At 46.4% G+C, this 72089-nt stretch overlaps 2 protein-coding genes across 8 annotated transcripts in view; one reads left to right on the forward strand and one right to left on the reverse strand.

The window, feature by feature from the left end:
• Positions 1–21258, reverse strand: part of RPTOR (regulatory associated protein of MTOR complex 1) — a 301256-nt gene extending 279998 nt beyond the window's left edge. For 5 of the 7 annotated variants that reach the window (XR_010983689.2, XM_068110470.2, XM_068110468.2 and 2 more), the window contains exon 1: positions 20732–21254. Coding sequence is in view for 6 of the 7 variants with exons in the window: in XM_068110470.2 (XP_067966571.1) it covers positions 20732–20881 (150 nt within the window). In the remaining variant the exon portion in view is untranslated. Of the gene's footprint in view, positions 1–20731 lie in introns of all 7 variants that reach the window. The other 2 variants (XM_068110471.2, XM_068110472.2) reach the window with 2 other exon arrangements.
• A 21804-nt stretch (positions 21259–43062) lies between these two features.
• On the forward strand, positions 43063–44484 carry LOC144891338 (uncharacterized). The gene is made up of 2 exons (XM_078774261.1): positions 43063–43362; positions 43501–44484. The coding sequence occupies exons 1-2, from the start codon at positions 43066–43068 to the stop codon at positions 44347–44349; spliced, it is 1146 nt and encodes a 381-aa protein (XP_078630387.1). The 5' UTR covers positions 43063–43065; the 3' UTR covers positions 44350–44484.
• The last annotated feature ends 27605 nt before the right edge of the window (positions 44485–72089 follow it).

Here is a 72089-nt window from a genome sequence, read left to right on the forward strand (position 1 = left end):
TCTCTGTTCTTCCTACCTTTTGGTTTCCTCTCCATCCGATCGCTTTCGTGATTTCCCTAATTGAGTACATGTGGCACGATATCAGAACCGCTCAGAATCGGGTTAGTCTTTTTGATATCGGCTCGAATCGCGGATTGCTAAACCGCTCGGCAATTTCCATCTGTCCGTGATTCGAGCGGGAATTATCTCCCTGCTTTGCGGAGAGATTGGCACTCAGGTATTTGGGACTCCATCTTGACCAATCACCCTGGCCAATCTTGACTGCAAAGGAGCGTTATAGTTTCCAGGGTCGAGGGACGGCCAGCTTAAAGGACAAGGGGATTAACCCCCCCCCCCCCCCTTGGTAAGGGGAGCGCCGGACCCCGAAACCGCAACAATATATATATATATATATATATATATATATATATATATATATATATATATATATATATACACATATATATATATATATACATATATACACATATATATACATATATACACATATATATATATATATATATATACATATATATATATATATATATATATATATATATATATATATACACATATATATATATATATACACATATATATATATATATACATATATATATATATATATACATATATATATATATATATATACACTGATCAAAATAAACATCACTTTCATTTTTACCCTGCGCTCCCGAAGCGAAAGGCAGGGTTAAGCATTCGGGTCCGTCCGTACGTCGTACATTTCTGCATTTAAAAAAATTCATTTTCTCCGCAACTGTTGGTCCGATTGACATGAAATTTTCACCATAGGAGGGACTCCTCCTGTAGAATATTTTCGTGAATATTATGACGTCACAGGTCACGTGGTATGGGTGCCATCTTGGAAAAAAAAAAATTCACCTCGATCTCAAAAAACGCTGCACAGAAATAATTGAGACAGGTCTCATTGCAAAGAACTCTCCATGCGGTATAACATATGTGAATGACGTCATAGGTGCCGCCATTATGACCTCATAATTCGACAAGTAAAAAAAACTTTATCCGATCAGGATGAAATTTCTTGAGCATCTTCTCGGTATAAATTGATGCAGAAATAAAATCATGACGTCGTCGGTCACGTGGTTCGGACGCCATATTGTTTTGAGTGAAAAACCACTAAAGTCCAATTTTCTCCTAAACGACTGAACAGATCGAGGCCAAACTTTGCAGGAACAATCGCATACCCATGACGAACAAAAAAGTCACTGACAATGACATCATGCGTCACATGGTTTCAGAGTTATTATGTTTTTAAGCATAAACTTTTAAAACCAAGCTCCTCCCTCATTTGTGATCCTATTGAGGGGAAACTTCACAGATGTGTTCAGCATATCAGTCTACTAAAATCACCTTTTAGAATTTGCGATGGGTCACGTGGTTTGGCAGATAGAAATAATTAAATTAAAATATTTTTTAAAATTATAACTCTTGAACCGCTTCATTGATCGACGTGAAACTTTATATTATAGTAGAGGAAATTAACTGTAACGTGTGTGCAAAATTTCAAGATGATTGGATGTACGGTCTGGAAGCCAGAAGTTGTTATTGCGTGAAGAAGAAGTCTTCTAGAGTGGGCATGGAATTAATTATCACACTGCAAATGACGAGCAGACAAAGTACGGAGCGACCTCACGGGGTCGTTTTGACATCAAATAAAATTCTGATTTCAGATTTATCAATCGCTGAGGTATATTAACACACGACCAAAACAGATTTAAATTCCGACGATTTTTGACAAAAATATAACATTTGTGTGTGCATTTCAGTAAAGTAAAGTGTGTGCCGTTTCAGCATTTTAAAAATTGAAACGTGGCTCATTGTAAATAACTCCATATGGGGAATAGGTGTTGTTAACGATGACGTCATTGGTGCCATCATTATGACGTCATAATTCGACATGGACAACGCTTAGTCTGATAAGTTTTAAATTTATTGAGCATGATCTATGCAACAGTTATTTAGAGAATATAAATTTATGATGTCATCGCCATATTTCAAGATGAAATCCATATCGGATCAAAAAAAAAAAGAAACGTTCAAAAATAGAAGAATTGGCTCACACCAAGTTGACTGCGCAGGGTAAGTATTCCATGAATACCATCCAGTTTGAAATATGCAGCTTTACAAACACGTTTCTTCAATTGCAATGGCTGATTATGTAACGGGAACTTCACTTCAAACACCTGGTTGATCAACAATGGCATGCTTGAGTGGTTCTGTATAGGGATCTTTCCCTATAAATAACGACCCTCATCATGAAATCCTTCAGTTCTCATGGTTAGACATTCATTTACTGCTGTCTATAGTCACTCAAGTCTAGAGACTTCTGACAGGTGTTACGGATTCGGCCCTTCCATGGTTGTGGCTTTCATCCCCTTGTAACATTGCTGGTTATGTATTATTATTCTTATCAGGGTTGGAAGGAAACGGCGATTATTGTTGTTTAAGGGAAATGGTTATTGTTGTTTAAGGGAAATGGTTATTGTGGTTAAAAGGTTAAAAGCGCTCATGGTAAAAATGAGACAGGAAATCGCATCGTGACCCGGAAGAGGGGGAGCGAAGGGAAGAGGTCGTGAGGCAAAGGTCGGGGAAGACGTGTGGCGAAGCTCCGTACCTAGCGTGGTTGAGCGTACATCGTGAGTGAACTTTGAGTCCTTGAAAGGAATATAGTGCGATCGGTGTTATCGCCGGAATATTGAGGAACCTGCATAGTCATGTATCAGCATTGAGGTTCCGGAGAATCCTTGCCTAGAGGCTCCGGCTCGAGTGAGAGCCATCCACCATTCTGCCCCGCACGCTGCGTCCACCGAAGAAGGTTTTGGTACGCGGAAACTTTTCTCATCCTCTGGGCGTCTGCCGGGGATGCATGTATGCGAAAGCGGCGTTTGAAGGTTACACGGCGGTTCGCTGATTGAACGGCGAACGTGTACGTCGGCGCGCGTCTTTGGGGATTTTCCATTCTACCGCGAGTTTGCTGGGTGTTGGACCACGTGACTTCTGTGTCGCTTCGACCGCCTACGCCTCGATTGATCTTGATCGGACATTGTTCCCACGATCGCTGGAGCGAATCAACTTCGCCTTGGAGTGTTATAGAGACATTGGGGAGTGCCGTGAGTTTGAGATAAGTACTAGATAGGATGGTACCATCTTAAAATTTTGATTGTCTGGATTTGCTATCGTTATTGGTGATGTTATTCCTGTGTGATTTTTAATATATTATTGGTTTGTTTATAACCATTGGTGTGGTTTCCTTATTGATTTCGACACGGAATAATATATATTTTTCTGCCATGGCTCCTCCCGGGGTTCGGAGGTATACCGAGACCAGAAGGTCGGGGAGGAGCACGTAACACAGGGAAAACACAGGAAAATTCAGATGCCACACTTGACATCTGAACAACGTTTAAGGGCAATTTGGATACTAGAGGGTGGTGTAAGCCAGCGAACAATTGCCCAACGTCTTGGTTGCTCACAGCCTGCAATTTCCAACCTGGCCAGGCATTACGGTGAAACTGGAACTGTGAATGATGGTCCACGAAGAGGACGACCATGGGTAACCACCCCAAACCAAGACTGCTGGATTGTGCTGCAGCATCTTCGTAATCGTTTCCACCCTGCGACGCAAACAGCTGCAGTGACAAAAGGTCGCCACAACAACCGCATGTGTCTCTACTGTGCGGAGGCGCTTGAGAAGCTGTGGCCTAGTGGCAAGATGTCCTTGCAGCGGTCCAGTGTTGAACGCAGTGCATCGGCGGAACAGGCCAAGACGGTGTCTGCAGCATCGCTGCTAGACACAGCAACAGTGGAGTGCAGTCTTGTTCAGCGATGAGTCCAGATTTTGCCTCCATGCTGCTGATGGGCGTCAACGAGTATGATATGGGAAAGGTATGCATCATGCTGCATTAGGCAGATCAATCGTTGGGGAGGACCCAGTGTGATGGTATGGGCCGGCATTTGCACCCGTTTCAGGACACCTCTGATCGTCATCGAAGACAATCTCACTCGTCAGCGTTATGTCAATGAAGTTTTGAGACCTCATCTGCTGCCATTTCTCCAAGCTCATCCTGACATCGCAGTTTTTTCCAGGAGGACAACGCTCGACTCTATGCTGCTCGCCTGACCAACTTCCTCCATGAACAGGATATTGAAGTAATGCCTTGGATGCCTTATTTCCCTGACCTCAATCCCATTGACCATTTATGGGATGAGCTTGGCCGACGCCTTGCATCGAGGAGATCAATGGCTGTCAATCGGCAAATGCTCATTCAAAGCTTGCAGGAGGAGTGGGACAGACATCCCCAGGACCGCATCAGACATCCACTAAGTTTCATCCGAATCCATCCACAACCTTTTGAGATATCATGTTATATACCGATCGATCGGTCGATCGCTGAATTAACGCCAGGGGGGTTCACTCAGCCTGTCATCCTTCCGAGGTCGGCAAATTGAGTACCAGCTTGCTGGGATGAATGATCACGGTGTGTACCCCGATTTAGAATAGGTACACCGTATCCCTGCGCATCGTAAGAGGCAACCAAGGGTTGGCGTCAGGAAGGGCATCCGGCCATAAAAACATTGCCTCAAAACAGGGAACCATGATTGTCATGGGGCCCGCAAGGCTAACCCTCACTCTAGCGGGGAAAATGGCCTTAAAACGATCATTTTTATATCGTTTTTTGCCCCATCTCTCAATGGTGAAAAATCATTCAAAAAATTCTCAGATCTAGATATGGATCCGGAACTTCACCAAAATCTAATAATTTGGTATACATGTCACATACCCAACCTCTACCAAATTTTGGCTGAATCCGACAACAACCTTTTGAGATATCCTGTTCACAGATGGACAAACATTAAGACGTCATCCGGAGCACGATACTTGCAAAATCCGCCCCCCCCCCTCCACAAAAGTTTTCCAATGATACAGCAAATTGTCCATTTCATGAAGATTAAAATTTACAATCTTGATCAAAGCTCGGGTCAACAGGATGAAAAGTGACGATTTTTCAGATGAAAAATGATGACTTTGGAAGGTTGACCTTGAATTGACCTTTGACCTTTTGAGCACAAAAATAGTTAGTTTCCCTATTTAGTGACTCAATGTGCAAATGCTGTTCGATTTTCAAGTCAATCGGATGAAAATTGAGGATATTAAAAATTTGGCCTATGTTGACCTTTTGGCCTATGTTGACCTCAAAAATAGATGGTGGTTGAAGTCAGTGACCATATATATAAATCCTCTTAGAAGTTCAAGTCAATCAAATGAAAATTGGTGATTTTAGAAATTTGGCCTATGTTGACCTTTTGGCCTGTGTTTACCCAAAATATAATACGTGGTTGAATTCAGTGACCAGATATGCAAGTCCTCTTCAAATTTCAAGTCAATTGGATGAAAATTGAGGATTTTAGAAATTTGGCCTATGTTGACCTTTTGGCCTGTGTTTACCTAAAATATAATACGTGGTTGAATTCAGTGACCAGATATGCAAGTCCTCTTCAAATTTCAAGTCAATTGGATGAAAATTGAGGATTTTAGAAATTTGGCCTATGTTGACCTTTTGGCCTATATTCACCTAAAATATAATTTGTGGTTGAATTCAGTGACCAGATATGCAAGTGCTCTTCAAATTTCAAGTCAATTGGATGAAAATTGAGGATTTTAGAAATTTAGCAAAGTTGGTGACCTTTGGCCTATGTTGACCTTTTGACCTATTGACCCCAAAAACAATAGGCTTCTTGCGTTTGACCAACTCTACCATTTGGTGAAGTTTCGTGAAGATCGGTTGAAAATTGTGACCTGTACATCGGTGACAAACAAACAAACAGACAGACAAACAGACAGAGAGAACCACAAACACAACCGACGATTATACTTGAAAAATCTTCGATTTTACAAGTAACAAGCAAGAAGTCGTCAGCCGGGAGTCTGACAGGAATGACGAAAATTGTCACTGTCGCCTTGCCCTTTGACCTAAATAGTCAAATAACATTGATAGCCTCACTTGCTTCCTTCGGAATCCTCAAGTAAAGTTTGCCAAAGATATCTGCAAGCGGCCGCAAGTTATTGCACTCACAAAAAAAAAAAACCATACAAACAAAGACAGACTGACATATGACAAAAAATTTCAATTTTAATCATAAGGAACAGACAGGGGTGAAAACATAACCTCCATCCACGTTTGGTGGCGCAGGCAAATAAACCAATAAGATACCAAATCACTACTGCCATAAGCTTTTCAGCCAATTGCTGAAAGTCAAATTTTTGTGGTGGACGAGACCAACCAATAATGTCCCCATTCCAGGACCGAGAACGTCCCCATTCCAGGACCGAGAACGTCCCCATTCCAGGACCGAGAACGTCCCCATTCCAGGACCGAGAACGTCTCCATTCCAGGACCGAGAACGTCTCCATTCCAGGACCGAGAACGTCTCCATTCCAGGACCGAGAACGTCTCCATTCCAGGACCGAGAACGTCTCCATTTCAGGACCGAGAACGTCTCCATTCCAGGACCGACAACGTCTCCATTCCAGGACCGACAACGTCTCCATTCCAGGACCGACAACGTCTCCATTCCAGGACCGACAACGTCTCCATTCCAGGACCGACAACGTCTCCATTCCAGGACCGACAACGTCTCCATTCCAGGACCGACAACGTCTCCATTCCAGGACCGACAACGTCTCCATTCCAGGACCGACAACGTCTCCATTCCAGGACCGACAACGTCTCCATTCCAGGACCGACAACGTCTCCATTCCAGGACCGACAACGTCTCCATTCCAGGACCGACAACGTCTCCATTCCAGGACCGACAACGTCTCCATTCCAGGACCGACAACGTCTCCATTCCAGGACCGACAACGTCTCCATTCCAGGACCGACAACGTCTCCATTCCAGGACCGACAACGTCTCCATTCCAGGACCGACAACGTCTCCATTCCAGGACCGACAACGTCTCCATTCCAGGACCGACAACGTCTCCATTCCAGGACCGACAACGTCTCCATTCCAGGACCGACAACGTCTCCATTCCAGGACCGACAACGTCTCCATTCCAGGACCGACAACGTCTCCATTCCAGGACCGACAACGTCTCCATTCCAGGACCGACAACGTCTCCATTCCAGGACCGACAACGTCTCCATTCCAGGACCGACAACGTCTCCATTCCAGGACCGACAACGTCTCCATTCCAGGACCGACAACGTCTCCATTCCAGGACCGACAACGTCTCCATTCCAGGACCGACAACGTCTCCATTCCAGGACCGACAACGTCTCCATTCCAGGACCGACAACGTCTCCATTCCAGGACCGACAACGTCTCCATTCCAGGACCGACAACGTCTCCATTCCAGGACCGACAACGTCTCCATTCCAGGACCGACAACGTCTCCATTCCAGGACCGACAACGTCTCCATTCCAGGACCGACAACGTCTCCATTCCAGGACCGACAACGTCTCCATTCCAGGACCGACAACGTCTCCATTCCAGGACCGACAACGTCTCCATTCCAGGACCGACAACGTCTCCATTCCAGGACCGACAACGTCTCCATTCCAGGACCGACAACGTCTCCATTCCAGGACCGACAACGTCTCCATTCCAGGACCGACAACGTCTCCATTCCAGGACCGACAACGTCTCCATTCCAGGACCGACAACGTCTCCATTCCAGGACCGACAACGTCTCCATTCCAGGACCGACAACGTCTCCATTCCAGGACCGACAACGTCTCCATTCCAGGACCGACAACGTCTCCATTCCAGGACCGACAACGTCTCCATTCCAGGACCGACAACGTCTCCATTCCAGGACCGACAACGTCTCCATTCCAGGACCGACAACGTCTCCATTCCAGGACCGACAACGTCTCCATTCCAGGACCGACAACGTCTCCATTCCAGGACCGACAACGTCTCCATTCCAGGACCGACAACGTCTCCATTCCAGGACCGACAACGTCTCCATTCCAGGACCGACAACGTCTCCATTCCAGGACCGACAACGTCTCCATTCCAGGACCGACAACGTCTCCATTCCAGGACCGACAACGTCTCCATTCCAGGACCGACAACGTCTCCATTCCAGGACCGACAACGTCTCCATTCCAGGACCGACAACGTCTCCATTCCAGGACCGACAACGTCTCCATTCCAGGACCGACAACGTCTCCATTCCAGGACCGACAACGTCTCCATTCCAGGACCGACAACGTCTCCATTCCAGGACCGACAACGTCTCCATTCCAGGACCGACAACGTCTCCATTCCAGGACCGACAACGTCTCCATTCCAGGACCGACAACGTCTCCATTCCAGGACCGACAACGTCTCCATTCCAGGACCGAGAACGTCTCCATTCCAGGACCGAGAACGTCTCCATTCCAGGACCGAGAACGTCTCCATTCCAGGACCGAGAACGTCTCCATTCCAGGACCGAGAACGTCTCCATTCCAGGACCGAGAACGTCTCCATTCCAGGACCGAGAACGTCTCCATTCCAGGACCGAGAACGTCTCCATTCCAGGACCGAGAACGTCTCCATTCCAGGACCGAGAACGTCTCCATTCCAGGACCGAGAACGTCTCCATTCCAGGACCGAGAACGTCTCCATTCCAGGACCGAGAACGTCTCCATTCCAGGACCGAGAACGTCTCCATTCCAGGACCGAGAACGTCTCCATTCCAGGACCGAGAACGTCTCCATTCCAGGACCGAGAACGTCTCCATTCCAGGACCGAGAACGTCTCCATTCCAGGACCGAGAACGTCTCCATTCCAGGACCGAGAACGTCTCCATTCCAGGACCGAGAACGTCTCCATTCCAGGACCGAGGACGTCTCCATTCCAGGACCGAGGACGTCTCCATTCCAGGACCGAGGACGTCTCCATTCCAGGACCGAGGACGTCTCCATTCCAGGACCGAGGACGTCTCCATTCCAGGACCGAGGACGTCTCCATTCCAGGACCGAGGACGTCTCCATTCCAGGACCGAGGACGTCTCCATTCCAGGACCGAGAACGTCTCCATTCCAGGGCCGAGAACGTCTCCATTCCAAGGCCGAGAACGTCTCCATTCCAGAGCCGAGAACGTCTCCATTCCAGGACCGAGAACGTCTCCATTCCAGGACCGAGAACGTCTCCATTCCAGGACCGAGAACGTCTCCATTCCAGGACCGAGAACGTCTCCATTCCAGGACCGAGAACGTCTCCATTCCAGGACCGAGAACGTCTCCATTCCAGGACCGAGAACGTCTCCATTCCAGGACCGAGAACGTCTCCATTCCAGGGCCGAGAACGTCTCCATTCCAGGGCCAAGAACGTCTCCATTCCAGGGCCAAGAACGTCTCCATTCCAGGGCCAAGAACGTCTCCATTCCAGGGCCAAGAACGTCTCCATTCCAGGACCAAGAACGTCTCCATTCCAGGACCAAGAACGTCTCCATTCCAGGACCAAGAACGTCTCCATTCCAGGACCAAGAACGTCTCCATTCCAGGACCAAGAACGTCTCCATTCCAGGACCAAGAACGTCTCCATTCCAGGACCAAGAACGTCTCCATTCCAGGACCAAGAACGTCTCCATTCCAGGACCAAGAACGTCTCCATTCCAGGACCAATAACGTCTCCATTCCAGGACCAATAACGTCTCCATTCCAGGACCAATAACGTCTCCATTCCAGGGCCAAGAATGTCTCCATTCCAGGGCCAAGAATGTCTCCATTCCAGGACCAATAATGTCTCCATTCCAGGACCAATAATGTCTCCATTCCAGGACCAATAATGTCTCCATTCCAGGACCAATAATGTCTCCATTCCAGGACCAATAATGTCTCCATTCCAGGGCCAAGAATGTCTCCATTCCCGGACCAAGAATGTCTCCATTCCAGGACCAAGAATGTCTCCATTCCAGGACCAAGAATGTCTCCATTCCAGGACCAAGAATGTCTCCATTCCAGGACCAAGAATGTCTCCATTCCAGGACCAATAATGTCTCCATTCCAGGACCAATAATGTCTCTATTCCAGGACCAATAATGTCTCCATTCCAGGACCAATAATGTCTCTATTCCATCTATTGGATTAAAGGGGAAAAAAAAATCAGACATCATTGTCTCTGAAACCTTTCAGGGAAAAAAATTTGAAACTTGGCTGATGTCGTCCACTCCGAAGGGTGTATAGAGTGATAATGAGGACGTCATCGGTGAAATGGTATTCCAGCCATAATTGGTTGAATTGAAAGGCTCATCCAAAAATTCTGAAACTTAATTATCTGATCTATGACACGATGTGAGTAAGGAATTACATTTATGACCTTCATAACCCATGCTAAGAAACTAAAGTGACATAGGATGCATGGATGATATGGGTATACGGGCGGGCCGTAATAGCAGTGGGCCATAAGAGTGGTGTTCAGTTCATGATGGTATTTTTGTGCGGAGGCGAGACGATGTGCTGTACAAGTGCAGTTCGAGTTTAAGGCTGGTTAAAAAAAAATTCCTGTTTATCATCGCCGCCCGCCCCATAAAAGTCATCCGCCCCTAAATTTTTTTTTTTTTTTTTTTTGGCTCGCGAAGTCAGTAAAATCCGTTCCCGCTCAGTGGAACAGGTTCGAATTTTGTATGTGCTCGCGTACTGTCTGAGCCAAGTTACATGTGCTCAAACTTCGCCGATCTGCAGGAGACCAATGAGGCAAATGTCTTCAATAATGTCTACGCCAAAGCCAATCTCACATGCAACGATTCGACAGAGAAGCCATACTACACGGCTGGCTATGAAGATGTGTGCTATTTCTGTGGCTGTGTTGAGAAGCTGAGTACCACAGATGAGTCATATCCTATATGCAGTACCTGCAGTAAGAGTCGTACTGCCGAGAAGAGGCCCACTCGGAAGTTCAAGAAGGAGTTGTTATTCTGAAGAGAAGCCAAATATCATCGGCAAACGGGAGAGCCTCACGTGATAATTATTGCTGTGGATTTCTAGTAAAAAATTAAACTAGCGCTGCACTACATGTAGAAGTAGGTGATAATAGATACATGAATAAACGGCAACCAACACTCTACTCAACATGTATGAGTGCTATAATAGCAGTAGCTGCTGATATATAGATACATCTGTGAGTGCTACAATAGCAGCAGCTGCTGATAGATAGATACATCTATGAGTGCTATAATAGCAGTAGCTGCTGATAGATAGATACATCTATGAGTGCTATAATACCAGTAGCTGCTGATATATAGATACATCTATGAGTGCAATAATAGCAGTAGCTGCTGATATATAGATACATCTATGAGTGCTATAATAGCAGTAGCTGCTGATATATAGATACATCTACAAGTGCTATAATAGCAGTAGCTATTATAGACCTCTTTCTTTCTCTCTTTCTGTTCTCTTCACCCTCTTTTGCTCAAGGTCATCTGCCATCTGCTTGGAAATCAGCCAACATCACCGCTTTGCACAAAAAAAGATGCAAAAACAGAACCCAGCACCTACAGACCAATCAGCCTTCTCCCAATTATCAGCAAAGTCATGGAATCCATCATTGCTTCAGATATGAAATCTTTCCTCTTCTCCAATGGCTTGATCTCTGATCATCAATTTGGTTTCAGACCTGGTCACTCTACTCTGGACATGCTGCTTCTGCTTTCTCAACAATGGATGGAGGTCCTCAACGCCAAACAGGAAATTAGAGCTGTCTCCCTTGACATTTCACGTGCCTTCGATACGGTCTGGCACCCTGCTCTGCTCACCAAACTCTCCTCCTTTGGTATCCATGGAAATCTCCACGCATGGCTGGCGGACTTCCTCTCTGGTCGTAGTCAACGTTTGGCCCTGAATGGGTTTCTCTAATCTCCTCTTCCTGTTCAGGCTGGAGTTCCCCAAGGTAGTGTTCTGGGCCCTGTGCTTTTTCTGGTCTTCATCAATGATCTCTCTGACTCTCTTGAAAATCCTCTCTATCTCTTTGCTGACGACTACTCTCTGTCGCTCCATTCCTCATCCCTCAGATCGGCAGTCTGCAGCCTCCTCACTCTCTGCAGACCTGGACAAAATCACAGACTGGGCAAACAAATGGAACATGTCTTTCAATCCTGATAAATCTCACACTCTTACGATGTCTCTCCGAAAAGACCGACTGGAAAACCCTCCCATCCACTTTCTGAATAATCCTCTCCAAGAAGTTCTGTCACTCAAGCTTTTGGGTCTCACTATTTGCCATGATCTTTCCTGGGAAAACCACATTTCAAATCTGGCCTCCAAAGCCAGTCGCCGACTGGGCATCCTCCGTCGTGCGAAGTCCTTCCTTGGCACACCTGAGCTCCTCACCACATACAAGGCTTTCATCCGCAGCTCTATGGAATACTGCTCTCCCCTCTGGTCTGGTGCTCCTGCCTCACACCTAGCCCGTCTTCACGCTGTTGAAACCAAAGCGTTCAGAATCATTGGAATCTCCCGCGATGAAGCTAACTCCAAGGGCCTTTCACTCACTCACCGCAGGCAGGTTGGTGGTCTTTCCGTCTTCTACCGACTCCTCTCTGGCCTTGCCCCCCCCCCCCCAGCCCTCTCTGGGCTCTGTCCCCCAAATATTCCTACAGGTCGCACAAGATCTGCCTGCAACCCTCTTATGGTTAAACTGCCAAAATCAAGACTTTCTGCTCACCTTCACTCCTTCATTCCTCTTTTCTCCTGCCTCTGGAACAAACTCCCTCACTCTCTTCAATCCCACTCCACCCTCCAGGTCTTTAAAACAGCTGTTCACCACCATCTCTTATCCTCCCCCATCCAAAACCTTGATCTTTTCTACCCCCGCTAATTTCGGTCCCCTTGTGTTTTATACCTCTGCCCCCCCCACACCTCCCCTTCCCACACCTCCTGCCCCCAAGCCCTCTCCCTCCCACACTTCTCCCTGCTCTCAAATGTTGTGGTTGTGTGCTTCCCCTTCTCTCCCCATCTTGTCTTCCGCTCCCTCTTTTTGTATATTTTGTTTGTGAAATAAATGTTAGCTCTTTCACGAGCCTCGATTCAGTATACAAAAAAAAGAAAAAGAAGCTGCTGATATATACATCTGTGAGTGCTATAATAGCAGTAGCTGCTGATAGATAGATACATCTATGAGTGCTATAATAGCAGTAGCTGCTGATATATAGATACATCTGTGAGTGCTGTAATAGCAGTAGCTACTGATAGATAGATACATCTATGAGTGCTATAATAGCAGTAGCTGCTGATAGATAGATACATCTATGAGTGCTATAATAGCAGTAGCTGCTGATATATAGATACATCTATGAGTGCTATAATAGCAGTAGCTGCTGATATATAGATACATCTATGGGTGCAATAATAGCAGTAGCTGCTGATATATAGATACATCTATGAGTGCTATAATAGCAGTAGCTGCTGATAGACAGATACATCTATGAGTGCTATAATAGCAGTAGCTGCTGATAGATAGATACATCTATGAGTGCTATAATAGCAGTAGCTGCTGATAGATAGATACACCTATGAGTGCTATAATAGCAGTAGCTGCTGATAGATAGATACACCTATGAGTGCTATAATAGCAGTAGCTGATGATAGATAGATACATCTATGAGTGCTATAATAGCAGTAGCTGCTGATAGACAGATACATCTATGAGTGCTATAATACCAGTAGCTGCTGATAGATAGATACATCCATGAGTGCTATTATAGCAATAGCAGCTGATATATAGATACATCTATGAGTGCTATAATAGCAGTAGCTGCTGATATATCGATACATCTATGAGTGCTATAATAGCAGTAGCTGCTGATAGATAGATACATCTATGAGTGCTATAATAGCAGTAGCTGCTGATAGATAGATACATCTATGAGTGCTATAATACCAATAGCTGCTGATATATAGATACATCTATGAGTGCTATAATAGCAGTAGCTGCTGATATATAGATACATCTATGAGTGCTATAATAGCAGTAGCTGCTGATATAGAGATACATCTATAAGTGCTATAATAGCAGTAGCTGCTGATATATAGATACATCTATGAGTGCAAGTGCAACCCTGGTGTTGGGCTAGTGGCTAAGGTGCCAGCTTAGGATCCTAGGATCCTGGGTGCGAATCCCGGTCGATTGCTGAATTAACGCCAGGGGGGGTTGACTCAGCCTGTCATCCTTCCGAGGTCGGCAAATTAAGTACCAGTTCACTGGTAATTCCCTGTTTGTCGTAAAAAGGCGACAAAAAGGGTTGGCGGCAGGAAGGGCATCCGGCCGTAAAACATTGCTTCAAAAAGGGTACCAAAAAACAACAACAACCACGGTCCCCGAAAAAGGCCAACCCCCGCTTGCGGGGGAAAATGGCCTCTAAAGGTGGTTTTTTTTTTTTTTTTATGAGTGCAATAATAGCAGTAGCTGCTGATATATAGATACAACGATGAGTGCTATAATAGCAGTAGCTGCTGATATATAGATACATCTATGAGTGCTATAATAGCAGCAGCTGCTGATAGACAGATACATCTATGAGTGCTATAATAGCAGTAGCTGCTGATAGATAGATACATCTATGAGTGCTATAATAGCAGTAGCTGCTGATAGATAGATACAACTACGAGTGCTATAATAGCAGTAGCAGCTGATAGATAGATACATCTATGAGTGCTATAATAGCATGAGATGCTGATAGACAGATACATCTATGAGTGCTATAATAGCAGTAGCTGCTGATAGATAGATACATCTATGAGTGCTATAATAGCAGTAGCTGCTGATATATAGATACATCGATGAGTGCAATAATAGCAGTAGCTGCTGATATATAGATACATCTATGAGTGCTATAATAGCAGTAGCTGCTGATATATAGATACATCTATGAGTGCTATAATAGCAGTAGCTGCTGATATATAGATACATCTATGAGTGCTATAATAGCAGTAGCTGCTGATAGATAGATACATCTATGAGTGCTATAATAGCAGTAGCTGCTGATAGATAGATACATCTATGAGTGCTATAATAGCAGTAGCAGCTGATAGATAGATACATCTATGAGTGCTATAATAGCATGAGATGCTGATAGACAGATACATCTATGAGTGCTATAATAGCAGTAGCTGCTGATAGATAGATACATCTATGAGTGCTATAATAGCAGTAGCTGCTGATATATAGATACATCGATGAGTGCAATAATAGCAGTAGCTGCTGATATATAGATACATCTATGAGTGCTATAATAGCAGTAGCTGCTGATATATAGATACATCTATGAGTGCTATAATAGCAGTAGCTGCTGATAGATAGATACATCTATGAGTGCTATAATAGCAGTAGCTGCTGATAGATAGATACATCTATGAGTGCTATAACAGCAGTCGCTGCTGATAGATACATCTTTTTTTTTTTTCTTCTTTTTTTTTGTATACTGAATCGAGGCTCGAAAGAGCTAACATTTATCTCACAAACAAATCAACCAGACAAACAAAACATAAAAAAAGAGGGAGCGGAAGACAAGATGGGGAGAGATGGGGAAGCACAGAAACACAACATCCGAGAGCAGGGAGATGCGTGGAAAGGAGAGGGCCTGGGGGGAGGAGGCGTGGGAAGGGGGGGAGTGGGGAGGGAGAAGTACAAAACATAACACCAAGGAGTTCAAGGACTGAAGTTGGTATTTCAAAAAAGTGGAATTGGGGTGAAATTAGCGGGGGTAGAAAAGATCAAGGTTTTGGATGGGGGAAGATAAGAGATGGTGGTGAACAGCTGTTTTAAAGACCTGGAGGGTGGAGTGGGATTGAAGAGAGTGAGGGAGTTTGTTCCAGAGGCGGGAGAAAAGAGGAATGAAGGAGTGAAGGTGAGCAGAGAGTCTTGATTTTGGCAGTTTAACCATAAGAGGGTTGCAGGCAGATCTTGTGCGACCTGGAGGAATATTTGCGGGACAGAGCCCAGAGAGAGCTGGGGGGGCAAGGCCAGAGAGGAGTCGGTAGAAGACGGAAAGTCCACCAACCTGCCTGCGGTGAGTGAGTGAGAGGCCCTTGGAGTTAGCTTCATCGCGGGAGATTCCAATGATTCTGAATGCTTTGGTTTCAACAGCGTGAAGACGAGCTAGGTGAGGCAGGAGCACCAGCCCAGAGGGGAGAGCAGTATTCCATTGAGCTGCGGGTGAAAGCCTTGTACGTGGTGAGGAGCTCAGGTGTGCCAAGGAAGGACTTCGCACGACGGAGGATGCCCAGTCGGCGACTGGCTTTGGAGGCCAGATTTGAAATGTGGTTTTCCCAGGAAAGATCATGGCAGATAGTGAGACCCAAAAGCTTGAGTGACAGAACTTCTTGGAGAGGATTATTCAGAAAGTGGATGGGAGGGTTGTCCAGTCGGTCTTTTCGGAGAGACATCGTAAGAGTGTGAGATTTGTCAGGATTGAAAGACATGTTCCACTTGTTTGCCCAGTCTGTGATTTTGTCCAGGTCTGCAGAGAGTGAGGAGGCTGCAGACTGCCGATCTGAGGGATGAAGAATGGACCGACAGAGAGTAGAGTCATCAGCAAAGAGATAGAGAGGATTTTCAAGAGAGTCAGAGAGATCATTGATGAAGACCAGAAAAAGCACAGGGCCCAGAACACTGCCTTGGGGAACTCCAGCCTGAACAGGAAGAGGAGATGAGAGAAACCCATTCAGGGCCACACGTTGACTACGACTAGAGAGGAAGTCCGCCAGCCATGCGTGGAGATTTCCATGGATACCAAAAGAGGAGAGTTTGGTGAGCAGAGCGGGGTGCCAGACCGTATCGAAGGCACGTGATATGTCAAGGGAGACTGCTCTAATTTCCTGTTTGGCATTGAGGACCTCCATCCATTGTTGAGAAAGCAGAAGCAGCATGTCCAGAGTAGAGTGTCCAGGTCTGAAACCAAATTGATGATCAGAGATCAAGCCATTGGAGAAGAGGAAAGATTTCATATCTGAAGCAATGATGGATGCCATGACTTTGCTGATAATTGGGAGAAGGCTGATTGGTCTGTAGTTGCAGGGATCTGTTTTTGCACCTTTTTGTGCAAAGTGGTGATGTTGGCAGATTTCCAAGGAGATGGAAGATGACCTTGAGCAAAAGAGAGGAAGAGAACAGAGAGAGGGAGTGAAAGAGAGGGAGTGAAAGAGCGGAAGAACAGGATTTTAGGACCCGTGGGCTGATGCCGTCAGGTCCAGTTGCAGAATCAGAGTCGAAGGTTGACAAACTTTTCCACCTTGTCAGGAGGAAAGGACACAGAGTCCAGGAGCAACTGGGTACGACTGGGTACCGTGGGTACAGAGAGGGATGGGTTTTGGACACAAGATTTAGAGGCAAACACAGAGTTGAGGCATTCAGCTTTTTCACGTGTGGAGTCAGCCGTGTGGCCATTTGAGGTGATGGAGGGGATGGAGGGGGAACAAACACCAGAAACAGATTTGACCAGATGCCACCAGGATTTGGAAGAGGGAGACAGATAAGAGAGTTCGGTCCTGAGAACGGAGAGATATCGTTTCCTGGCTCTCCTGAGGGTGGACACACACTTGTTTCGGGCTTTGTGAAAGGAAATGAGATTTCCTTCCGTTGGATTTGCTTTCCAGGAGACGAAAGCAAGTTGTTTCTGGGCAATAGTCTCACCACAGGATTCCGTGTACCAAGGACGGGAGGAAGGGTATGACAACTGAAGACGAGATGGGATAAATCTGTGCATGAGAGAGAGCAATTTACTTTGGAAGAATTCCCAGGATGAGTTGATGTCAGAGGCGGTAGAGATGGGAGACCAGTCCAGATGATTGATGGCTGCTTGAAGACCGTGTCAGTTGGCCTGAGTGAAATGCCAGACTCGTCGACGCTGAGCAGGCTCTCTGAGAATGGTCAGAGAGATGTCCACTTCAACAAGCACATGATCTGAAGAGCCGATTGGAGCAATCTACGAGTGCTATAATAGCAGTAGCTGCTGATATATAGATACATCTTTGAGTGCGATAATAGCAGTAGCTGCTGATATACAGATACATCTATGAGTGCTATAATAGCAGTAGCTGCTGATATATAGATACATCTATGAGTGCTATAATAGCAGTAGCTGCTGACATATAGATACATCTATGAGTGCTATAATAGCAGTAGCTGCTGATAGATAGATAGATACATCTATGAGTGCTATAATAGCAGTAGCTGCTGATAGATAGATACATCTATGAGTGCTATAATAGCAGTAGCTGCTGATATATAGATACATCTTTGAGTGCTATAATAGCAGTAGCTGCTGATATACAGATACATCTATGAGTGCTATAATAGCAGTAGCTGCTGATATATAGATACATCTATGAGTGCTATAATAGCAGTAGCTGCTGACATATAGATACATCTATGAGTGCTATAATAGCAGTAGCTGCTGATAGATAGATACATCTATGAGTGCTATAATAGCAGTAGCTGCTGATAGATAGATAGATACATCTATGAGTGCTATAATAGCAGTAGCTGCTGATATATAGATACATGTATGAGTGCTATAATAGCAGTAGCTGCTGATATATAGATACATCGATGAGTGCTCTAATAGCAGTAGCTGCTGATATATAGATACATCTATGAGTGCTATAATAGCAGTAGCTGCTGATATATAGATACATCTGAGTGCTATCATTGCAGTAGCTGCTGATAGATAGATACATCTATGAGTGCTATAATAGCAGTAGCTGCTGATAGATAGATACATCTGTGAGTGCTATAATAGCAGTAGCTGCTGATATATAGATACATCTATGAGTGCTATAATAGCAGTAGCTGCTGATAGATAGATACATCTATGATTGCTATAATAGCAGTAGCTGCTGATAGATAGATACATCTATGAGTGCTATAATAGCAGTAGCTGCTGATAGATAGATGCATCTGAGAGTGCTATAATAGCAGTAGCTGCTGATAGATAGATACATCTATGAGTGCTATAATACCAATAGCTGCTGATATATAGATACATCTATGATTGCTATAATAGCAGTAGCTGCTGATATATAGATACATCTATGAGTGCTATAATACCAATAGCTGCTGATATATAGATACATCTATGATTGCTATAATAGCAGTAGCTGCTGATAGATAGATACATCTATGAGTGCTATAATACCAATAGCTGCTGATATATAGATACATCTATGATTGCTATAATAGCAGTAGCTGCTGATAGATAGATACATCTATGATTGCTATAATAGCAGTAGCTGCTGATAGATAGATACATCTATGAGTGCTATAATAGCAGTAGCTGCTGATAGATAGATGCATCTGAGAGTGCTATAATAGCAGTAGCTGCTGATAGATAGATACATCTATGAGTGCTATAATAGCAGTAGCTGCTGATAGATGTATAAATGCGAACCAGACATCCTTTTGATGTGGTTTATGTCCTCTTACATGTCTGCCAAACTGCTCAATGTGCATGTACCGGTACCATGAAGTGATATTTCGTGGCGAGGAATTCTAGTCAAATATGTATGAATGCTATCGCAATAGCTGCTGATAGATACATGTATGGCAACCAGACATTATTCTTAAAAGCCAAAGTTTTGGTCCACCATTGTTATATGTATCAGCAAATATTAAAAGTAAACAGAACTCGATGTGACATAGGTTTCTTTATTTGAATCGTATCAGTGCGTACATACGAAGGTTTACTAGTTTAGAAATCATAACATGATTCATCATGTATGTCCGATCAAGTATATTTAAGAAAAAAACATATTGTGCGTTGAATAATCCATTAAAATTTCACTCTGAAAAAAAAAAAAAAAAAAAAAAACCCTCCCTCCCTACCCACTTTTTTGAAAAAAAGCGATGATAAACAGGGAAAAAAATTTTAACCAGCCTAAAACATATTTATATAATAAAACGAGGTCATGCATGTTTTGCCATACACGCCAAGAGCTAAAGGACTAGCCGAATAACTCAGGAGTAAAGGCACAACAACTCACTTTTGAGTTGTCTTGTCTGGTTTTTAATCCTGACCCAAATGCAAACTGCCTCCCTGGTATTTCTCAGGCAGGGCATTGCATCAGTGAGTGTGCCATCCGTATAATGGAACCGACTACCGGCTGGACATGAAAGATTCCAAGATGTCTTTCATAAAGGGTAGGCGAGCTATCACCGGCTCTCTGAACAAATTACAAATTCGTGCCCTCACTACAGAGACTGGAAGGTAATGGCAAACCACTCAATGCATTCCATTGATCCCTTTCCAACCCGTGCAGTTACCACCCCCTAGAAAAGGGTATGGGACCAATGCAACGAACCAGCCCAAGAGCTATAAAGGTAAAGCCGGCATCGGTTAACTGCATGTTGGGATGATCCGAACATATGTGTCCGCATCCCCATTGCCATTTTGAGACAGAATTAGCAAGGGCGGGGTGTCTGGACAGAGAAACAAGCACAATGGGTGGGTGAAACAGCATGCTGTGCTGCTTGCGATGACAATGACATGCCGTCAACCCCAAGCACATGCACCGTACAGTACGTACAGTGCGGGCCACACTCGCACCTCTCTCTTTCGCCATCACAACATACAACATGCTCCCCCTCCTCGACCCCAGCCCTCCTCCTCCCATTATATTTCCCCTCAGCGATTCTGTTCCCCACCATAACCCAAGTGCCCCCTCCTCGACCCCCGAACCCCAACACAATCCCACAACCGCCCCCGCCCCATCGTTACCCTGTCCTTCATCCGCCAAGCCTGCGCCAAGGCCTTGCAGCCTTCCATCTTTTCGATGTGCCGTTTATTCGTAAAGGCCACGGGCAGATGCCAGTCAGAGAGGTCTCCGTCGCCCTCGTCCATCGCGTCTTCGGCGCAGAGGAGCGCCATGTCAGCGCGCTGTCACCACACTAAACCTCGGCACCCGCTCGCTCTTCCACACACGTATCCTTCGTCTTTCACCAGCTCTACCGCCCCCAACTCGCTCTGCTACGAATACACTTCTCTTTATCGCTGCCTCGAGCCCTCGACCCAAATCCTCCACTTTCCCTTTTCTAGTCCAAGCCACGATACTTCACAAACAACGCGAAGCTACCCACCCGCCTCGCAGGCCGACGGCAAATCTACCTTTCCTGACCTGTCCCCTTCCCTTCTGTTTTACACCGACTACCCACGTCTGTTTGACCGCTCCGAGTCTATCCTCGCTCCGTCACCACTACAACGGTGTGCGCCGCCATGTCGTTACTCCGAGATTCCCGCACACGTCACACAAACCGGCTCCTCCCCCTCTGAAAGGTCCTCCCCCTCTGAAAGGTCCTCCCCCTCTGAAAGGTCCTCCCCCTCTGAAAGGTCCTCCCCCTCTGAAAGGTCCTACCCCTCTGAAAGGTCCTACCCCTCTGAAAGGTCCTACCCCTCTGAAAGGTCCTACCCCTCTGAAAGGTCCTACCCCTCTGAAAGGTCCTACCCCTCTGAAAGGTCCTACCCCTCTGAAAGGTCCTACCCCTCTGAAAGGTCCTACCCCTCTGAAAGGTCCTACCCCTCTGAAAGGTCCTACCCCTCTGAAAGGTCCTACCCCTCTGAAAGGTCCTACCCCTCTGAAAGGTCCTACCCCTCTGAAAGGTCCTACCCCTCTGAAAGGTCCTACCCCTCTGAAAGGTCCTCCCCCTCTGAAAGGTCCTCCCCCTCTGAAAGGCGAAGGCTCACCCTCCTCTGAAGGCTCCTCCTCCTCTGAAGGCTTCTTCTGCTCATCTGAAGGCTTCTGCCCCCCTGAAGGCTCCTCCCTCGCTCGACTCGACACGTGATAGGACGTTCTCGTCTTCAAACACGAAGTGCTCCATACAAACACTCCGTCGTACAAACACAATGCGTTGAGATTCATGCTTTGAATCAGTTTCGTTTCAATTAAAACGTGCCATTAGGTCGTCACATCACATTGCAAATTAAGGTTACGTGCATAGCAAGGTGAGGGTGGAGTCAACGTCTCCTCAGTTATAAAGGTTTTCGGACCTGTGATGAAACGTTCCAGCTCAAAAAGACACATCCCGTTTGAATTCACCGCTCGAAAATGTCGTTCACAAGTTCCAGTACCGGTGCGCACCTTCGTGGTAAAGAAGCGAAAGAAAAGGCAAGTTGGGAAACTCATAATGGAACTTGGACATAAAATGACACCTGCAGGCTGTACCAATTACGCTGAGGAATAAATAATGCATTCATTAATAAATCGTCGAAGGATATCCTGGAACCCCAAAACTTGCAAAAAATTGAAGTTCATAAATACCGGAGTAAGAGAAGAAACTTGGAACTCGGGAGAAAAGATGAGCGGTACAATAAGTAAATATAGGTGAGGGCGAGACTACCGGAAGTAAGCTGTAACACGTGCCCTTTTGTGGTTTGTTTTCAACGCATACAATCACGTGACTTGTCCGGAAGGGTGCACTAACCGGAAGTTACGTAGCTTCGCGCTCGCGGGCGCCCATAGAGGAAGAACAAGAAGACTCCTCTTTTTGCATCTTCCGATAGGTGCATGGGGCTGCCAAAGCAGTTTCCTTGATTTCGAGATGGGTCATTCATCTCAATAAGGACCGCCTTTAGTGGCCATTTTTCCCCACAGACTGGTCCCTTTTTTGAACCAATGTTTTATGGTCGGATGCCCTTCCTGCTCCCAACCCTGTTGGTCGCCTCTTGCGACACACAGGGAATTACCAGTGAGCTGGTACTCAATTTGCCGACCTCGGAAGGATGACAGGCTGAGTCAACCCTCCTGGTGTTAATTCAGCGATCAACGAGGATTCGAACCCAGGATCCGAGGATCCCAAGCCGGCACGCTAACCGCTAAGCCAACACCCGGCTATTCATCTCAATAAGCTGGTACTCAATTATGCCGACCTCGGAAGGATGACAGGCTGAGTCAACCCTCCTGGTGTTAATTCAGCGATCAATGAGGATTCGAACCCAGGATCCGAGGATCCCAAGCCGGCACGCTAACCGCTAAGCCAACACCCGGCTATTCATCTCAATAAGCTGGTACTCAATTTGCCGACCTCGGAAGGATGACAGGCTGAGTCAACCCACCTGGTGTTAATTCAACGGCTTGACAGGGGCTCAAGCTCAATGTCAAGATCCTGGGATCTCAAGCCACCTTAACCATTAAGCCAACACCTGGTATAGGAAGTACACATACTGTACTTTATTTATTATTTAATTTAAATGGTGACCGTTTTAGATAGTAAAACAGCAAAGTCGTGGAGTAATAATATGGAATAACTAAATTAATTTGAAGTCTTCCCTCACTCCCCTCCGGTCCTCCAGCAACCAGCAACTTCTGAAAAAAAAACTCCAGTCATTTGTTCCTCTTTTTCCCACCTGTGGAACCAATTCCTACTATCTGTTCAATCTCATTCTTCCCTCTAGGTCTTCAAGATGGCTGTTCTCCACCATCGTCTTCAAGATGGCTGTTCTCCACCATCTCAGATCATCCCCCATCCAAAACCAAGATCATTTCCACCCCCATTAGCCCACCCCAAGCCCACCTGTTTACAAATTTCCATTTTTTTTCCTTCCTGAGAGTTTGCAGCTGCATCCATCTTGTACATCCCGAGTGTGCTCCTCTAGCCCTCACTCATTCCCACATCCCTTCTTTCTCCAAGCATCACTCTATTTTGTCCCTCAACCCTGGTGTTGGTGTGTTTTTCCATTCTAGTTTTACTTTTCCTTATGTTCTGTTACATCATGATCCTTTACATGTTATCGCTTCTCCACGAACCTCGACATTGTCTACAAAAAAAGTCCCAGTCATGTGATGCAGCAAGTCCCATAATCTCATGTAGCTTGTTAGGGAGTGAATGGTGGCATTCAAACAGGCAAATTGACCCCGTGGTGCCCCTCTCATTTTTAGGACAATTTATTGAGGAAGCATGGGAATCGAACCAGCATTTGGAAAAGTAAATGCAACAAGGCTTTCCCTAATCCACCACCAGCCCCAAAGTTCATCCCAATTATCTCCCGTAAACAATATTACAAACCCTATCAAAGAAATCCACAGGAGTTTTAGAAAGAAATGTATATCCAGAGTACAAATCTATAATTTGTATGTTCTATTCCTCATTTCATTTCACCCTGGTGTTAACACACGTCCCCTTTAATTCATGGGTCGTGTGTCTGTCGCCATTGTATCGGTTTAAAGCCCGACTTTGGAAACAGACACCATGGACTCTTTTCCATCCACTTGCTGGCAGCAGCTTTACCTCAGTATCAGTGAGTAAAAAATACCAGGTAACGTTAGTCATCTGCACAATGATGTGATAACATGAGTCGTCGTACTCCTACATCACGTCTGTCTCCACCCAGATCGGGATGAATCATTCAGCATGTGTTTGTCAGCCCGACAACTGAGTTTGACCACATTTCGTCTCCATCCCACGTTTCCCTGAGAAGATGGTGGATTATCTTTAAGCTAATGGATTCCTTGTGATGATGACATACTTGTGACAGAAATTGTATTTTATCGGTTACTAGCCGAAAGCACCCGGCGTTGCCATTCTTTTTGAATGAATTTACGACTATAATTCAGCTTTTACCCGCGACTGCAGAAGATTGACTCCTATAATTCAGCTCAGCTTTTCATTGCAAAATGGGCCCAGCCTGGCCGAGGTGGCCTCGACCGGCCTGGCCACCTAGCCTATAACCTTCCCGGTGCCCATCCCGACATTTTTGGTTCTTTTTGAATGAATTTACTACTATAATTCAGCTTTTACTTGTGGCAGCAGAAGATTGACTCCTATAATTCAGCTCAGCTTTTCATTGCCAAATGGGCCCAGCCTGGCCGAGGTGGCCTCGACCGGCCTCGCCACCTAGTCTATAACCTTCCCGGGGCCCGTCCTGACATTTTTGGTTCTTTTTGAATGAATTTACTACAATAATTCAGCTTTTACTCGCGGCCGTAGAAGATTGACTACCATAATTCAGCTCAGCTTTTAATTGCGAAATGGGCCCAGCCCGGCCGAGGTGGGCCTCGACCGGCCTCGCCACCCAGTGTATAACCTTCCCGGTGCCCCTCCCGACATTTTTGGTTCTTTTTGAATGACTTTACTTCCATAATTCAGCTTTTACTCGTGGCCATAGAAGATTGACTACTATAATTCAGCTCAGCTTTTAATTGCGAAATGGGCCCAGCCCGGCCGAGGTGGGCCTCGACCGGCCTTGCCACCTAGCCTATAACCTTCCCGGTGCCCATCCCGACATTTTTGGTTCTTTTTGAATGCATTTACTACTATAATTCAGCTTTTACCCACGGCCATAGAAGATTGACTACTATAATTCAGCTCAGCTTTTAATTGCGAAATGGGCCCAGCCCGGCCGTAGCGGCCTTGACCGGCCTCGCCACCTAGCCTATAACCTTCCCGGAGCCCGTCCCGACATTTTAGTTCTTTTTGAATGAATTTACTTCCATAATTCAACTTTTACTGGCGGCCGTAGAAGATTGACTACTATAATTCAGCTCAGCTTTTAATTGCGAAATGGGCCCAGCCCGGCGGAAGCGGCCTCGACCGGTCTCGCCACCTAGCCTAAAACCTTCCCGGAGCCCGTCCCGACATTTTATGTATTGGAGGTTTCCTCCTATCTTTCACCGTTCAGGAGATTAGCTTGTGCAGACAAACAAACAAACAAACAGACAAACAAAGAAACAAACAAACAAACAAAAACTTTCTTTTATATATATGTAGATTTCAGGATATCAATCCAGCTATGATGAAAGGATTGGCAGTGCACATCTACCTGCATTAGCATATTGTGCGATGAATAATATTCAATGTTGTGACTCCCCATGAAAAACATGGTATTTTGGTGTCACTGAAAGCTCAAAAAATATATCTGCAATCACAAAGCGATCACCAAAGATAAGCCTCCCCATGGCAATCACCTGCGAACTTACTCTTCGCCCACGATCCAATGATGGCATATTTTATTCGGACCGCCATATGACCTTGACCTACAACATTTAGGAGTAGTGTGTAAATTAAGAAAATGTTTCACCATTTACAATCTATCCATAAAACTCAACATCATGAAAATAGGAGGAAAATTATTCAAGTTATGATCAAAAAGGTGTTTTTTGGTTAATTAGGTCACAATCCGAAAAAAGTAGGTATATGACACTAATCAAATATCAGGTGCACAATTTCAATACAGATCCACTATTGTGATGCAAGAACATCTTGGAAGGCCAAGCGGTCTTTGAGATTCCACATTGGCAAAATTAAGTGATGACAGAAAGTTATTTTATTTACACTGCCATTTGACCATGGCCTTTAACACAGAGGGGTATGTTGTAAAGTAAGCTAAATGCACCTTCCTCTAGGGTATCTAAAGAGGGCAATTTAGTTCCAATCGGCCAAACTTCGTTCCGATCGGACAAACCTTAGTCGAGTTATGGTGAAAAATGTTAAAATATCTGTAAATGGGGTCACGACCTTAAAATAGGTCAAGGTCAAAAAAATTACGGCAACCCTGCATAATTTTTATTGCCATTATGATGCAACATTTCATTCCGAAAGTCCACTGCTATCATTGCATTGCACTAGGGCATGCCCGTACTATATATAAGCTAGGACGTGCCCGTACGTGGGTGCCCGTTCCTTGCCAAAAAAAAAAAAAAAAAAAAATTGTGTAGGGGTGTGTGTGTGTAAACATCCTAGGGCGTGCCCGTACGTGGGTGCAAAAAAACATGCGTGCAAACAACAACAACAAAAAAAAACTTTGAAACCACGTGGCAGTAACGACCACAGAACCCCCCCCCCCCCTCTATTTACATGAATGGTTTGGTCCATTCGCAACGACCACAGAACCCCCCCCCCCCTCTATTTACATGCAATGGTTTGGTCCAAAGCGAACGGCTTGCAGTGTTTGGTAAAGAAATCGCCATAGCTCGGTAACTACTTCTCCGATTAATATGAAACCTTGAAAAGGCACATCCTCGGGTCCCCAGCAATATACCTGGCAAGTTTAAAGTATATCGGACCGGTAGTTGTCGAGAAACAGCGGTCACAGACAAACAAACAAACGTACAAACGTACAAACGTACAAACGTACAAACGTACAAACAAACACACAGAGATTACTGGAATTATAGATAGACTAGGGCATGCCCGTACTATATATATATATCTAAAATTATATCCCCCCCCTCTATTTACATGAAATGGTTCGGTCCAAAGCGAACGGCTTCCGGAGTTTGGTAAAGAAATCGCCATCGCGTACACAAACGCGCAGGAAAGCGAATGAATCGCAAATTCGTTTTTATTAGTTTTAAAACATCGTTTAACGCCAACATAGCGCCAACATAGTTTGCAAACGTGAAATAAATGAATACGCTCTCAAATGTGCCATCCGAGGCAGAGTGTGCCCGCCACGTTCGGCACACGCGATCGTTCGCTGCTCTCTGATTGGTTGAATCGTTTTTTGGACATAGCTCGGTAAGTAATTGTCCGATTAATATGAAACCTTGAAAAGGCACATCCTCGGGTCCCCAGCAATATACCTGGCAAGTTAAAAGTATATCGGACCGGTAGTTGTCGAGAAACAGCGGTCACAGACAAACAAACAAACGTACAGACGTACAGACAGACAGACAGAGATTACTGGAATTATAGATAGATATAAAAAAATGAAGAAAAAAAAATTGGCTGAAAAAAGCAGAAAAACCTAAATGATGGTTTAGTACTCTTGGGGTGGAAGAACTTGACCTTTAGCCCAAGGGGTATGCTGAGAATTAATGTTGAATGTGCCTTTTCCCTAAGCTTTCATGAGAGGCCAATTTTGTTCTGATCCGACAAATAGTCAGGTTCACCATGTTAAGAAATATAATTTCGTTCAAAATTTTGGTAGATTAGCAAAACTATACATTTTTGGAATATTCAGAGCATGAGGAATCCAAAAATTAATGTTTACATTTGCGAAGACACCTTTGCGAAAATGACACTCAGGACAGTGATGAAGATAGTCAGGTTCACCATGTTAACAAATATAATTTCTTTCAAAATTTTGGGATTAGCAAACCTGTACATTTTTGGAATCTTCAGAGCATGGAGAATCTGAAAATCAATGTTGGCATTTGCACAGACACCTGCATGGCCGCCATTTTGGATTTTGAAAATGGCCGCCATATAATACATATTTTGCGCGATCTCGGCTTCTAGTCAACCTAGAGACTTAATTAAATATGCTAATCCTAGGTTTTCTGGGTCAAGGAATCCAATAAAGGCCTCAAAATAGTGCTCAGGATTATAGAAAAGCAACAAACAAAGGTAATTGAAAACCACTGTCTTTATATTTGTGATATTGAAGGAGCTCGGGCTCCCACGTCGATCGGAAGAATGGACGCGACAAAAAGCTGGAATTCGTCCGAGTTGCTTTATTCAAACAAAACACTCAGGTACTCTGAAAAGCCCGTTTATCGGGCAGCAATATATATACACACATTATCCCGGAGCGTTTGCCCAGGAAAGGCGAGAGGGGGCGTGGCCGAGCGTCCTGGCTGCGGCCTGGCAAGTTGAGGGCGAGCCTGCCCGGGCATGCCCGGGCGTCCCGACCGAGGCCTGGCAAGTTGAGCGCGGGCCTGCCCGGGCGTCCTGGACGAGGCCGGCATGGTGATCGCTCCGCGTCCTTGATAGGTGCAAGGCGATTGTGAAAACCCAGCGGTAGCCGCTACACACGTCCCCCCAGAATCGACTTGCACCGGCAGGGTCAATTTGAGGGGGGTCCTGATGACCCGGCCGAAGCGACCCCTGGTGGGTCGTGGGGGGGTGTCCGGTGTGGTGGTGGGCGGTCGAGTGGGGGGCACCGTGGACGGGGGGCGGCCTCGCCGCGGCGGAAGGGCCACCCGTGGTGGTTGGTCGACGTCCACGTGCGCCGGCTTGAGGCGGTCCACCGCAATCCGGTCCGACCTGCTGCCGATGTCGATGACGAACGACTTGTTGTCCCGACGCAGGACCCGGAAGGGCCCGTCGTACGGCGGCCGGAGTGGCCCCCGATGTGCGTCGTGACGCACAAAAACATACTCCGCTGTGCGAAGTGCTGGGGAGACGTAGGACTGGGGGTCACCGTGGTGGGATGTTGGCACGGGGGCAAACCGTCGGGCGGCCTCCTGGAGGTCCGAGCGCTGGTGAGCTGCGGACCAGGGACTGGTAGCGTCGGGCACGAATTCGCCCGGGACGCGTAGCGCCTGGCCGTAGACAAGCTCGGCGGTGGATGCCTGGAGGTCCTCCTTGGGGGCCGTGCGGAGGCCCAAAAGGACCCACGGCAGCCGGTCGGCCCAACCGCCGTCTTGAAGGCCGGCCATGAGCGCGGCCTTCATGGAGCGGTGGAATCGCTCACACAACCCGTTTGCTTGGGGGTGGTAGGCCATAGTACGGTGGAGCTTGACCCCCAGGTTGCGGGCGACCGCGCCCCACAGCTCGGAGGTGAACTGTGGTCCGCGGTCTGACGAGATGTCCGCTGGTGCGCCGAAGCGGGCGACCCAGGTGGCGATGAAAGCCTGCGCCACGTCGGCGGTGGTGGTGGAGACGAGGGGAACGGCCTCCGGCCACCTGGTGGTCCTGTCCACCATGGTGAGCAGGTGTGTGAACCCCCGTGATGGGGGGAGGGGGCCCACCAGATCCACGTTGACGTGGTCGAAACGTCGTTCGGGCACGGTGAAAGGTGCCAGCGGGGCCTGGGTGTGTCGGTGGACCTTGGCCCGTTGGCAGGCTGTGCAGGTGCCGGTCCAATCGCGGACGTCCCGACGAAGGCCGTTCCAGACGAATCGCGCCGACACCAGCTTCTGGGAAGCTTTCCGGCCCGGGTGGGAAAGGCCATGGAGGGAGGCGAAGATGCGGCGTTGCCAGGTGACGGGCACGATGGGGCGAGGCTGGCCTTGGGAGACGTCGCAGAGCAGGACAGTGTCCGCGAAGGGGATGTCGGCCAGGCGGAGGCCCGTGTCCGCCGCCCGGAGGGCTTGCACCGTGGTGTCGGTGGTTTGGTCCGCCGGCATAAGCGCGAAGTCCACGCCCACGTGGACCGCGTTCGCGCTGGCCCGGGAAAGACAGTCGGCCACGGCGTTGTTTTTGCCGGCGACGTGCCGGATGTCCGTGGTAAACTCCAACACGGCGGAGAGGTGGCGCTGTTGGCGGGCTGACCACGGCTCCATGACCTTGGCCATTGCGTAAACCAACGGCTTGTGGTCGACGAACGCCGTGAAAGGTCGGCCCTCCAGGAGGTGGCGGAAATGGCGGAAGGCCAAGTGAAGACCGAGGAGCTCACGGTCAAACGTGCTGTATTTGAGCTCGTTCGGCCGGAGCTGCCGGCTGAAAAAAGCGAGTGGCTGCCAAACCCCGTTCACCCATTGCTCATGTATGGCACCCACCGCGTAGTCGGAGGCATCCGTGGTGAGGGCGATGGGAGCGTTGAGCACCGGGTGAGCGAGCAGGGTTGCGCCGGCGAGGGCCCGCTTTAAGCTTTGGAAGGCCGCGTCCATTGCTGCGGACCAGGCGATGTCGTGCTTGGCCGGCTTGCCCCGGAGGGCTTCGTAGAGGGGCCGCATGAGTTGAGCAGCGCGGGGCACGAAGCAGTGATAAAAATTCACCATTCCCAGGAATTCCTGCGGGGCCTTTATGGTGCGAGGACGCGGGAATGTGGTGATGGCCTCGACCTTGGTTGGCAGCAGCACGGCCCCGTTCTTGGTGATGTGGTGGCCCAAAAAATCAACGGCCGTCGTGCCGAAGTGGCATTTGGCCGGGTTGACGATGAGGCCGTGCTCGCTGAGGCGCCCGAACAGTGTTCGGAGGTGGAGGAGGTGCTCGGCCCGGGACGTGCTGGCGTCGAGGATGTCGTCCAGGTAAACGAAAAGGAACGGCAGGTCATGCAGCAGGCCGTCCATCAAGCGCTGGAACGCCTGAGCCGCATTCTTGAGACCAAACGGCATCCGTAAGAATTCGAATAAGCCGAACGGCTTGATGACTGCCATTTTAGGGACGTCGGCCGCCCTGACAGGTACCTGGTGATATCCCCGTATGAGATCAATTTTCGAAAAAATGACCCGTCCTGCCAGACGGGCGGAGAAGTCTTGGATGTGCGGGATCGGATACCTGTCGGGGGTGGTAGCGTCGTTAAGGCGGCGGTAGTCGCCACATGGGCGCCAGCCGCCCCCTGGCTTTGGGACGATGTGTAGTGGCGAAGCCCACGCGCTATCGGAGCACCACATGATGCCGAGGTGTTCTAAAGCGTCGAACTCGGCTTTGGCCATGGCGAGCTTGGCTGGGTCGAGGCGGCGGGCTCTGGCATAGACCGGCGGGCCCGTGGTTGGTATGTGGTGCTCGATGCCATGCCGTACTGCGACAGCCGTAAACGTCGGCCGCGTGAGGGCCGGGAACTCCGTGAGCAGGCGAGCAAACTCGTTCGCCGCCGGGAGGGTGCATGCCAGCTCGGTCGGCGCGGAGCTGCTCAATGTGCATACCAGGGAGCTGAAGGTTTCGGCGTTGATTAAACGACGCCGTTGGACGTCCACCGGCAGTCCGTGTGCGCAGAGGAAGTCGGCGCCTAGCAGAGCCATGGGCACGTTTGCGGTTACAAACGTCCAAGCAAAGCGTTGGCCGCCGAAGCAGAGGGTGACGTTGCACGGGCCGAAGGTGCGGATGGCCGATCCGTTGGCCGCAACCAAGGAGGGGCCGCAAACCGCGGACTGCCTGTCCTGGTCAGAGGCGGGTATGACGCTCAGTTGGGCGCCGGTGTCGCACAGGAAGCGCCGTCCGGACGCTTTATCCGTGATGAACAGTAAGTTGCCCGTGTGGCCGGCGCTCATGGCTGGTAATGAACGCCGGCCCAGCCGTTTCCCGGCCTGCCGAAGGTGCACGGGGGTCGGCATGTCCGGGCCTTCTGTCCGAACCTGGCATGATAATAACACCACGCCTGGTCAGGTGGAGGCTCCGGTCGTCGTGCTGGAGGTGGTCGGCTCGGTGTAGCGGCCACCAATTGCGTCGGCAGTTCGGTCGTCGACCGTGCCGGGTGCTCGGGCGCCATGGGTGTTGCGTCGGACGGTGGTGGGCCCCAGGTCGCTGCTGCGATGCGCTGGCCTTCGGCGGAGATCTTGTCGGCTTCCCTGGCAAGGGCACGGGAATCCGTGATCGTCGTGCTTGCCAGGGAGAGGCGTACCGGGCTAGGCAGCTGACGGAGGAACAGCTCCCGGAACAGGAATGCCGGAGAGTGCTCGCCGAGCAGCGAAAGCATGTAGTCCATTCGCTCGGACGGGCGCGTGTCACCGAGCTCGGGCAGGTCGAGCAGGCGCCGTGCGCGTTCCGCCGATGGGAGGGCGAAAGCATCGAGGAGGAGCTTTTTAATCGCGCCGTATTTGTCAGCGGCTGGCGGGCTCTCGAGGAGGCTCAGAGCGCGGGCCGCGGTGGCTGAACCGAGCGCTGCTACCACATGGTGGAAGCGGGTGTCGTCGGCCGTGATGCCTCGCAGGGCGAACAGGGAGTCCGCCTGTGCGAACCAAACCGCCGCGTGAGCCTCCCAGAAGGTAGGCAGTTTAAGGGCCACTGCCATGTCCATGTCGGTAGGTCACCAATGAAGGAGCTCGGGCTCCCACGTCGATCGGAAGAATGGACGCGACAAAAAGCTGGAATTCGTCCGAGTTGCTTTATTCAAACAAAACACTCAGGTACTCTGAAAAGCCCGTTTATCGGGCAGCAATATATATACACACATTATCCCGAAACGTTTGCCCAGGAAAGGCGAGAGGGGGCGTGGCCGAGCGTCCTGGCTGCGGCCTGGCAAGTTGAGGGCGAGCCTGGGCATGCCCGGGCGTCCCGACCGAGGCCTGGCAAGTTGAGCGCGGGCCTGCCCGGGCGTCCTGGACGAGCCCGGCATGGTGATCGCTCCGCGTCCTTGATAGGTGCAAGGCGATTGTGAAAACCCAGCGGTAGCCACTACAATATAACTGTATTACATAATACATGATATTGCAAGTCCTTTGAAGTTATAGGTTGTTATAGGAAGTTATAGGTAGTATCAGATTGAACTATAAGTCCTATACACAGGATCTACGAGGTCTATACCGTTCAGGAATATGCTTTTACAGATCTTCATCACTGTCCTGAGTGTCATTTTCGCAAAGGTGTCTACGCAAATGTAAACATTAATTTTTGGATTCCTCATGCTCTGAATAATTCCAAAAATGTATAGTTTTGCTAATCTACCAAAATTTTGAACGAAAAAACATAGTGAACCTGACTAAAACCTTAGTCAGGTTATGGTAAAAAAAAAAATGTTAAAATGTCTATAATTAGGTCAAGGTCAAAATATTATGTCAACCCCGCATACTTTCTATTCATATTATTGATGCTAAATTTCATTCCGAATGTCCTAGCCGGCTCCGACTTACAGCTTGGAAATTTTGGAAATTGGGAGTGCAGGAAAAAAAAAATCCTGCTGTATTAAATAAGGCAATTCTCTGTGTGGGGGGTGTATGTATTGTATGTGTTGTGTATGTATATTTGCAAATCATTAAAAAAAAAATCTGGCCCGATCTCCACCAAATATTACATACGTGTTGGTTGGACCAAGTGTCCTGTCATGGGCACAAAAATATCTCCCCGGACCTCTCTGTAGGTGGGACAGCGACGACTTACCTTTGCTCTTGAAGAGATCACATGTTTATACTTTTCTAAATGGTGGTTTAGTACTTACCATTAAAAATTTGGGGCACTAATTTTAAAAACAACCCCTACAACAGCAATAAGCTTTCCCCTATACTATAGGAGGAGGCTGTAGCGGTTACCGCTGGATGCACACAATCGCCTTGCACCGGCCAGAACACGGCCAGACGCGCCTCTCCCAGGCATGCCCGGACTCACTGTTCCCGGGCACGCCCGAACCTCCCGGGCACGCCCGGTCTCGTCTTTCCCGGGCATGCCCGCTATCGCCTTTCCAGGGCTCGCCCAGAGCGTCCGGGCATGCCCGCTATCGCCTTTCCAGTGCTCGTCCAGAGCGCCCGGGCACGCCCAGCCTCGACTTGCCAGGCCGCAGCCAAACACGCCCGGGCAGGTCCAGACTCGCCTTTTCAAGGCTCGCCCTTGATACCCGGGCATGCCCGGTATAGCTTTTGCCGGGCAAACTTCCCGACATAAATGTGTATATATATTGCTGCCCGATAAATGGGCTTTAGGGAGAATACCTGAGCTGTTTTGTTTCAATAAAGCAACTCGGACGAATTCCGTCTTTGGTCGCGTCAATTCTTTCGACTCGCGTTGGAGCGCAGTTCCTTCATTGGTGACCTACCGACATGGACAGTGCAGTGACGCTTAAACTGCCTACCTTCTGGGAGGCTCACGCGGCTGTTTGGTTCGCCCAGGCGGGCTCCCAGTTCGCCCTGCGAGGCATCACCGCGGACGACACCCGCTTCCACCATGTTGTGGCGGCGCTCGGTTCCGCCACCGCGGCCCGCGCCTTGAGCCTCCTCGAGCACCCGCCGGCTGCTGACAAATACGACGCGCTGAAGACACTCCTCCTCGACGCTTTCGCCCTCTCACCGGCAGCACGCGCACGGCGCCTGCTCGCTCTGCCCGAGCTCGGCGACACGCGCCCGTCCGAGCGCATGGACTATATGCTCTCGTTGCTCGGTGAGCACTCTCCGGATTTTCTGTTCCGCGAGCTGTTCCTTCGCCAGCTGCCTCACCCGGTACGCCTCGCCCTGGCTGGCACGTTGATCACGGATTCCTGCGCCCTCGCCAGGGAAGCCGATAAGATCTCCTCGGCCGGCCAGCACATCGGCGCGGTTACCTGGAGCCCGCCGCCGTCCGAGGCGACGCCCACGACGCCCGAGCGCCCTGCGCGGTTGGAGGTCGAACTGCCGGTGCAACTGGCGGCCGCCACGCCGCACCGCCCGCTTCCGACACGACGGCCGGGGCCTCCACCTGACCGGGCGTGGTGTTATTACCATGCCAGGTTCGGACACAAGGCTCGGACGTGCCGGCCCCCGTGCACTTTCGGCAGGTCGGGAAACGGCCGGGCCGGCGTTCATTCCCAGCCATGAGCGCCGGCCACTCGGGCAACTTGCTGTTTATTCGGGATAAAGCGTCTGGGCGGCGTTTCCTGTGTGACACCGGCGCCCAACTGAGCGTCATACCCGCCTTCGAGCAGGACAGGCTGGACGCAGTTTGCGGCCCCTCTTTGGTCGCTGCTAATGACTCGGCCATACGCACTTTCGGCCCATGCGTCGTCACCCTCTGCTTCGGCAGCCAGCGCTTTCAATGGACTTTTGTTCCCGCCAGCGTCCCCGTGGCTTTGCTGGGCGCCGACTTCCTCTGCGCGCACGGGCTGCTGGTCGACGTCAAACGACGTCGCCTTGTCCACGCCGAGACCTTCAGCTCCCTGGCGTGCACAATGAGCAGCTCCGCGCCGACCGAACTGGCGTGCGCTCTCCCGGCAACGAACGAGTTCGCTCGCCTGCTCGTGGAATTCCCGGCCCTCACGCGGCCGATGTTTTCAGCCGTCGTGGTGCGGCACGGGATCGAGCACCACATACCCACTATGGGCCCGCCGGTCTACGCCAGGGCCCGCCGCCTCGACCCAGCCAAGCTCGCCGTGGCGAAGGCCGAATTCGACGCGTTGGAGCACCTCGGCATCGTGCGGCGCTCCGATAGCGCGTGGGCCTCGCCACTGCACATCGTGCCAAAGCCGGGGGGTGGATGGCGCCCGTGTGGCGACTACCGCCATCTCAATGACGCTACCACCCCCGACAGGTACCCGATCCCGCATATTCAGGACTTTTCCGCCCGTTTGGCGGGACGGGTCATCTTTTCGAAAATTGACCTGATACGGGGCTACCACCAGGTACCTGTCCGGGCGGCCGACGTCCCGAAGACGGCCGTCATCACGCCGTTCGGCCTGTTCGAATTTTAGCGGATGCCATTTGGCCTCAAGAACGCGTCCCAGGCGTCCCAGCGCTTGATGGACGGCTTGCTGCGCGACGTGCCGTTTCTTTTCGTCTATCTGGACGACATCCTCGTCGCCAGCACATCCCGCGCCGAGCACCTCCTCCACCTCCGAACACTGTTCGGTCGCCTCAGCGAGCACGGCTTAATTGTCAACCCGGTCAAATGCCACTTCGGCGCGACGACCGTTGACTTTTTGGGCCACCGCATCACCAAGACCGGGGCCGTGCCGCTGCCGACCAAGGTCGAGGCCATCACCACGTTCCCACGTCCCCGTTCCATCAAGGCCCTCCAAGAGTTCCTCGGCATCGTGAATTTTTATCACCGATTCATGCCCCGCGCTGCTCAGCTCATGCGGCCCATTTACGAGGCCCTCCGGGGCAAGCCGGCCAAGCATGACATTGTTTGGTCCGTGGCCATGGACGCGGCCTTCACCAGCACCAAACGCGCCCTCGCTGACGCAACGCTGCTGCTCACCCGGTGCTCAACGCGCCCATCGCCCTCACTACGGACGCCTCCAACTATGCGGTGGGCGCCGTCCATGAGCAATGGGTGGATGGGGTTTGGCAGCCACTCGCTTTTTTCAGCCGGCAACTCCGGCCGAACGAGTTAAACTACAGCACGTTCGACCGCGAGCTGCTCGGGTTATTCCTGGCTGTTTGCCATTTCCGACACCTCCTGGAGGGCCGCCCGTTCACGGCTTTCGTCGACCACAAGCCGTTGGTCTACGCAATGGCTAAGGTCACGGAGCCATGGTCGGCCCGCCAGCAGCGCCACCTCTCCGCCATGTCGGAGTTCACCACGGACATCCAGCACGTCGCCGGCAAAGACAACGCCGTGGCCGACTGCCTTTCGCGGGCCAGCGCGAACGCGGTCCACCTCGGCGTGGACTTCGCGCTCATGGCGGCCGACCAGACCACCGACGCCTCGGTGCAGGCACTCCGCGCAGCGGACACGGGCCTCCGCCTGGCCGACATCACCTTCGCGGGCACCGTCCTGCTCTGCGACGTCTCCCAGGGCCAGCCTCGCCCCATCGTGCCCGTTTCCTGGCAGCGCCGCATCTTCGCCTCCATCCACGGCCTTTCTCACCTGGGCCGGAAAGCTTCTCAGAAGCTGGTGTCGGCGCGTTTCGTCTGGCACGGCCTTCGACGAAACATCCGCGACTGGGCCAACGCCTGCACGGCCTGCCAGTGAGCCAAGGTCCACCGCCACACCCAGGCCCCGCTGGCACCTTTCGCCGTGCCTGAACGGCGTTTCGACCACGTCCACGTGGACCTGGTGGGGGGCCCTGCCCCCCTCGCGGGGTTCACCCACCTGCTCACCATGGTGGACAGGACCACCAGGTGGCCGGAGGCCGTGCCCCTCACCTCCACCACCACCGCCGACGTGGCGCAGGCGTTCATCGCCACCTGGGTCGCGCGCTTCGGTGCACCAGCGGACATCTCGTCCGACCGTGGCCCACAGTTCACGTCTGAGCTTTGGGGCGCGGTCGCCCGTTTGTTGGGGGTCACGCTGCACCGCACCACGGCCTACCACCCCCAAGCCAATGGGTTGTGCGAGCGGTTTCACCGCTCCATGAAGGCTGCACTCATGGCCGGCCTTCAGGACGACGGTTGGGCCGACCGGCTGCCGTGGGTCCTTTTGGGCCTTCGCACGGCCCCCAAGGAAGACCTCCAGGCGTCCGCCGCCGAGCTCGTCTACGGCCAGCCGCTCCGCGTCCCGGGCGAATTCGTGCCCGACGCTACCAGTCCCTGGTCCGCCGCTCGCCAGCGCTCGGACCTCCAGGAGGCCGCCCGACGATTTGCCCCCGTGCCGACGTCCCGCCGCGGTAGCCCCCAGTCCTACGTCCCCCCGGCACTTCGCACAGCGGAGTATGTCTTTGTGCGTCATGACGCGCACCGGGGGCCACTCCGGCCGCCGTACGACGGGCCCTTCCGGGTCCTGCGACGGGGCGACAAGTCTTTCATCGTCGACTTCGGCGGCTGGCCGGACCGGATTTCTGTGGACCGCCTCAAACCGGCGCACATGGACGTCGACCGACCACCACGGTTGGCCCTTCCTCCGCGGCGAGGCCGCCCCCCATCCACAGTCCCCCCCGCTCGACCACCCACCACCACGTTGGACCCCTCCCCACGACCCTCCAGGGGTCGCTTTGGCCGGGTCATCCGGACCCCCCTTAAATTGACCCTGCCGGTGCAGGTCGATTCTGGAGGGGCGTGTGTAGCGGTTACCGCTGGATGCACACAATCGCCTTGCACCGGCCAGAACACGGCCAGACGCGCCTCTCCCGGGCATGCCCGGACTCACTGTTCCCGGGCACGCCCGAACCTCCCGGGCACGCCCGGTCTCGTCTTTCCCGGGCATGCCCGCTCTCGCCTTTCCAGGGCTCGCCCAGAGCATCCGGGCATGCCCGCTATCGCCTTTCCAGGGCTCGCCCAGAGCGTCCGGGCATGCCCGCTATCGCCTTTCCAGGGCTCGCCCAGAGCGTCCGGGCATGCCCGCTATCGCCTTTCCAGTGCTCGTCCAGAGCGCCCGGGCACGCCCAGCCTCGACTTGCCAGGCCGCAGCCAAACACGCCCGGGCAGGTCCAGACTCGCCTTTCCAAGGCTCGCCCTTGACACCCGGGCATGCCCGGTATAGCTTTTGCCGGGCAAACTTCCCGACATAAATGTGTATATATATTGCTGCCCGATAAACGGGCTTGTCAGAATACCTGAGCTGTTTTGTTTCAATAAAGCAACTCGGACGAATTCCGTCTTTGGTCGCGTCAATTCTTTCGACTCGCGTTGGAGCGCAGTTCCTTCAAGGCTTAATAATGCATTCAATGACTATAGAACCCTCACTGCAAAAGATTTATTCGAATATAGGACCGAAAAGACCCGAAGAGACTCCCACTTCCAAAAAATGTCCTGGTATTTATATTCTTCATTCTATGTTTCAAACAGAAAGTAAGGGAATCAGAATTACAAATTGATTGTACTTATTTTATTTTATTATTAATCTATTTGAATCAATGTTTCAAGCAGGATTAACAAATTACAACTTCCTGCCACCTTCAGTCGAATGTCGTAGCCGGTTCGTGATATCCGTTGAACACCATCAGGCCTGGACATGAAAGACGTGAACCAAATATTTTCCCCGCCCGACCCCACAACAAGGTGGAAATATTATGAACCATTACAGAAGTCGTACTAGTCAATCATATGAACAAGACCTTCTGATAGAGGACATCAACATGTACAGGATGATCCAGATGTCTTGTGACCCCTAACATTTCCCCCCCTTTTGTCATTAATTTGCACAAAAGGACCTGGCAAGGTTTTGTATCATTTCTCACTGAGTATGACGTCTAATAATCCTGTGCAAAGAAAATTTTGGCTCTCAGACAAACTTACAGGACCCTTAACAAAGACTGTTAATCTATCTATAATTCCAGTAATCTCTGTCTGTCTGTCTGTACGTTTGTTTGTTTGTCTGTGACCGCTGTTTCTCGACAACTACCGGTCCGATATACTTGAAACTTGCCAGGTATATTGCTGGGGACCCGAGGATGTGCCTTTTCAAGGTTTCATATTAATCGGACAATTACTTACCGAGCTATGTCCAAAAAACGATTCAACCAATCAGAGAGCAGCGAACGATCGCGTGTGCCGAACGTGGAGGACACACTCTGCCTCGGATGGCACATTTGAGAGCGTATTCATTTATTTCACGTTTGCAAACTATGTTGGCGTTAAACTATGTTTTAATAAAGTTTTAAAACTAATAAAAACGAATTTGCGATTCATTCGCTTTCCTGCGCGTTTGTGCACGCGATGGCGATTGCTTTACCAAACTCTGGAAGCCGTTCGCTTTGGACCAAACCATTGCATGTAAATAGAGGGGGGGGTTCTGTGGTCGTTGCGAATGGACCAAACCATTTCATGTAAATAGAGGGGGGGGATTGTCACTGTACTCGCAAGCCGTTCGCCGTTCGCTTTGGCGTTGCGAATGAACCAAACCATTTCATGTAAATAGAGGGGGGGGATATAATTTTAGATAGATATATAGTACGGGCATATATATAGTACGGGCATGCCCTAGTATTTACAATAACGGCATTTAATAAAGTTCATACTGTATATGCCATTTTTACATCACTTACATTACATACCCATTGGTGTACAAAATATGAGGATTTAGGAAATTAAATGGGGGGTCACAAGATGTCTGGAACACCCTGTATATTTTCTTATCGCAGTAGTCTAGTAGGAAGACTAGGTCCCCCTGCACCCCCCGGAGATATACTTCTAATCAGTGTTTCTAGATTGGAAAAAATGTGTAGAAAATGACTAGCTATGGCCCCAAGCTGAAAAAATGTCCCACATACCATTTTTATGCAAATTACTGCTGCCATTATCAAAAAAACGATTTTTGACATATCTCAGCTATCTCAGACTAAGCCAATATTGCAGATAATTGAAAAATGAAGGTGTCTAGACCCATGTTTTGAAGGGCATAGATCATGATAGAACTATTCATAACATGATTACATGTGTCTATGGTATACTAGTATGCATATTAATGCTGTAATTACAAAATAATCAGTTTTACAAATGATAAGGATACGTTAATACTGCAGATAACTTAACATGGTACATAAGGGGTCTAAACCCAGGTATTTTCAAGGTTAAATGTCAACAAGATGCTCCTGAGTCTTGCATAGGGGCGGGACATTGGCAGTAACATTGGTACCACTCAACTTTTCTTCCCACCATTGACTTTGTATTGCGAGAGATTTTCACTTGCTTATTTAAAGGTTTCTCACCCAGCCCACGTAAAATCTACCAACTCCTGCTGTTAACTCCCAAACATATTTTTTTATGTTATCCAATCACAGTGCAGAAATGACAGACTAGAGATCCAAATTAGTGCTGCTATAGCTGCCATTTTACATTTCCATCCATGTAACATGCGCGCTCGCGCGCTCGTATCAATTGGTAATGTCGCGCGCTCGTATCAATTGGTAACGTTGATGTTATTGAATACCTCAGTTGAAAGTTCAGTCTTCCATTCCATCTGTGTGTTGTTCTTGGTATTCATCCTCCAATCTAGCCAGGTAAGATGCTAACTATAATGTTACTCACACTCTTGACTTCAGTTTCTGCATGAAATCATAAACAGGCAGAATAACAGCTGAGCCAGCTAGCACCATGTTAGCTAACGTTAAAGCTAGCCTCATCTATGTACAGTATGTTCCTAATGTCGGTGTAACTTAAACTTTTGTTAATGCCAAACATGAGACATATCTGTTGACTTCTGTATATGAATTGAACCAGAAAGAGGCACGACAGCTGAGCTAGCTACAGTAACTTAGCACAATGTTTCATTGGCCTAGATAGCTAACGTTAGTGTGGAAGAATTTAGATGTTTTAGCTATTAGCACTTTTGATGCCACTAAACATGGTTTAGTCAGCTAAAAAGTACCCTAGTGTAGAACATGACTCAGAACCTCTGTTACCTCACTGAAAACTCAGAGCCTCCTTTCACAGGCACTTTTAACATCATTCGTGATTTCTTATTTGTCATTTAACAGTGATGGTAGACATCGACAGCAAGCATGCCCAAAAGAAAACGGAGTGTAGAACCTGCAGCCCAAAGCTCTCCTCCTACATGCATCCTTCATGTACCATCCATGTCTGATCATGGGGATTTCACGCCCCTCCGTAAAATTAAAGGATCTGCTTCAGAAAAACTGCAACTGCTTCAAAAGATCCGGGATAGACGTCTCAACCAACCGCATGACTCCCCATGTCGTATGCAATCAGTATGTGATCAGATCCCGGCAACTCTTCCTGATGACCTAGAAAGAGTAGGATATCACAGCAAGTGTTATAAGCACTTTGTCCGCCACTTTCATCGTCTGGGAGATGATACAGAACCAGGGCCATCAACCTCATCATGGCATCACTCTCCTCGTAAACCAGGAGGTTCTGCTGAACCCATCTTCCCGCCAGAGTGTATATTTTGTGAGAAAGTTGAGACCAAAGATGCTCATCGCAATACTGAGAGGCCTACAACCTTCCCATCCTTTAAAAACAAAGAAAATGCATGGGAGCAAATCGAAACACGGGCTGAGAAAATGGGTCTCTATCGACTCCATCGAAAGGTGAAAAACAAAGACCTCTTTGCATGTGAGGCCAAACACCATCCGTCATGTTTTAAAGCTTTCCGCACAGCATTCTACAACTATGAGCGTGCGATTCACAGAGCCGAAGCACCAAAGGAGCAGGCTTGCATGTCAGCCGCCCATGAAAAGGCATTCAACTCAGTACTGGAACACATTCAAACCCAGGTCATCCAGCAGAATAAAGTTCTACAGCTTTCTTCCTTGCGCTTGCTCTATGTCGAGGAACTGAAACTGAATGGATATGAGAACTCAAATTATCGGTCAGAGAAACTACTGAAACGCCTACAGAATGACCCAATCAAGGAGCATATCCACTTCACGAAGGTTGATCATGACAAATGTGATGTCATTTCTTTCTGGCTTGTGCACAGCTCAAACATAACAGTTTCCAATGCTCTCGCACGAGCATTCACACTCGGAAGCACAAACAAGAACCAAAATGTTGCCCTCCAACTTCGCCAGGGTATTCTACAGGCTTTCAGAGAGTGTAAAGACCAACCATGGCCACCAACAGCTGAAGACATGGAGCTCAATCCTGAAGACATCCTACCTCCAGACCTTGTCCGCTTTCTCAGCGTGCTAATGACTGGCAAGGAGGGCATCGAGACAGAAAAGGTGAAGCGTCTGGTCTTCTCCATTGGACAAGATCTGTGCCGTGCAGTGTCAGATGGAAAATGGAAGTTACCAAAGCACATTCTCCTCTGTGTGACTGTAAGGCACCTGTTCCGAAGCAAACAGCTCACCACAATACTACACAGGCTTGGACACTCTGAGAGCTACGATTTCGCCTTGGAGTTGGAAACTGCTCTCGCCAAGGTCCTGGATGAAGTCTCAACTTATCGTACACCACAAATTGTGACAGGAGAGGGCAACCTTGTATTCCACTGTGAGATTCCAACCTTCCCCCAACATGTGGTGAGATATGCTTGCAGGTGCTTGATCAGATGGTGGCCAAGCAGCACTTTCTGTTCTCCACTGACAGTTACCATCCTGAGTCAATCAAAGCGCAGGAAAGGCTGAGGCGGGGCAGCTCAGAGAAGATCATTCTGGCTGGACCAGCAACCAGGAAGCCATATGACTTCAAAATGTTCCTTGCAAATGACGACAACAAAAAGCAGATGTGCCAGCTTCTTCTGAAAGTGTGGAGTGGACAAGAGGCAGCTACCAGGCTGGAGAGAACAGAGATGGCTGTGCTGATCGTGGAGGGGAAGGCCCACCAACTTGCCTCAACGAATGGCAAGGTAAAATTGAAAGCCCTTCGTGAATGGCGATTCAATTTGTAATTTTTCCTGAAAAAAAGGTGATTACCTGTGATGTTTGTCTAGATCTGAAACTGGCAGTGACTGGTGATTGAAATGCGGTGCCTTTTTGTGTTTCAGGTCGAGGTACGTGAACTCCCCACGATCTACAGCAACCAGGAAGAGACTGATACCAGGGTGGTTCTGTACCTCCATCATGCTGCTACCATCGGATACAAGAACGCTGTAGTCAGAACACCGGACACAGACATCCTCCTGATCCTGCTCCACCATGCCCACAACATCAAGCTGACGGTGTACCTGGATACAGGGTCAGGGAAGCATCGCCAACTTGTCAACGTCTCTGAGCTGGCAGAATCCCTGGGAGAGGACTACTGTGCCACTCTCCTGGGGTACTATGTGTTCAGCGGAGAAGACTGCACCAGTGCCTTCAAAGGGAAGGGAAAAGTCGGGCCCTTGAAAAAGCTGGAGAAGAATCCCAGGTTTCACAGGGCATTCGGTGAACTGGGTGACAACTGGGATGCCAACCCTGAGGTGGAGAGGCAGTTAGAAAAATTCACCTGTGTGATGTACGGCCAGAGTCGCGAGTCATCAGTGGACATTGTCCGTGCCAAGCTGCTACGAAAAATGGTGGGAGAGGACAAGACCCTCACATCCAAGTCCAAGGTTGATCTGGCTCGCCTTCCTCCATGCCAGTCTGCCCTGAAGCCGCACATCCAGCGTGTGAACCACCGCGTAGCATTGTACAAAAGAGCCGATCAACCTATCATCGAAAAGCCAAAACCTTATGAGGAGCAAGGATGGATAAGGACTGATGAAGGACTGTTGAAACCAATGTGGTCCAGTGGTCCCATCCTACCAACCTCACTGGTGGATCTTCTGAACACAGGAGAGCACGAAGAGGAGGAGGAAGAGGAAGGAGAAGAAGAGTTTGACTCTGACGATTTCGATGAAAATGATGATGACTGACTCAGTGTAGAATCACTAATGCTAATGATGTTTATCTAAAACAAGCAAGAGAAGAGTGGTCACATTGAGTGCTAGGACTATTTTGACAGTTGTAATATTTAGAAAAATAAAACTTTGTGTTAACGTCTGTGTAGACGGACCTTAATATGAGTCTATTATTTCGTAAAACTGTGATTATTTTGTAAATAAAGCACTAATTAGCATACTAGTATACCATAGACACATGTAATCATGTTATGAATAGTTCTATCATGATCTATGCCCTTCAAAACATGGGTCTAGACACCTTCATTTTTCAATTATCTGCAATATTGGCTGAGATATGTCAAAAATCGTTTTTTTGATAATGGCAGCAGTAATTTGCATAAAAATGGTATGTGGGACATTTTTTCAGCTTGGGGCCATAGCTAGTCATTTTCTACACATTTTTTCCAATCTAGAAACACTGATTAGAAGTATATCTCCGGGGGGTGCAGCGGGACCTAGTCTTCCTACTAGACTACAGGGATTGTTACGGCTGTCTGGGGAAGATACCCTAAGGCCATAGGCCATTGTTTTGTTTGTGATTGCAAAAGAGATGTTGGCATTGGGTTTCGCACTTCATTGAAAGCTTCATCATTAGTCGATTTTAGAGAGAGATCGCACAACATCACCTTCGATAACTACCCGCAACTGGTTGATAGTCGTGGCCATAAGAATTTTCACAAGTTTAGATCAAGACGCCATTTGGTTAGACACTTTTTTCTGCCTGAATGCTTCCTCAAAGCCACATAAATGGTTTTGATATGGCTCTGTCATCTGTCAACTATCCATAAATATTTCCCACAAAAAACCACAAGCACATACAGGAGAGATGTAAAAAATAAAAACGGCCATAAAAGATCATTGTATTTGGCAGGCCCAGCATAGAAAAGGTGAGGACTTCTTTGGAATTTGGATGTGTTAAAAGCACACGAAACAGGTGTGAGACCAGAGCTTTAACCTTGTAGACCAGTCTGCAGACACACAGAGAACTGTGAGACTATGACCACCACAGGAGGGAATGTGTTCAAATCGACAGAGAAGTAATTATGTTCCTTTCTAGAGAATTAATTCTATTTCTTTATATGATGTTTTTCTATCTTTTTAAAGGACGAGCCTCTTTTAGCAAACATCACAATGTTTCCATGAAGACATAAATACTGTTACATGGAAGGGGGGATCCATAGCTAGACTGTGGTAAATGTAGTCTGGTCTGTGTGTTTCGAGTAGGTTAGATTACCATGTAACAGGAACCTGGCAGAGTAAGTCGTTTGTTACATGTGACACTGAGGACGCAGCGTATGTAATTTATAGACAGGGTAGATGGATTAATTTTGTATGTAAACACTTTTAGGCATGTTTTGTTTGCGAGTTTTTGGAATAGTGTGCCGTGTCATTTATACCATTTTTAAAGTGACGTTCATGGGCTTTTGGAATTATGTGACTCGAGTGCCTGAGTAACGCTGCGATTAAATTGTCACGCTGAACAACATGAAACATGTTGAGATAACAACCGGATGCTGGTTGGCTTGCCTTTCCTCTCCCTCACCTACCCCCTTCCTCAGTTTCAATGATCCATCTAATAGCGCCATGCGTGTCATGAAATGTTTCACATTTTCCACTTGAATGGTGCCGCTGCAATAAGTGTAACCCTTGCACGATGATTGAAAGCGTCCGTGGAGTAGCAAGGTTGGAAGTGTGAGAAAAAGACAGAGGATGCCATCACCATTGAAGTAAAAATGGATGTTTTAGGACGGTATGAAAGAGGTGATCATACAGCTGATAGAAAGCGTCTGCTAGGCCTTAGTGAGTCAACATTGCAAACAATACGAAATAGTGCGTAAAGGAGGAGAGAAAATGCTGAATGTGGAAGAACCTCAGTGAGTGCGACAAAGACATCGTATGCTAGAAGTTCCCTGATGGAAAAAATGGAACGCATGCTCAGAAAATGGATTGGAAACCAAAATCAGGAGAACGTGTCTGTCAGCATGTTTATTATGTTAGTTTGGCGGATGTGTTGGTTTCGTGGATGTATTGCTTTGGCGGATGTGTTAGTTTGGCGGATGTGTTGGTTTGGTGGTTGTGTTCGTTTGGCGGATGTGTTAGTTTGGCTGATGTGTTGCTTTGGGGGATGTTAAAGCACGGTGCTACGCGCGCTGCTTGCTTACCAAGAAGGAAGCGGACAACGCGGGTAAACAAAAGAGTCTTTATTCTCAAGAGGTCACTGTAGCACTGGCGCGCTCCGGGCTGCGCGCCCAGTGTATATCCTGAGGCCACGCCTACCCCTCGGGCGTGGCCGCCGCCCACGGTGCGCGGAATGATGTCACCACACCAGTGGGCTTTCGTGTCCGCCACACACGCCCCCCCCCCCAGAATTCCCGTGCACCTTGAGGGCCAGTTTGCGGGGCAAAGGGATGACCCGGCCAAAGCGCCCTCTGGCGACTGGCGGCGTCCGGGGTGCAAGGATGCCAGCTGGGATGCCCCCGGCTGTACCCGGGATGGGTGCCGGACCGGGGGGCGGCGTGCCGGCGGTGCTGGGCGGTGCCGGGGGTCTGCCCGCCGGGGGGCGGCCCCGACGCGGGGGCCGAGCCACCAGCGGTGGGTGGTCCACGTCGAGGTGGGCCGGCTTGAGTCGATCCACCGAGACGCGGTCGGGAGTACCACCGATGTCCAAGGTCTCCAGCACGCGGAAAGGCCTGTCGTACGGGGGCCGCAGTGGTGTCCGGTGGGTGTTGTGCCGGACGAAGACATACTCCGCGGTGCGAAGCTCCGGGGCGACGTGCGTGGGTAGGTGCCCGTGGTGCGCCGTTGGCACCGGGGCGAACCTCCGGGCGGTCTCCTGCAGCGCGGAGCGCTCCTGCGCCGCGGACCAAGGTGCCGTGGGGTCGGGGAGGAACTCGCCCGGCACCCGCAGTGGTTGTCCAAAGGCCACCTCCACCGCGGATGCGCGCAGGTCCTCCTTGGGTGCCGTCCGGACGCCCAGCAGGACCCAGGGGAGCCTGTCGACCCAGCCGCCGTCGCAGAGGGTGGCCCGGAGCGCGGCCTTCAACGAGCGGTGGAACCGCTCGCACAGGCCATTAGCCTGGGGGTGGTAGGCCGTGGTGCGGTGCAGCTGGACCCAGAGCCCCCGCGCGACCGCCCCCCAGAGCTCCGAGGTGAACTGGGGGCCGCGGTCGGACGAGATGTCCGAGGAGGCGCCGAACCGGGCGACCCAGGTGGCGATGAACGCCTGCGCGACGTCCGCTGCCGTCATTGACGCCAAAGGCACGGCCTCCGGCCACCGGGTGGTGCGGTCCATCATGGTCAGGACATGGGTGAAACCCCGCGAGGGAGGCAGAGGTCCCACCAGGTCCACGTGAACGTGGTCAAACCGACGTTCCGGCACCGCAAACGGGACCAATTGGGCCTGGGTGTGTCGGTGCACCTTCGCGCGCTGGCACGCGAGGCACGTCCTGGCCCAGCCGCGGACGGCCTTCCGGAGGCCATGCCAAACAAACTTGTCGGCGATCAACCTCTGGGAGGCCCTCGTGCCCGGGTGGGACAGGCCGTGGATGGAGTCGAAAATCCGGCGCTGCCAGCACGCGGGCACGATGGGGCGAGGCCGCCCGAGGGAGACGTCGCACCAGAGGGCCGTGCCCGTGCCGTTGAACGGCACCTCGGTGATGCAGAGGCCCGTAACGGCGGTCCGCAAGGCCTGGACGTCGGGGTCGGCGGCCTGGTCTGCCACCATCCGGGCATAGTCGATGCCGAGGTGGACCGCATGGGCAACGGACCAGGAAAGGCAATCCGCCACCGGGTTGTCCTTCCCCGTGACGTGCCGGATGTCCGTCATGTATTCGGACATGGCCGAGAGGTGACGCTGCTGCCGGGCCGACCACGGCTCGGCGACCTTGCCCATTGTGAACACCAGTGGCTTGTGGTCGATGAAGGCCGTGAACGCACGGCCCTCGAGCAGATGGCGGAAGTGCCTGACCGCCAGGTGGAGCCCGAGCAACTCGCGGTCGAAGGTACTGTACCGGCGTTCGGGCGGGCAAAGCTGCCGGCTGAAGAACGCCAGCGGTTGCCAAGCTCCACGCACCCATTGCTCGTGCACCGCGTCCACCGCGTAGTCCGAGGCATCGGCGTTGAGGGCGATCGGTGCATCGGGCGCCGGGTGCGCGAGCATGGTGGCGTTAGCCAAGCCGAGCTTTGCGCCCACAAATGCCGCATCCATCTGCTCGGTCCAGTGACGTCACCTTTGCCCGGCTTCACCCAGAGGGCCTCGTGCAGGGAGCGCAGGAGCTGGGCGATGCGGGGCAGGAACCGATGGTAAAAGTTTACCATGCCCAGGAACTCCTGGAGCCCCCTGATCATGCGGGGGCACGGAAACCCCTTCACCGCCTCCACCTTGGCCGGTAGGGGGACGGCCCCGTGCCTGGTGACGCGGTGCCCCAAAAAGTCGATTTCGGCAACACCGAACTGGCACTTGGCGGGCTTCACGATTATGCCGTGCTGGCCCAGACGTTCGAAGAGCGTGCGGAGATGGTGTAGGTGCTCTTCGCGGGACACGCTGGCGACGAGGATGTCGTCCAGGTATACGTACACAAAATCCAAGTCGCGCAAGACGCTCTCCATGAGGCGCTGGAACGCCTTAGCTGCATTCTTCAAACCGAAGGGCATCCGAAGAAATTCGAAAAGACCGAACGGCGTGATGACAGCCGTCTTCGGGATGTCCTCCGGCCTGATGGGTACCTGGTGGTAACCGCGTATGAGGTCCACCTTCGAAAAGAAGGACATGCCCGCCAACCGGGCGGAGAAGTCCTGGATGTGGGGGACGGGGTAGCGGTCGGGGGTGATGGCGTCGTTGAGACGGCGGTAGTCCCCGCACGGTCGCCATCCCCCGCCGGGCTTGGGCACGATGTGGAGCGGCGACGCCCACGCGCTCTCGGAGCGCCGCACGATGCCGAGCCGCTCCAGCGTAGCAAACTCCGCTTTAGCTACGGCGAGCTTCGTTGGCTCGAGGCGGCGTGCCCGGGCGTAGACCGGTGGCCCGGCGGTGGGGATGTGATGTTCTACCCCGTGCTTGACGGTCCCCGCCGAGAAGGTGGGCCTCGTGAGGGCCGGGAAACCCGCGAGGAGGCGGGTGAATTCGTCCGCTGCTGGAAGCGTGCAGATAAACCTGGCCGGAACAGAACCGCTCAGCAAGCCGCTCGGCGAGGCGCTCGATGAGCCACTCAGTGAGCTGCTCAACGAGGCGGGCAGCGCGCACGCGAGCGAGCTGAACGTCTCAGCCTGGACAAGCCTTCTGTGCTTTACGTCGACCAACAGGCCATTGGCATAGAGGAAGTCCGCGCCGAGCTGTGCCATAGGCACGTCGGCAGTGACGAATGACCATCGGAAAACCTGCCTTCCGAACCGCAGAGAAAGGCAGCGTTTTTTGTACGTGCGAATGGGCGTACCGTTGGCAGCAAGCAGTGCGGGGCCCCGGCCCACGGACGGCTTGTCGGACGTACCGGCGGGAACGACAGTAGTGTAATAATGTTGCTTCTGGGACACCTCCGTTTAACATGGGAAATCCCTATCTAATGTCATTTACCCCCTTGTCTTTTTCAAAAATCATAAACACCTCTATTTCTCCCACCCTCATCTTTATGAACCTTTTGTCTGTAGTACCTATCCTTAATGTTGTTCATTAGACCACTCAAACACTACAAATATTTGTTTTCTCTTATAGACCTATCATCCTTCTTCTACATATCATCTGGCAGATTAATCTTTGACCCACTCAAACATTGACCCATTCACTTCCATATTAATTCTTTCCCTCCCTCATTGCCCCTAAACACCTATATTTCTCTCACCCTGTTCTTTACGAACCTTCTAACCTTTTGACATGTTATCCTTATTCATTAGACCACTTAAACACCTGTGATCCTTCTGACCTCATGGACCTTTTAACCTTTTACTCTTAATATTGTTGTAGGTGACGGGTCGCGCCTCCTGGCACGGCCGTCCCACGGGTGCAACGCCGGCTGGTTCGACACAGATCTCGGGTTACGCGCCTCTATCGCGATACCAAATTACACCTGTGCCTTGCCAGTTGGGGAGACACCCGTCGCTACAGGTTGGGTTTTGTCAGAGACCGAGCGAAGTCTGCCGCAACCTGTAGCCAGCCAGCTTGGTTTTAATTACAAATCGAGCGGATTGCTCTTCAATGCGACACAGATGAATGCAGTGCGGCAACTTCCATACGAATCAACCAGATTTAATGGGGGAACATTAGGGTACACAAAACAAGCAAGGCGTTCACGATAACATTATAATTCAACTATGAGTAATAACCCGCTCTTATCTAGGGAGCTACAATTAAGGGTTTCGCGGGGTGACCCTAACGAGATAAACCTTAGGCCTGGACAACATTCATACAAGACAGGGGGGTACTTGGTGGTGTTGATGGATGAGAGGTGAAGATGTGAAAAGGGCGAATGCAGCTCGTAACAAGCCGATGTCGCCGGATTCGAAGGCCCCGCTTGGGCCTGCTGTCTGCCAAATGGCGGCCCGCCCTCTTATCGGCCACGCATCAAGCGTCGCGAAATGGCGGCCACCCGCTCTCCTTATCGGCCACGCGATCAGCACGATTGTCGAACTCCCTTCTTCCGAGAGAGAGAGAACTCCGTTATTCTCACTCGCCTTGGTGGTTCTCGTTCTTCCGGTTGCACTCGCTTTCAACCCAACCGTTCGTTTAACACGCGCTAATGGCGCGTCTGGTTCCCTCTCTCCGCTCGATGTTCAACACCGTGTACAGTAGCGCCATCGATGCCCGGCGCTTTTCCGTTTCTCCCGCTCAACCACGCGTGGAGAGAGCTCTCCGGCGGGAACCCGCCGCGAAGGCCTGTCCACACGCCATCCGCGCATGCGTATGCGTATCTTTTCCACCTCCTCCCTCGCCCGTGCTCAGCGACTACCTCGAAGCACCGCTTCCGGTTTTTGACGGCGCTTGTCGTTTTTGCCCGCTCAATCGCGCTTTCTCACCTCAATCCATTGCCTCGATCATGGCATTGCAACCGAGGCCGGTCTTAATGGAACTTGCACCTTGTTTGATTGTCAAGATGTAATTAAAAGGGAACCGTCTCTTGTACACCACCAATGCACCACACAAAACAGCCTGCTACACCTTCCGACACAAAACTACCATCCCAGTACAGACGATCTATGGTAAACATACATCTAAGAGGGGACCTGAACTAATTCTATATTTAATAAACCACTAAGGGCCATTTCCGCAACACTACCCCCACCTTTCTCCCGAGGCTCTCCCGAGCCTCCACTAGGGGCAGCCCGCGGGAATGGCCCTGTCTAACGTACAGCACAAATCTCCCATTTACTCTAACCCACAACATTGCAAGCACTTAACTCCAAGAAGCAAAGTATCAGTAAGATTGGCATGTCCCTATCCTAGTGTGTCGGATCACTAATCTAACAAACACATCCACACTCTATGCACAATACTTAACATTCTAATTATGCATTTGTGCAGGAGGGCATTCAATGTTACTTTCAACACCAATATTCACATCGGAGCAAGACATTCAGAGTTTCAAAGCTTCTTGACGTGTTCGCTCCTTCACGCCTCCTCCCGGCAGTGTTGTGTCTTCACCCCAGAGGGGTTTCCTTACTTCGTGGCCTTATTGGCCTCTCACCAGGTGAGTTCAGTCGGCCCAGTGGCCTAATCTCACAAAGAGTCCTTCGGCCCACTGAGCCCACAAGACGGCATGAATCTTCGGCTGCAACAGCCCGCAAAAGCACTTTGGCCTCCATGGCCCACAAAAATGCTTCGGCCCACATGGCACACAACCGAGCAGCAGCAGGCAACAAGCCCTGCCTTGGACAGCAGGTGGCACAGTTCTACCGATGGTAAGCAAATGCAGTCTGGAGGCATTCTTGAGGGTGCAAGTGGGGGTGATGACCTCAGCCCAGGCAAAATGAAGAGTACCCTTAACCTTCCTTGCCTGACTTATCTTGGTACGACTTGTTTTAGTATGGTCTTTTTAAAAAGTCCTTTCACTTTTTAGCTGACAGGATGGTGTGCTTCTTAATCAATTGTTATCTGTGTGCTCATGACACACTGGTGGCTTCTCTGGCACTTGGAGAGGGCGACCGAACCTGGCCCTTGTTCACAACTTTCCCATCAACACGACTCGTACCAGGTGTCACACATGAATGGTGCGGAGGAGAGTTCATCGAACCTAACCTTTTACTTAAAGCTCTAACCAATGGCACAAACCCTGCCATTGCCACAATGATCCTAATGACCCATTTTTCCCAACCTGGCACACTGTTCCATTCTTTTAAACCTGGGCAAGGCCCTTATTTGTCTCTTTTTCTTCACTTGGTGGTGCCAGGCATAACTCATTGGCTGGGGAGTGTGACTACAACTAGGCCTCTTTGCCTGCTTCCAATAGGTGGTGAGGGACACCTAGCGACCTCGGGGTTCACCTGAGCGCGCCTCTGGCGCTCCTAAATAAGGGGTGGCTCTCTAGCCCCCACACTGTGCTCTCCAAGCACTCTAACCAGGTGGCTCTCTAGCCCCCGCACTGTGCTCTCTTAGCACTCTAAACCCTACTGTCTGGTGTCCCCCCCCGACTCACCAACTTCCAATACCATGTCACACTCCCAGCCAGTACCACCATACCTTGGCTGCACCTACCCCTAGCAGTCCGCCTGCACAATGGAACAGCAGCCAGAATCCACGTCAAATCCACTAAGTCCCCCTAACCTACACTCACTTGGTTAGGAGACTCCTACCAACAGGGTACATTGTTCGCACTCACTCTCCTCATTCACACAATCACGCCATTCATCCCAAACACCTTCGTCATTCATTCCACAGTGCCACACACCGTCCACAACACCATCCAACACCTTCCACTTTTTTTGCAGGGGTGTTTAACGCCCTGTCTGTCATGTCCCCACTATTTCTCTCACTTTTTTTTTTTTTTTTTTTTTTTTTAAATAGTCACGCACATCCACTTGTGCCACTCTTGTCTCTTCTGTCAGTCTCTCAATTTGCAATCTCTCTCGATATTATTTTCAGTCAAGAATTCCCTTTTTTTTCCTTTTTTTTTCTTTCCAATCTGGCCTGCTTCTGTGGCTCATTGGAAAGGGAGTGAGGGAAGGAATCCCTCATTACCCCTTACATGGCCCCGCCGCCTTTCCGCCACGGCTCATAAGGGTCACGTCTCAATTGGGGTCGTGGTCCACCCCCTCCTTTTCTCCAGGGTTCGCGGAAGTCAGGTAGACCCCACTTGGGGGAGCGGCCTCCCCCTCTTCTCTTTAATTCCCTGAAGACAGGTAAATCCCATTTAGCTAGCCGAACCCCTCGTGTCCTCAGAGAGGTCCGATGACCAAGGGACACCTGGCGGTGTCGTTGCTGGGCCCCTCTTGTTCGAAAATGGGTCCAGGGAGTATGTGACGCATGCCAACGCCGCCTGCTACGCATCTGCGCTCTACCTCGAAGTTCCTGTGAAGCTGAGGGAGAAATTACAATCCCCTTTCTAAAGCCTGCTCCTGGTGGAATTTCTATTTCCCCTTGCACCTCGAACCTATTTCCTACGTCACCACTCATTCCATGCTCCGCACTCACACACGTTTCGGCCTTGACAGCACACCCCGGTGCTGTAAACTGGACTATGGGCTCACAGCATTCATCCACGGGCATTCCATCCACACATTCAGGTGTCACGCATACGTGCACCCCATCGGACAGTCTCTTGATTAACATCAAATCCAATTGCGAACTTAAGCTCATCGTCCGCACCATGTATGCAGATGCCCACGTACCTGCTTCGTTCCAAAGTCACATCGGTCCGGTCGCTCATCATTGGTTCGCCAAACTCCTCTGGGCCTGTCAGCTTCACTTGCTGGACCTGCTCAAAATGTGTTTCATGAGTCAACAACCCCGTATACTCCCTCCATGTCTCCATCACCAGGGTTTGCTCCAATTGTTGTTTCATTCGACGAGTGATGCCAATCAAGTCCTGCACCACTAACATTCCTCCCTGTGATGACGTCACAAATCCCACATTATTGTGCTGCCCTACTTCCTGGCTCCATTTTCTTTCCCAGTTGAGTCGTTCTTCCTCTCTGAGCCTTTTTAGTTGTTCGTTACCTTTCCGGAGTCTTTCCATCTCTGCGGACTCCACCCTTGCTTTCTCCTTTAATTGGTCAATTTCCGATTCATATTCCTCTTGTTTCTTATGCCACCGTCCCTCTTGTGCTTCATTCTCCAATCTCGTCGTTTCTCTCAATTGATTGATTTCCTTTTCCTGCTTCATTCGTTGTTCTTTCATTACACGTTCATCCATCTCATTCTTTGACCTTGCTTTGGCTTCTGCCTGTTCGATCTGCACAGTGTAGTTCCTTTTTAGTTGATCAATTTCAAATTCATATTCTTTTTGTTTCGTATCCCATCGTCTCTTTTGTTCTTCATTCTCCAATCTCGTCGTTTCTCTCAATTGATTGATTTCCTTCTCCTGCTTCATTCGTTGTTCTTTCATTACCCTTTCATCCATGTCATTCTTTGACCTTGCTTTGGCTTCTGCCTGTTCGATCTGCACAGTGTAGTTCCTTTTTAGTTGATCAATTTCAAATTCATATTCTTTTTGTTTCGTATCCCATCGTCTCTTTTGTTCTTCATTCTCCAATCTCGTCGTTTCTCTCAATTGATTGATTTCCTTCTCCTGCTTCATTCGTTGTTCTTTCATTACCCTTTCATCCATGTCATTCTTTAACCTGGCTTTGGCTTCCATCTGTTCAATCTGCACAGTGTGGTTCCTTAACATTTCACTCTCCATCCTCTCTTTTTCCTCACTTATCTCCTCTACTCTTTCGCATGCTTCCTCTCTCCTTTTGTCCATCCTCTTCCCGTATTCCTTGCTACTTTCCATTTGACGTGCCAGTTCATTTCCTCTGTACTCTGATTCCCGAAACTGGCTTGATTTCTCAGACAATTCTCCCTTCAGTTGTTCCAATTCCAATTCGAGAATCCGTGCTCGTTCCCATCTGGAATCTGTGTTGTCTCGCAATGCGCCGGCCAAGGCCATTTCCGTCCAGTGAATTCGTTCCTGTGCATCGACCAATTGTTGTGACTCCCTTTGCTCCTCATTTTCCTGAACCTCACTTGCCTGCTGTAGTGCCTCATGCAATTTCGTGTGTAACTCCCCAATATAATCGTCCTTACACTCCACCTGCTCCCAGGCATCGTCCAATCGTGCATGAAGCTCGTTAATGTACGCATTGTCGTCCTGCTTATTTTGCCATGACGCATGCTGTGACCACGTGGTTTGGATCGGTGGGTGGGAGCGTTTTCTTCGTGATGTGCGGCTCGTTGCACTCTTAATACCGATTCTCTCCCACCTCGTATCACGCTGCTGAGCCGCGCAGCCATTTTGCGACTCCATCTTCCTTTATAAATTACGAAGTTTGACACCCAATCCACTCAAAATAAAAATGAAACCAAATTTGGAATTTGCGAGCGACGTGTTTTTTTCTTTTTTTTTTTACGCGCCTCTCACAATCGATGTTCGGGGTGCGAAATGCACCCCAGGTCCAAATCCCACTCCTGACACCAGTGTTGTAGGTGACGGGTCGCGCCTCCTGGCACGGCCGTCCCACGGGTGCAACGCCGGCTGGTTCGACACAGATCTCGGGTTACGCGCCTCTATCGCGATACCAAATTACACCTGTGCCTTGCCAGTTGGGGAGACACCCGTCGCTACAGGTTGGGTTTTGTCAGAGACCGAGCGAAGTCTGCCGCAACCTGTAGCCAGCCAGCTTGGTTTTAATTACAAATCGAGCGGATTGCTCTTCAATGCGACACAGATGAATGCAGTGCGGCAACTTCCATACGAATCAACCAGATTTAATGGGGGAACATTAGGGTACACAAAACAAGCAAGGCGTTCACGATAACATTATAATTCAACTATGAGTAATAACCCGCTCTTATCTAGGGAGCTACAATTAAGGGTTTCGCGGGGTGACCCTAACGAGATAAACCTTAGGCCTGGACAACATTCATACAAGACAGGGGGGTACTTGGTGGTGTTGATGGATGAGAGGTGAAGATGTGAAAAGGGCGAATGCAGCTCGTAACAAGCCGATGTCGCCGGATTCGAAGGCCCCGCTTGGGCCTGCTGTCTGCCAAATGGCGGCCCGCCCTCTTATCGGCCACGCATCAAGCGTCGCGAAATGGCGGCCACCCGCTCTCCTTATCGGCCACGCGATCAGCACGATTGTCGAACTCCCTTCTTCCGAGAGAGAGAGAACTCCGTTATTCTCACTCGCCTTGGTGGTTCTCGTTCTTCCGGTTGCACTCGCTTTCAACCCAACCGTTCGTTTAACACGCGCTAATGGCGCGTCTGGTTCCCTCTCTCCGCTCGATGTTCAACACCGTGTACAGTAGCGCCATCGATGCCCGGCGCTTTTCCGTTTCTCCCGCTCAACCACGCGCGGAGAGAGCTCTCCGGCGGGAACCCGCCGCGAAGGCCTGTCCACACGCCATCCGCGCATGCGTATGCGTATCTTTTCCACCTCCTCCCTCGCCCGTGCTCAGCGACTACCTCGAAGCACCGCTTCCGGTTTTTGACGGCGCTTGTCGTTTTTGCCCGCTCAATCGCGCTTTCTCACCTCAATCCATTGCCTCGATCATGGCATTGCAACCGAGGCCGGTCTTAATGGAACTTGCACCTTGTTTGATTGTCAAGATGTAATTAAAAGGGAACCGTCTCTTGTACACCACCAATGCACCACACAAAACAGCCTGCTACACCTTCCGACACAAAACTACCATCCCAGTACAGACGATCTATGGTAAACATACATCTAAGAGGGGACCTGAACTAATTCTATATTTAATAAACCACTAAGGGCCATTTCCGCAACACTATCATCTGGTGAATATAACCCACTCAAACAACGACCCTACAAATATTTGTTTATGCGTGGGAAATAATTTAATTCTCCTACAACTCTCTTCACCATCTAATATATTAACAAAAAATATGTTTGAGTTTGGTTCTTTATTAAGATATTTTAACTGAGCTAAGATAAAATGGTAAACCTCCCTCAATGTTCTTGTTTGAGCGCCTCCAGTGCCACATACCATTTTTTGGTAAGCTCCGCCCACTTTTTGGTAAACCACGCCCATTTTTTACTAAGCCCCGCCCACTTTTTGTTAAGCCACGCCCACTTTTTACTAAGCCCCGCCCACTTTTGCTAAGCTCCTCCCACTTTTGCTAAGTCCCACCCACTTTATAAACTCTTCAGCATTGTATCATTTCCAGGTAATACATTACATCATTTTCAGGGAATTTCCATCACATCATTTCCAGTTAAGACACGCCCAGGGAATTTCCACAGGAAGACACACCCAGTCCTTATAAAAGGCACCGACCACACAGGCTTTTTCAAACACGCTTTCTGCTTCACTTGAGAATGGACTACTATGCCGAAATGGAATGGGATAACTTTGCTATTCCATGGAGTCCTACTACCTGTGTAGAACTCAACCTTCAGATTGATGAACTGGACTCGAACCTCTTATCAATGGAGGTAAGTTTGTTTATTTATTTATTTAATTTTTTTTTTTTTTTTTTTTTTTAAGATGAGACTCGTGTAAGAGTTAACAAAGTTTATTTTAATATTCATAGAGCTTGATTTATACAAATAAAAAATATTGTATTAAATTAATACATTGTTATTTTCTTTCACAGGAAATTGTATCTGAGATACGAAATGAAAATTCTGCTTTTAACACAACTTGGGATGAAGTTATTTTTTTGTTTGAAGACATTTTGAACAACCAAGACCCCCAGAACGAGTTCTACCTTGATGACCCAGCCAAAGAGTTATACCTTGGAGATCCACAAAATCCTGAAAAAGAGTTTTACCATGATGATACTTGTTGTGAGTTATCAAAACAAAACCCACTGAACAAGTTCTACCTTGATGAGCCAGAATACAAGTCATACATTGGAGACCCACAAATTTCTGAAAATTGGGAAAGGAGAGTTCTCCCTGATGGTCCGCAGTTATACTATGTGAGACACATCATAGAAACCCTAAAAAATTGGGCAAGGAGAGTTCTCCCTGATGGTCCGCAGTTATACTATGTGAGACACATCATAGAAACCCTAAAAAATTGGGCAAGGAGAGTTCTCCCTGATGGTCCGCAGTTATACTATGTGAGACACATCATAGAAACCCTAAAAAATTGGGCAAGGAGAGTTCTCCCTGATGGTCCGCAGTTATACTATGTGAGACACATCATAGAAACCCTAAAAAATTGGGCAAGGAGAGTTCTCCCTGATGGTCCGCAGTTATACTATGTGAGACACATCATAGAAACCCTAAAAAATTGTGAAATGGGAATTCTCCCTGATGGTCCGCAGTTATACTATGTGAGACACATCATAGAAACCCTAAAAAATTGGGAAAGGGAAGTTTTCCCTGATGGTCCGCAGTTATACTATGTGAGACTTATCACGGAAACCCCCAATATTTCTGAAAATTGTGGTTTTACCTTGGGGACTTGGAAAGATGGTTATATTTTTGGAGACTCGGAATGGGGGTTTTGTTTTGATGACTCGGAATGTGATACCTATCTTGGAGGCTCAACAGGAATGTGGTTATACCTTGGGAACTTGGAAAGTTGGTTTTATTTTGGAGACTCTACCTGTGGGGTTCCTCTTGGAGACTCTTTGGATTCTAAAGCAATGAACAATGTTCTTTATTTAATGACGCTTGATTTAAGCAATATCAAGAAAGTTCGAGGAAGAAAATGCTGGAAAATTCTTTCTTCCCATTTCTACTTCTTCAAACTTAAAAGCCTTGAAAGACAGAATTGGAGGAAGAGGAAAAAAAAAAAAAGAAATACGTATTTAAAAAAGAAGAAAAGAAAGATTATGTTAGGGTTTGGGTGGGATTTTGAATGTGAGGGTTAGGGATGGGGTTGGGTTAGGGTTGGGATTTTGAATGTGAGGGTTAGGGTTGGGGTTGGGTTAGGGATGGGGTTGGGTTAGGGATGGGGTTGGGTTAGGGATGGGTTGGGTTAGGGTTGGGATTTTGAATGTGAGGGTTAGGGTTGGGGTTGGGTTAGGGATGGGATTGGGTTAGGGTTGGGATTTTGAATGTGAGGGTTAGGGATGGGTTGGGTTAGGGATGGGGTTGGGTTAGGGATGGGGTTGGGTTAGGGTTGGGGTTGGGTTAGGGATGGGGTTGGGTTAGGGATGGGGTTGGGTTAGGGATGGGGTTGGGTTAGGGATGGGGTTGGGTTAGGGATGGGGTTGGGTTAGGGATGGGTTGGGTTAGGGATGGGTTTGGGTTAGGGATGGGGTTGGGTTAGGGCTTGGGTTGGGTTAGGGTTTGTATATTATTATGACTCACTCGCACATACACACACACACAAAAGTTAAGCCCCAACTAAAAAGTTGTGGGATTCTGTGTTTGGGGTTCACAGATTTAAAAACGTATCCCCATTATACACACACAAAAGTTAAGCCCCAACTAAAAAGTTGTGGGATTCTGTGTTTGGGGTTCACAGATTTAAAAACGTATCCCCATTATACACACACAAAAGTTAAGCCCCAACTAAAAAGTTGTGGGATTCTGTGTTTGGGGTTCACAGATTTAAAAACGTATCCCCATTATACACACACAAAAGTTAAGCCCCAACTAAAAAGTTGTGGGATTCTGTGTTTGGGGTTCACAGATTTAAAAACGTATCCCCATTATACACACACAAAAGTTAAGCCCCAACTAAAAAGTTGTGGGATTCTGTGTTTGGGGTTCACAGATTTAAAAACGTATCCCCATTACATTTTATTTATTTATTTATTATTTTCAAGGGTATTATCTGCTTACTTGTGTTTTTTGTAATTCTTGTGAGTAAAATGAACCCAAGATTTCTTCTCCATTTAAATCATATAATTTGTAGGTCCAAGGGACTGTATCCATTACATCAATGATTTTAAATAATTCACGAGTCCATTTTTGTGTATAACCTTTCTCAAAATGACTTTTCCATTTGTATATTCTTACAATATCACCAACTTTAAACTTGGGCTTTCTCAAATTAATCTCCTTTTCATATTCTAATTTTGTAAATGTTTCTGATGGTTTTGATTGTGTTGATGAATGAACTGTATTATTGTAATTATCTACAATATCCTGAATTAAATACACCCATTTTTGAGAACCGAGTTGTGTGAATTTTTTATATAATTTCTCTTTTAAAGTACGATTAAAACGCTCAATAACAACTGCCTTTCCTTCATTAAAGGTGCTGTATAATTTAATACCCTTCCCCTTAAGAAATTTCATGAATATTTTGTTATAGAACTCTGTTCCCTCATCAGTCCATAACTTCTTTGGTTTCCTTTTATCCCGATCAAATATTAGCTTAAAGGCTAACATTAAAGTATCACCCCTTTTATTTTTTAAAGGGACAACCCAGGCAAATCTACTCCTCAAATCAATAACGGTTAAAGCATACCTGTATCCCCTGTCATTATTCAATTCAATTAAATCAGCGGACCATATGTGGTCAGTGTATTTAGAATAAACCTTCCTTCTTTTAAACTTTGTGATTATAGGTTTGTGTAATTCTTCAGCCAAAAGCTCCTCAGTCTTGATGGCATCATTAGAGCCTAATAGTTTTTTGAGGAATAACCAAGACCAAGTTTCAATTTAGCATTTATCAAATTTCTCACAATAAACCTATCAACTTTCTCTCTCAACGTTGGATTTTGTATCAAAGACAAATTATACAACATTTCGCTGTCGGCTTTATGTTTTTCAGTCAACGTAGTGGTTTTCCCATAAGCAATATCATGCTTCATACACACTTCGTCAACCCTATTTGTAGGTTTAGACCAAGGTTTAGGATTGTCAGCCTCATCTAATCTTTTATCCAAGTTTGTTCCTGGACCACAGAAAGAATACCCTGGAAGGTGTAATTCCCCTGGAATTCCAGTTGTTGTAAATTTACTTCCTGACAGAAACTTTTGTATGTCTCCTCCTCTTTTAGGAGAGATGAATTGGCACTTTTTAGAGCCACATACTTGACATATTCCTTTTTGATAAACTCTATTATTTTTAGCTTTAACATAAGAGATATTTTTAGATTTAGTTTTCTTTTTACATTTGAGACAATAACTCATATTTATTTATCAGAAAAATTCCGACAGAGTATCAAAACCTTTTTGGTTTTCAACATATACATTTCAATCTTTATTTTTAAAACATAAAGAATCCTAAGGAATGCCTTCACTCTCTCCTCCATTTATTTACAAATAAAAACTAACTAAAGTCAATGACACCAACATCATCAATCACATAATCTTTTCCTTCTTCTTCTTCTTCTTCTTCACCACTTTCTCGTTTAAATCTCCTCCCTGAAATTGAAGACATTGACGTTGTTATTTTTGAAACCATTATCTTCATAAGAGTTGTTAATTCTTTAATTTCCTCTTCGGTGCGTTGAGATTGATTTATTTGCTGTAATACACTCAATCTTTTACGAATCTCACTGATTTCCATCTTTTTATATTTTTCCTCCCTCTCTCTTTGCTCCCTTTCCTCCCTCTCCTCCTTCTCCTTTTTCTCCCTCTCCTCCTTCTTCTTTTTCTCTCTTTCCTCCTTCTCCCTTTTCTCTCCTTCCTCCTTCTCCTTTTTCTCCCTCTCCTCCTCCTTTTTCTCCCTCTCCTCCTTCTCCTCCCTCTCCCTTTCCTCCTTCTCCTTTTTCTCTCTTTCCTCCTTCTCTTCTTCAATTCCTTCCTTAGCCCTTACAACCCTTGAGCTTGAGTCCCAAATAATATTATACATATACTCATCTGGATTTTGAGATATTCTTGTATCTATAATTATTTTTCTCATAATAGGATACCAATAAGATTTGTTGACGATTTCTAAAAGAGTTTTATATTTCATAACTTTGAGAAGTTCATTTTTATTTAATACTTTAAACAAGTCTCTATTTGTGGGTTTAACAATATCAGTATAAGGCCAGTTTTTAATGACAAAATTTCCATGTGTATGTTCCAATTCGTACGGTATGTAAAACCGAGCACCCTTTTCTTGTAGGTATCCTTGAATACAAAAATTATAATTCTCTTGTAGTCTTCTTCCTGCCATTTATGTATCAGAAATATATGTGAGATTAATATTATGACAGGTAATACCACCCCATCTTCCCACTACCAAATCGGTTTGTATTCCTCGGCTTTCTATCCTTATCTCATTACCTTCCTTCTTTGTCATGCGAACCATCGCTATACTATCATATATTTTTATTTTCTTAAAATCACGTATTTGTTGTTTACTAATTGTACTTCCACATAAATCCTTATCTTCACCAAGTGGATAATATTCTTCTTTACGAGACTGATTTAAATCATGTAGGTCTTCTAAGTTTATTGAAAAAGACCAATTATACCCTAAATCAGGCATATCATACCCCCATTTATTAATTCGCATATTAACTAAATGTCCTTCTTTATAAAATTCAATTGTAAGCAGGTAGTTAAATTCAATGAGGAAAGGTGTATGGTCAGTATAACCAGGTGTTGTGGTTGTAAATTTTACTTGTTTCACAAAACGTGCTGTTTTATTTAACAAGTGTGATAAATCACTGAATCTAATTAAGTCATTCGCATCTGTAGGGTTTGGATAATTGATTAATTTATAAGTATTCTTCATATTAATATTTTTACTTATACTATATTTTTGTCGTTCAGCCTGTGCCTTTGTATAATAATTTGATAAATCAATATCCTGGGAGGATTTTCCAAAGATAGAACCATCTTTTCCAACATAAGTCATTTATATTAGATTAAAAATGATATTATAAAAATTTTCATTATTGTTGAGTTGAAATAATACATATAAACATAATTGACCACAACATTTAGAATTAATTTCTTGAACTTGAAATGTTTGATAAACACCATTCTGTAAGAATTGTATTACTTCAACAGGTGGTGGCATACCATAACTATCAAAATAATATTTATCCTGACTATTATGAATACAAACCCAATGAGAACCATTCTGTGTGTCTAAATTCATAATAATATTCTTTGTATTCTTATTTATATGTATTAATTCATCTCTCATACAGATTACCACATTATCAATTTTTAGTGTTTTACAATACTTGGCTAGTTCTATATTTGACGTTGTATTCTTTCCAAATTGTTTAAACCATTTATCCATTTATTTATGAGAAAGATACAATCCATTACCCCGTTTAGTTAGTTTAACACCCGCTTGAGCGATAGAGGAAAGCATATCACCAACCAACAATCTAGCTTTATCAGGCAGTGGGTGAGCAAAATCTACAATTACACCACTTCCACTAATTTGTTTCTCCAACTCCTTGTTATGTCTTTCCAATTCTTTTTGAGCTTTTAGTTGTGCCTTCCTTTCGTTAGCAGTTTTTACCGCTGCTGAAATACCACCAGTCAATGCTCCCGCCGCACTTAAACCAGCAAATAAAGGAATTAGAAACGGGAGAAATCCTCCTCTTGACTCGTCTATTGAATATTTCTTTAACATAGGTTTCGTCATTTTAATTTTAAGTGATCCAACATCATTTAGTGTTTTTACTTGTGTGTGTGTGAGTAAAACATCAATTCTTACAGCTCCTTTTCTTTGAATTGTATTAACATTAATAATACAAGGCTTTTGATTTTGAATACAAGATGTTAATTTATTAAGATTGATTTGATTAACATATACCCCTACCATTTATTTATGAGAAAAAACCTATGTGATATTAATCATAACACCATTATCTGTATTAATCTGTAATTCTGTTTCCTCCAAAAGCAAACAATAAGCATCAACTTCTTCATTCTCCCCTCTTTCAATGTATAGAGAAGTATCCACTCGATTAGACTTTATAGTTTCCTTTTGAGAACTCAGGTCAATTGCGTAGATTGTATATAAACCTTTAAATGCAACCATATCCAAAATAGGATCATTATTACCATTACTTTCACACACTTTTTGGTAGGACTTGTAGGCTTCCGCATAATCATTTTTTTCCCAATCAATTTCCAATCTATCTCGCGGATAAAATGTGCCATCAAGAGAAACCCGAAGTTGTTTCACCTTAGCATTATCACTCAGCGCATTATTCTTATTAGTACCCTCCTCTCCATCTGGTTTTTTAAAAATGAGCCATAGGTATCGTGGCTTTCCTTCAAGAACACCCAAATTCCAAGTGTAGGTAGTGTGTTCCAGTTTAACGTGTTGACATCTTCTTTTAAGGTATGATACATTTAGCGGTTTCTTTGAGTTAAGTCTTCTATTTAACATCTCCTCCGTTTTAAGATTAGGAGTATATTCATTGATATACCAACACAAATCATTAATAACAAATTTATTATTGTCGCCAAAAGCATTTTCAGCCCCAAAAAGCAATCTATTTACATTATCATTCCTTTGTAGTTGAAATCTAATTTTAAGACCATACAAAACTTTATCATAATCACAAAATCCAAATATACCTTTAAGAGGTACTGCTACGGTAAAACTATTCTCAGCTTTTGCGTCATCATTATACATTGACTTCCTTTGACTATAACCAGGGTCTGTGTTTGTTCCCGTTGACATATCAGGAATAAAGCCTTCAACAGCTCCCTTAACCATTCTATCACCAAACGAATATAGTGTAAATTTCATCATTTCAGATGTAGCAGAGACATAATCAACCGCTTCAACCTCTTGTGTTCCAATATACAGGCGAACACTGTCAAACATTTTCCAGAAGAAATCATTTACGAGTGTAGCATTAGTATTATTCGCAGCCTTAGTGAATTTAAATTTACACAGCAAGAAACTATCAGCTATATTCAAGTAAGTTTGTTGATTATTTATTTCAAAACTTTTTGTTCCGTTTGAATTCCAGTCGGTTCCTGTAATAGCATTTACCTTAAAATAGTCTTCCTTTTTAGTAGAGTTTGAAATGATAATCGTATCATCCAAATCATAGATACTATCAATCGCTTCCATACTTGTATTTATATAGTATTAAAATTGTTGAAACCCTGACCCAAGTATTTTAATGATTTTTTGTCGTTCTTGTGAAGATAGTTGAGTTTTACCTTTTTTAATTTCTTTGATTGCTTGTAATTTATGGGACTCCTTTTGAGCATCTTTTATACTCTTTACAACACCTGCTACATTTCCCATGAGAGAAGCAGTTGAACCAATTAGGTCTTTATGTTTAAGAATGGTTGAACCAATACCCATTAGAGTATCAATTATCCCATCTCCTTTATTTCGAAATTGATGACCCACACCCCGTTGTCTCTTAGGTTTATAGTATCCTTTACCCACATACCTTGTATAGTCTGGTGAAAGGAACATGCCCTCCCCTGTAATTATTTTATATTTTCCCAACTCGTGTTTTCTTACAATAACCATTATTTATTTATTGAAAAACTTCACGTAGGTGAATTCTGATGGATATAATTTCATCATTAAAGGATATCATACGATTATCTTGGTCGGTTATCCTAAAATTTACTCTGTATATGGTTTTTCCTGACACAGGTAAATAGACAAGATTTTTTGGTTCCATATTAAATTTATAACCAATCGGGGTTGAGTATGCACTGAATGAAAATATTGTATTTGTTCTTATTCCATCGTTATAAGCACCATCAATCAAATCACAATGAATTAATACTGAATTTATACCGGAGGATATTTGGATAACATTATCACTGTAAAACGTCCCGTTATTTTCAATCTTTTTTGAAGAGAAACCCAATAGCTCTCTGAACGAATTTTCAATCGTGAAATCAACTTTATAATTATTTTTCAGTTTAATAGTTGATTTTGAAGTGTGTGTTTGAATATCTATTACAATATTTTTTGGTTCATCACCTTTTTCTTTCATAAGGCGAGAGACTTCTGAAGATATTTGAGAAATCTCGTAAGCTCCAGGTGAAACAGTTATAGTTTTGTAGGCAGTGCCTGGATTATAACTAAACTTGTTGTTTTTCTCTGTGATATTAAAAAGGGTATTGTAAGTTTCCATTGACAACAAAGATGCCTCATATGAGGTAAGGGGGTCAAGTTGTAGTGGGTAAGGGAATGAAGCTGTGTAATCGCTCGTTGTGAAATTAAAACTAAGAATTGTGCTTCTCATCTTATTTAATATCTAATAAAATATCTTTGTATTGACATTTATTAATTATTTTCATGTTCATCAACTGATCTAAAATGGCTGAGGATTCATTAAAACAATTGTTGTTTCCAGCCTTCTTACTACCTAATAACAATAATAGCCTATTAACTAATTGTGATGGGTCATTTGGAAGAAAACTAACACCCGAACCAAGCTTACTTAAAGCATCAATAATATGTTTCTCCTTCTCATTCTTCTTACTTTTACCAGCAACAGAAACTCCATAATCAAGTGTATTTAACAACTCAATATATACCCTATCTTCCTCTCTTTCCATATCAAGTGGTTCCTCAAAATATTTTGAACCGCTGAATCCGGGGTTTGTTAGAAGAAACATTAATCTTGGAGTTAATTTAACATTTGGTTGAGTAGAACTCAAGAACATCAATTCATCATTAAATATCAATACCTTTTCTTCCACAAGATGAAACACTGCTGGTTCTTCTGTTGGAATGAGACCTGCTCTGGTTTTTGAACCCGCAGAATATTCATTGTTTTGAAGAGCTTCCACAACATAATTAGGGGGTTGATTTACCTGCTCAAGTTTCCGAAATAATCCCTCGTCATCATATTCTAATTCACCAAGTTCTTGTTTTGTTATCTGACTAAAATCTTTGAGCATTTGAAGTTTTTTCGGAGTAAATTCTACCGTGGGAACTGTAGGGTGTTGAGTTTTCAAAAGTGGTTTAAAGAATTTCTCTTGTTTTCTTTCAAAGGCTTCTTCACCAGTTAGTTTCTGTTTCCGTTTCTTCTTTATCTCTTCCTGTTGTTTAACAACTTTTGAAACTAATTGTTGATGTTCCTTAAACTTTCTTTCTCTTTCTTCGGTATTCATTTAGTATTGAAAAATATCATTTAGTATCTCATCTTGTTTCACAACAATATATTTATATTTTCCAATCGTGTGTTTCATATAATTTTCAAATTCTTTTTTACTACATAACGTAGAGCAATTATCTCTCCAAAAATTATTTACATCTATTGAATTTAACTTAAATAAAATAAAAGTATTGGCATTGTTTCTTATTGAGCGTCGAGGGAGTTGAAAATATGATTGACTAAGATATATACAATTACAAGAAGAATGTCTCCCTCTTGTATAGTAGCTATCCATTACTGTTTGGTTTCTCTCATTAACACAATCATCAAAGATGACAAGGTTCTTTTTTGATTTATCTAAATCTTGAGGTGAAGGTATATCATCCGTATTATCACTGAGAATACAAGTTATGGATTTCGATTTTGATTTCTGTGTATCACAAAATAATTGTATTATATCATCAATATTATAATCATTTAGTTTGTTTTGAAGTTTAAATAAACCGATAATGTCTTCCTTTTTAAGACCCGCATTAAAACCCTGTGAGAGTAGTTGATACTCGGGTTGAAAACTTGACTTTGTAAAAATTATTAAATTATCATAATCTAAAAAATTAGAACCAAGGAGCATCTTTAAAAGTAAACAGGTTTTTCCACATCCGCTTGAACCAACTATTAGACATCTCAATGAATTTGGAATGTTTTTATGGTTATTAAATTTTATCTTATTTTCCCAAACGGGTAAAAAATCATTCATTTATATATTTGGAAAACAAGTTATCCAACTTTTTTTGAGCTATTTGAGAAACTCTATATTTTATCCTGAGTTCGGGTTTAATTTCAAAATAATCCATTATTTTATTTATATAGTATCTTGTATTAACATTTCCATTAAAATTATTTTGAATAATAAATATCATTAAACCCTTATACATTTCCTCAATACAATTAGTCTCTTCCCTTGAAAGAAATGGTGTATTATCATCACAATACTTAACATTCATCTCTCTTATTAATCTTGTAAAGTGATTCATTTTTGGTTCTAATTTAAAAGAGTTATATATTTTTTTATATTTCTTATTATCATTAATTAAAATTAAATCACAGAAAATACATTGTTTATATGAATCCTCATCATTAAGCCCCACTCTATCACAAGCCGGACAATTCTCTAATTTATCATATGGAGAGTCTGGAAATTCTAAATATCCTTCAGAACTTATCATATTTATGTGGTAAATTTTTACTTAAACTAAACGCAAGTTTATTCATTAATAAATACAATGTTTCAAAGCACAAAAGACAAATTTCAATCAATCTCTACTTCGGTGGAAGATATAGAAAAATATGTCAAAGATGTTAAATTGAACAAAGATAAATATGGAAATTTTTGGGTAAAACCAGTTATGGAAAATAACATGAGCCCCTCTATTTCATTTAAAGGAAGAGCTCTAACTATACCTGGAAAGACATCCATTAAAGTAAATCTAACAAAAGTTTCTCCTCTACTCCTGGCAATTTATTCAAAGCTTGAAAAAGTGATTGACCACGATACTTTGAAAAAGAATGATAAGACCATTAATAATTCTAGAGGAGACATTTGTATTTTCTTTAATAATCCAAAGGGTGTAGATCTAAGTAAAATGAATGATGTTAATATTTCTGGTGAAATGTCATTTCGTTCTATGATAGTTAGAGATTATTTAAAGATAACTTTTGATATAAAAATTGTAGAGATTGAATCTGTTAATGAAAGAAAGTATATAGATATTGATGGGAATATTTTTCTTGCTAATTAAATATGAGTCAATACAGCAGTGAAGATTTTACTATTTCATTGAACTCAGACGATAGTGATGATAGTATTTCATTGAACTTGGACGATGGTGATGATAGTATTTCATTGAACACAGATGATAGTTATGATACTAATAGTTTGTGCTCAAATGATAGTTATGAGAGTAGCTTTATTGATGACTCTGAGTATGATTCTGAGTATTCATGTGATAGTTATGACTTAGATGATTCTGAGTGAAAAAGTGTTTTAGTTTAAGCACAGCGATATATATAAAACGGAGCTGTAAAGCTCAAAAGTGTTTTATTTTAAGCACAGTGATATATATAAAACACCACGTTTTCTCACGCTATAAATATGGTTTATTGTGATACTTGCGAGAAGGAAGTAAAATATTATAAACAACATATTCTCACCGCAAAACATACATACAACATTTTAAACAAACTTTCCCCTCTTCCACCTGAAACAAAACACTGTTCTACATGTAATAAAAATATCCTCAAGAAAGGCTTCAAAATACATCTTAAAACAAATCTACATTTATCAAATTTTATCACAACTAAAAACTCTGATGGAGCATTCAAAGGACATATTAAAATAAGAGTCTTTAACTTCAAACCTCCTGAACCAGAGTCTATAGTTGATGCTGTAGAAATAGTTAAACCTGCTGTTCAAACGTTGATTGAAAAAACACTAAAGGAAATGAAACCACTTAAATTTTATATGGGAGTAAAATTAGAAATGACAAAGGATGAAGGAGTTATAGATGCACCATACATGAGAACTGAGCCACACTTTATATCTTCATATCAAGATTTTAAAACATCAGGAGTCTATGATGAACTTATTAAACAAGAGCAAGATGTGGATAATTCAATCGTAGGAAGTGGATTCAATATAGGAAAAATTATTTACATAGACATTCATATTCTTAAATCAGATCCTCTAAAAGCTTCTTCTTACATTGATTTACCCAGTGTTATCAAAAATAGAAAAGCAGTTATCAATATCAAAAATAAAGACAATAAATGTTTTCTCTGGTCTATTTTAGCACACTTACATCCTCCACATTTTCATGATGAAAGAGTATCTCATTATAAAAAATATGAGAATACATTAAATACGAAAGATCTAAAGTTTCCGATGACTTTAAATGATATTCCTAAATTTGAAAAGATGAATAATTTATCAGTTAATGTTTATGGTCTAACAGAAACAAACAACATTCAGGTTTTAAAGCTTTCTGACAATTGTAAACAAACTCATATTAATCTTCTATATTTTAATTCAGACGAAAATTCACATTATACATACATCAAAGATATTGCTAAATTAATAAAACCACAAGTCTGTAAGAGAACAAATAAAATATATATTTGTTTGCGTTGTCTTAACTTCTTCAATTCACAAGAAAGATTAGATAAACATTCAAATTATTGTGGCGAACATAAATCAACGGTAATCAATATGCCTAAAGAAGGCTCAAAGATCACATTCAAAGATGAAAATAAAAAGATCAAACATCCATTTGTTATATATGCTGATTTTGAAAGTATTTTAGAAAAAATTGATACTGCTTCTCAAGATCCAAAAGAATCATACACAAATAAATATCAAAAACATACTCCTTGTGGTTTTTGTTATTATATCAAATCATCCGTTGGTGATAAATATAACAAGTTAGAGATGTATAGAGGCTCAAATACCCCAGAGGAGTTTGTGAAACGACTAGAAAAAGACTGTGTTCGATTAACCAAGATAATGAGAGAAACCAATAAACCAATGTCCTTAACAAGTAAAGAAAAAAGGGAATTTATAAAAAACAATGTCTGTCATATTTGTGAGGAGAAAATTGGTAAAGGTCTAAAGGTTAGAGACCATTGTCATCTCACTGGTAAATATAGAGGTCCGGCTCATCAAAGTTGTAATATTAATTATCAACTCCCCTCTTTCATTCCTGTCTTTCTTCATAACAACGCTCATTATGATACACATCTATTTATCAAGGAACTCTCAAAGACTTCTGGAAGTATCTCAGCAATTCCAAACACGGATCAGAAATACATTTCATTCACAAAAACAATTCACACATCTCCTATTACTCATATCAGATTTCTTGATACATTTAAATTCATGGCAAGTCCATTGGTTAACTTGGTTCAAAATCTAAAAGAGTTTCCATGTCTTTCAGAGTATTTTTTAGATAAAGATTTTCTAACACAAAAGGGAATTTACCCCTATGACTATATGGACTCATTTGAGAGATTCAATGAAACACAACTTCCTTCAAAAGAAAATTTCTATAACAAATTAAATAATAGTCATATATCTGATAAAGATTATGTACACGCACAAAATGTTTGGGAAAAATATAACATCAAGAATCTTGGCGAGTATCACGATTTGTATCTCAAAACTGATGTGCTTTTATTGGCCGATGTATTTGAAGCCTTTAGATCTGTTTGTCGCACTGGATATGGATTGGATCCTGCTCACTACTACACAGCACCTGGATTGGCCTGGAGTGCGATGTTGAAAATGACAAAACAAGATTTGGATTTGATAACCGATGTTGATATGCTTTTGATGATTGAAAAGGCAAAAAGAGGTGGAATTTCACAAGTCTGCTCGAGTAGATACGCAAAAGCAAATAACAAATATCTTCCAAATTATGATCCAACGAAAGAGAGTTCTTACTTGATGTACTATGACGCGAACAACCTGTATGGCTGGGCAATGTCTCAGGCTCTTCCTTATGGAAAACTTAGATGGGTAAAGGAAAAAGACTACAAAAACGTTTTACAAGATGTATGTATCTCTACACAAAAAGAATTGGATGAAGAAAAAGTTGGTTATTATTTTGAA

This window comes from Myxine glutinosa, chromosome 3 (assembly GCF_964187855.1).
Source record: "Myxine glutinosa chromosome 3, kmMyxGlut1.1, whole genome shotgun sequence".
In the NCBI taxonomy this organism is placed as follows: domain Eukaryota; kingdom Metazoa; phylum Chordata; class Myxini; order Myxiniformes; family Myxinidae; genus Myxine; species Myxine glutinosa.

Excerpts from the sequence above, each read along its gene's own strand:
- LOC144891338 (XM_078774261.1), top strand. The coding sequence starts at position 43,066 with ATGGTGGCCAAGCAGCACTTTCTGTTCTCCACTGACAGTTACCATCCT. Across the intron at positions 43,363-43,500 it reads TTGCCTCAACGAATGGCAAG|GTCGAGGTACGTGAACTCCC; the intron begins GTAAAATTGAAA and ends TTTGTGTTTCAG.